General features: G+C 33.2%; 3 protein-coding genes across 3 annotated transcripts; 2 read left to right on the top strand and 1 right to left on the bottom strand.

Annotated features, from left to right (window-relative positions):
* Positions 1–22,348: 22,348 nt before the first annotated feature.
* LOTGIDRAFT_137570 (hypothetical protein) lies at positions 22,349–51,067 on the top strand (the record flags this gene model as incomplete). The annotated part of the gene is made up of 9 exons (XM_009047733.1): positions 22,349–22,855; positions 44,310–44,531; positions 46,631–46,865; positions 47,275–47,390; positions 47,838–47,920; positions 48,135–48,278; positions 49,196–49,351; positions 50,068–50,762; positions 50,802–51,067. Coding segments are annotated over 9 exons (2,424 nt in total), but the record flags the coding sequence as incomplete, so codon positions are not given.
* A 9,023-nt stretch (positions 51,068–60,090) lies between these two features.
* Positions 60,091–60,570, top strand: LOTGIDRAFT_171544 (hypothetical protein; the record flags this gene model as incomplete). The annotated part of the gene is made up of 1 exon (XM_009047734.1): positions 60,091–60,570. One exon carries the CDS (start codon positions 60,091–60,093, stop codon positions 60,568–60,570), a length of 480 nt encoding a protein of 159 aa, XP_009045982.1.
* Positions 60,571–68,901: 8,331 nt separating this feature from the next.
* Positions 68,902–70,864, bottom strand: LOTGIDRAFT_137546 (hypothetical protein; the record flags this gene model as incomplete). The annotated part of the gene is made up of 4 exons (XM_009047735.1): positions 68,902–69,090; positions 69,385–69,505; positions 70,002–70,219; positions 70,718–70,864. 4 exons carry the CDS (start codon positions 70,862–70,864, stop codon positions 68,902–68,904), a joined length of 675 nt encoding a protein of 224 aa, XP_009045983.1.
* Between the last annotated feature and the right edge of the window lie 1,225 nt (positions 70,865–72,089).

The raw sequence follows: 72,089 nt of genomic DNA on the forward strand, positions 1-72,089 counted from the left end.
AAACTGAAAGAGCTATACCAATTTCAACATAGACGTTCGGGCCCAAGGCCTATTTGGGGGTTGGAAAGAGTGGGTGTTTGCATGAAATTTTGCTACGATCGAGACGAGTAGTACAAATAAGTGGCAGAATGACTCAAATATTTTAGAACACATTTATAATATTTTTGTTTATTAGAGTAAAGTTATGTTAGTGAACTAAAGTTGGATAATGGTACATCGAGATCAAAGGGTGACGTCAAATTTGAAGTTATAGTAACACTGCAAAATCAATTAATGTGATTTAATTATTAGTGGTCACTGGCAAATAACCCATCATGCCCATGGAATTGAGACCAATATTAGATTCCTTCCCCATTCCCCCTCCCCTACTCCACAGCTTTGGTAATTGTGTAGCTTGCCATTCAACAAGAGGCTTCTTACTAACGGCTCAGTGTTAGACCGTTAGGTTTTCATATAGCCATAGTCAGTTGGCTTCACTAAATGCTAAGGGAAGTCTCTGTGGTAGTTTAGACACTGGTTGCAACGTTAGCGAAATTGGAACAATGTGGAAAATAATGATTTGAGTATTACTGTATTATCTTTTCAAAGCAAAAGACCGACATTTTAGGCGCAGACTTTAATTGAGGGCTCTGTGCCCCTTTTCCAAATTCTGGGTTACCCCCGTTTTCATAATGTATAGATTTCCCCCTGTCAATCAATTTCCCCCTGTTGGTGGTGATAATAAACTACTTAATACTTAAATCATATCATTTGGTTGTCAATATTAGTAAAATGACCCTACAAAATTGTTTCGAATTATCATTTGTCGTCATTCCCAAATTTGTGCACGGCCTTTGACAGAATTGTGTCTCGTTTTATGTCTTTCTGACCCAATTCGGACAGTTCGGAATTTTACACCCACCAGATCTCGATGAGATGTTAATTAACTATCTCACACTTGTCATTATTCGAAATATCAAATCACCAAATTGCTGTCTCCCTTACTATTTGTACGGAGGCCCATTGAAGACATACACTGATCGACATAAATATGGCCTATATCAGAATATTACTCAGAGTTTACGGACTATTTGTGAGGCTTAGCCGTTATAGGAACCCTTTGAAATTTATACTATACTATCTCACACTATTCCTCATTCCAAATATCAAATTACAAAGTTGCTGTCTCCCATACGTTTTGTACGGAGGCCCATTAAAGACATACACTAATCGATATATATATATGGCCTATGTAGAATAATACTCAGAGTTTACGGGCAATTTGCAAGGCTTAGTCGCCATAGGAACTTATTGCAATTCATACTATACTATCTCACACTAGTCCTCATTCGAATTGTCAAATCACCAAATTACTGTCTTACTTTTTGTACGGAGGCCCATTAAAGACATACACTAATCGATATATATATATGGTCTATGTAGAATAATATTCAGAGTTTACGGGCAATTTGCAAATTTTAGCCGTCATAGAAACTTTTTAAAATTCATACCATACTATCTCACACTAGTCCTCATTCGAAATATCAAATCACTAAGTTGCGCCTGTCTCCCTTACTTTTTGTACGGAGGCCCATTAAAGACATACACCAATCGACATATATATAACCTATACCAGAATAATCGTCCGTACAAAAAGTAAGGGAGACAGCAACTTGGTGATTTGATATTTCGAATGAGGACTAGTGTGAGATAGTATGGTATGGATTTCAAAAAGTTCCTATGACGGCTAAGCCTTTTAATTTGCTGTTTAACTTTGGTAAGTTTCAGCTTCCATAAAAAAAATTATGTCTTAAATGGGCCACAGTACAAAGACTAAGAGAGTTAGACATATAGGTGTTTGCGAATTTGAAAGAATTGTTATGTTATTTTAACATTATTTAAGTTAGCAATAATTCAGATTTCATATCGGGTCGATTTGCCGCGAATGTGTATGCTGAGACGATTCGACCCGAATCTGGATGCTAGTTAATGTGTATGTTAAGTTCAGTCCGATGTTAGACATATAGGTGTTTGCTAAATTGAAAGAATTCTTATGTGTATTTGTCATAAAAAAAATTTAAGTTATTTTAAACATATTCAGATTTCATATCGGGTCGATTTGCCGCTAATGTGTATGCTTAGACGATTCGACCCGAATCTGTATGCTAGTTGAATGTGTATACAAAGTTCAGCCCGGTGGGTCAAGTTCGTTATGCCTTAACAAACTGAATTTTTATTGTAATATATAGGGTGGTTTAGAAATGTTGAAATATTTTATTACTATTTTATTATTATTATTTTATTTTATTATAAGCTTACTGCAAGTTCAATAAGGTTTCTTTATCCCTTAACCAATTAATACAAATAACACTTAAAATTTAATTTCTTTGTGGTTTTTGCATTTTTCTTGTTAGGTGAATCTATCAGGTATGATAAGACGAAGTGAATCAGTACAGCTGATTTACCGGAAGTAGAATTACATTTTTACGTGGTGTTTGATTGGTGAACATATCTCGAAATTTCTAAAATGACCTCTGATTGGTTAAGAGCTTGAAATATGAAAGGCTTTTGTTTACAAATAATTTCAAAGAAAGAAGAAGATGAAGATAATTTAAAATAAAACCTATAAATCGCAACAGGTGAATGAAAGTTTTGTCAGGGAATTGACCTATGCATGCACTTTAAATATTTATTCCTCTGTCTGCTTTTTTTTCTTCAAATCTCCCTTTTGTTTATGAAATGAGAATTTGAATGGCCCCTTTCCTTCAAAATGTTCAATTTCTACTAAACCGAATAAAAATAAAACCAAATTTCAAAGCGATAGAATCTAATGACAATTAATTGTGTGCTCGCATTTAACTTATAATTTTATCAACTGAGTCATTTTGTGACTACCAGTACCAGAACTATCTTGAAGTTGATATTAGTCTGGTTACCCTAAAGAAATGGTGGTTGTGGGTTTCGATCTTGATCAGCATGTGAAAGTCTGATGACCTTGAATTACTCATCTTAACTCATAATTCCAGTCGATCTAGCTGGAAAGAGGGAGGTATGATCCGGGAAACATCAATGCCAAATGTTTGGACAATGACCAGCTGGTAGGAAAGATCCATAAGTTCTAATCCTTGTAAAATATAGTTGTTAGGGTACTTTCTTTCTTAAAGTTATTGCCACCAGACGTCTCTAGAAACCAGTAATAAAAAAGTAGCCATGAGGTTCAAATGAATCTTTCTTTAATGAAATTCTTTGTATGTTTCAGGCAGCTAATTAAGAAACCAAGATGGATGCTTGTAGTATTGCATGTACAGTGATCCTTGAAGAACTGTCTAATACAGGAACTGTCTTAAAGAAAGTACAACATAAAAACATAGAACTCTACCTGGGTAGAGATGAATTTAGGGAAATCGTATTGAAATTACAACTTCAAAAAAAAGAATTGAAATATTGTGTTAAAGAAGTTGTGATCCATAAAAAGTTCATCAGAGATGGGAAAGCCACCATAAAATTACCCGATCAAAAAACTCAGTTTTTAATCAGTAACTGTCCACCTGATAAGTTAATTATGTTTATTAAAACTTTACATACTAAGTTAGAATGTTTGAAACAAAAGGGTTTCGTTAGTTTGCGCAAAAAACTTCTGGCAGATGAAAGGAAAGGTTTCCAAGAAATTAGTCCTCTGACTATTAAAGACTTACAGGAAGCAAACAACATCAAAAATAAGCAAACAGAAGCCATGAAACCCCCAGCATCAAAAAGTTTGAAACGAAAAAGGATAGAAGATGATATTGAAGGTAAAGAAAATGGATTGGTTGCTAAGCGACAAGCTGTCACACCAAGTATAACAGTTGCTGCCCCTGTTGTATTAAGTAAAGAACAAACAATGGTATTGAATATGGTCTTACAGAGGAAAAATATCTTCTTTACTGGTAGTGCTGGTACTGGAAAATCATTTCTGTTAAAAAGAATTATTGGTGAGTGTAAGCTCCTAAATTCAATAATTTTGTAGCAGTGTAAAAAAAATTATATATAGATGGGGCGCTGTCACACTAAAGAAATATTTAACCAAGAAGCTGACAGCAGATTATGAAAGTAGTACGATTATGTGGTGCCGAAATAAGTTTATGTCTTTCCATTACCAGTTTTTACGTAAGATTTAACAATGTTTAACTGAGTTGATATTGATTACCAGTCCATTAAATTCTATTCTAGGTGCCCTTCCTCCTCATCATACATTTGCTACAGCCAGTACTGGTGTTGCTGCTTGTCATATTGGTGGAACAACATTACATTCTTTTGCTGGTATGTGTGACCTTTTAAATTTCTGATGATATAAGGAGCCCACCAGATAAAAGACAAAGATAATTCTAAAGGCTTTAGTTTTAATGATGTTTTCATTTTTCAGACCAAAGCTTTGCAAAATACGCACTGGCTATTTGCACAATGTGTGTTCTCTATGGCTGGTAACAACAGTACAGATAAGATAAGACACAATAGGTGTGAAGCCATTTTGATTGTCAAGAATGATATTAAGTGACTTTGTTAGGGTTAGGTAGGGATGGCCATATGTTTTTTTATGCCAATTTTTGTACTATCGCTGTGCGAATAGCCACGGCTAATATATTATGCGGAAGTTTTTGATAGTTTCCAAATTTTTACAGGATTAGCTCTCCTTTGTTTGTGCTGCTCTCATAGATCACTTATGTTCTTTCTCTAGGTATTGGCTCTGGTAAAGCACCATTAGAACAATGTATTGAATTAGCTTCTAGAAAGGTTGTGGCCCAGCAATGGAAAAAATGTCGTCATCTTATTATTGATGAAATATCAATGGTTGATGGTGATTTCTTTGATAAATTAGAAACTGTAGCTAGGTTAGTACTCCTTAATTTACTATGTTGTTTGGTCACATGTCTTACTTTGTTTTCATTTTTTACCAGAAATTTTTATTTTTGTGCTTCTTGTGCACTTTAAATAAAGTTTTGGGAACGTTATATATGAATGATATAGTGTCAAAATGCCAATTGTCCAACACAAAACTCCAATTTTTGAACTTGTATATTCTAGGGTAGTAAAACAAAATGAAGATCCATTTGGTGGAATACAATTAATAGTTTGTGGAGATTTCTTACAGTTACCTCCTGTTACAAAAGATTCAGAAAAGCGGAAATTTGCCTTCCAGGTAATTTTGATGTAGTCTTCTGGCCACATATTCTCGAAATGATCTTAGCACTAGGATGTCCTAGAATCAATGTTTAGTTAGAAGAAAAGAGCCTAGGACATTCTAGAGCGTTTCTCCTATGCAAATTTTGAATCTTTATTATTACATTATTGAAGATGATTCGTGGTAAAATTTTATTAATGCAAACTATTGGATTGGAAGAGCATTGGCATAGAATCTAGAATTGTTATAGTCATGAAGGTTCCAACCATATGGTGTATTTTATTCCAGTCTAAATCCTGGCATTCTGTGATGCATGTTAATCTGGAATTAAAAGAAGTCAGGAGACAATCTGATCAGCAGTTTATTAATATTTTACAAAATATTAGAAATGGAAGGTAAGTAAACTTATCCTGGATATAGTTCTAGTGATAGAAATTAGATGTGGATTTGAATCATTGTCAAGGTGTTCAAATACTGATGCAATACCTTGTTCGATACCTCTCGTGATTATCATATTTAAAGGGTCAATATATGAATTTCTATTTGGCCCTGTGTAAAAATAGCAAATATTATGAAAGCCCACACTAACCGATTTCCTGACTTTCGATCAAACATGCCAGTTATCTCTCGATTTTGTTGTTGGCCTACACACACTGGCGCTGTTTCCAAAATAAACCTTTATTTATAATATTTTCCTACAGTCTTCACTTCACTGAGATTCGAATTTGCAAGAAAGTCACCATTTCCACCGGGGGTATCGAACGAAGCATAACTGCCAGTGCTATGAAAGTCAGTCAGTTTTGATCCCCGTCGCCTTTTTCAAGGTGGATGTTTTAGAATTAATGAGTAATATTTCAATTTATTTATTATAGGTGTCCAGATACTGTTTACAATACACTGAAACTTACTAGTCAAAATAATATACAGAAAGATGGTATACTAGCTACTAAATTATGTACTCATAAAGAAGATGTAGAACAGATTAATTTATTTCATATGGACAAATTACCAGGTAAAATATTTATAAATTAATTTAATATGGGCAAATTACCAAGTAAAATATTAACAAATTAATCTATATCATATGGAGAAATTACCAGGTAAAATATTAACAAATTCATTTATTTCATATGGACAAATTACCAGGTAAAATATTAACAAATTGATGTATTTCATATGGACAAATTACCAGGTAAAATATTAATAAGTTAAGTTATTTCATATGGACAAATTACCAGGTAAAATATTAACAAATTGATTTATTTCATATGGACAAATTACCAGGTAAAATATTAACAAATTGATGTATTTCATATGGACAAATTACCAGGTAAAATATTAACAAATTGATGTATTTCATATGGACAAATTACCAGGTAAAATATTAACAAATTGATGTATTTCATATGGACAAATTACCGAATAAAATATTAACAAATTGATGTATTTCATATGGACAAATTACCAGGTAAAATATTAACAAATTAATTTATTTCATATGGACAAATTACCAGGTAAAATATTAATAAGTTAAGTTATTTCATATGGACAAATTACCAGGTAAAATATTAACAAATTGATTTATTTCATATGGACAAATTACCAGGTAAAATATTAACAAATTGATGTATTTCATATGGACAAATTACCAGGTAAAATATTAACAAATTGATGTATTTCATATGGACAAATTACCAGGTAAAATATTAACAAATTGATGTATTTCATATGGACAAATTACCGGATAAAATATTAATAAATTGATGTATTTCATATGGACAAATTACCAGGTAAAATATTAACAAATTGATGTATTTCATATGGACAAATTACCAGGTAATTGTTAACAAATCAATTTATTTTATATGGACAAATTACCAGGTAAATTGTTAATAATCTGATATCGTATTATATTTGTTGTTGTTTATTTGTATAGGAGAGAAGAAAGAGTTTATAGCTACTGATACAGATAATAGTTATAGTAAACAATTAAATTCATTATGTCCTGTATCCAATATATTACATTTAAAACAAGGCGCCCAGGTAAGTTGATTTAATATTTATTTTGTAACTTATCTAGTTCAAAGATATAGAAAACAGAAACAGTTGGAAATGATTGGTCTTTTCCCATACCTGCAGTGGTTGCGGTACCACAAATCAGGGGTGTATACCAATTTTCAAAATAGATGTTGGCATGTGACTTGTTTAATACCTAACTTTTCTTTCTAAATTATGTTTTTTCTAGGTTATGTTAGCTAAAAATTTAGATGTACAAAGAGGAATGGTAAATGGAGCTAGAGGTGTTATCAAGGGTTTTAGTAAAGGTCCAGAAAGTAAGTCAAATTTCTCACACTTTGTTATTCTTTTCAATTTGTGGATGACTACTTATACTTGGTTGTTGTCAGAAGTTCTTAGTTATTTATGACGTTCTAACTACATGCAATATTTTTAACTAGGTTTCCCGATAGTAAAGTTTGCTTGTGGTTTAGAAGAAATTATTAAACCTATTAGATGGGTAGTAAAAGTTAGTGGAGGTGTTATATTAACTAGAAAACAAGTACCATTAAAACTAGCCTGGGCTATTTCAATACATAAAAGTCAGGTAAGAATTGAGTCTCCACTTGGGGACATTTGCTCTTGCAATCATTTTCAACAGAGAAAAAAGAATGAAAAAGTGGTCTTAATTCTGTTTGAGCAAATTATTAGAACCTTGCATTGATTTATCTATTATTCTTATTCCAATTTTCAGTCAGATGTCTGGACTGTCACTCTGTGGTTCCTGCAATTCCACTTAAACTAGGAGTATGATGAGGTCACTAATCACAAAATATGCTTTATCACATTAGGCCCTTCTTGATTAGTCATCAGAACACTTAGGATTTAATGGAATTGCAGAAACCACATTTTATTTAAAATTGAACAATTTAGAAAACCTATTTAAAGTCCATCAAGTCACTCAGTCATATACAAGAATGTATAATGCAATATTGTTGGTATTTTCAGGGTATGACACTAGATTGTGTTGAAATTTCCTTATCTAGAGTATTTGAAGCAGGGCAAGCTTACGTAGCTTTATCTAGAGCTAAGAGTTTGGAAGGATTACGCTGTGTAGATTTTGAGAAATCTTGTGTCCGAGCTAATCCAGAGGTGCTCAGATTCTATCATAAACTTGAATTACATCAGAAGATGATGCGGGCTGATGTTGGTAGTTACTATAATAAATCTGGTGGTACCAAATTAATCAATAGTTACTAATTGGGAGGATGTTGATGAGAGAGACAGCCAAAGATCTTTTGAAGAAAGATCATTTTATTGACCCGTCTTATGGATAGATCCTGAGGTCATTCTCTAACCTATCAGCTTAAGCTCTTGAGTCCATGTCCAAAGAATTTCTTGATTTTGATCTCCACTGAAAGGACTATTGTCGTAGGTTTTCTATATCCAGGGCATGCTTACTTTTCCTTTCTGCTACAAGGTTACCTGTATAGTAGTAGCGGGTGTCACGTGTGAAGCAAACCATGCTTACTCTTTTCGAAACACCTGATGATACTTCTCTTTGGAGGAGTCTACTACTATACTACTGTTACTCTCAAATTTTGCCACTCTTTGGACGAGAGTTTGATTACAGGAATTGCCTTGCTTGTACAGATTTTTATTTGTTAAATGAACATCTCTTTCAGAGGATTCACATATTGCTCATATGAGTATTTATTTTAAGTTTGGTCAGTAACAGTATTATTCAAGAAAATTACCTCAAACTTATTGTGATAATATTTTGATCTCATTGTTATTTTTTCATAATGACTTGCTGAATGACATTATAAATATTATAATTTTTAGATAGACTATGGTAAAGCCTTTTCAGAAATTCAAAAAATTTGCAGTGTTGTTTTCTGAAATAATGGTTTGCTTTAGACTTTGCAATTCTAAACTGCTTTTAAATGATATGATTTTGAGTTTAATTATGGTATTTACTCATTCATACACATTTTCGATCATGACATAAATTATTGAATTATATTTATTGTTGTCTAAGTGAACATAATGTGTATGTGTTTAAGTTATGTGTTTTATAAATGAATGAGCATAATTCTTGAATGTATCATAAGTGAAGACATGATGTGTTTTATGATTGTATAAGCCCAATTGAACATTATAATTTATATGTGTTTTATGTACATGTATGTGGTTTTATTAGTGGATGTGCATGGCTAATTGTAGGTTGTAGTATTTATTGTTGTATAAGTGAACATTGTGTGTATGTGTTTAAGTTATGTGCTTTATAAGTAAATGAGCATAATTATTGTTTTATGATGGTTATAAAATGGAACATTATAACATAATTTATATGTGTTTTTCTTATGGAATGAGCATGATTAGTTTTTGGATGTAGTATTTATTGTGTAATAAGTGAACATTAGAATTTTGTGTATGTATGTGTTATGGAATGTGTTTTTATAAATATCGTATAAACTATAAACGGTTATCTTGTAAGGAAAAATTAAAGAGCAGAACTCACGTATCACACGCACGTGTGAATTAACAAAATTAATTAACATTTTGAACTAACGAAATATCAGTTATCAATTTCTACCGGTGGTTTTTTTCATTTTTTCTTTAAATAAACACCTCTCTTGCATCCACATTTCGGTCTCATTTACTGCGACGTCATGAAATGAATTTTACACAACAATCATTCCAAGCAGACACGTTTGAGTACTTTAAATAATTTCAATCTCGTTCAAAAACCACGTCATCTTCCATCATGGACGACTCAGCTGTTGGTAAATCTAAATTTAAATCAGATAAATTGAGCTCGTCCAATCTGGGTTTCTTCTTATATTTACCACGTACGCGGAATATCCTCGGTGCTGATAAATGGCCATCTAGATCTCTCTTTCTCCTGCACCAACAAATATTACAGTGTAAGTTTATCCATCTGATTATTTTAGCTTTGACGAGTTTGGTTGTTAAACAGAATAGAATACAGTTGACGAAACCTTGAGAATTATCCGTTAAACCCTGAAGTAATAATATTAATAATTAAAATAAGATATTAGAACACAATAGCCCGGATAATACCTTGACATTAAGGGATCCGACACAGGTCTTCTGGCCTTTGTAGTCATCAGGGGTTTCGCCATTGATCATCCGACTGTAATCATGCCAAAGTTGAACCCTACAGTTGCTGTCGTAGTTTGATTAACAATAGTTTGATGAAAAACTGCTCTTTTATTTTGCCAAGGACAATCCCACTTACGTCTTGGAAACGATAGATTCGCTGACATTTTTGGAACATCAAACCATCATTTTGACGAACTCTACCGAATCTCATTGGGTAGTATTATCAAAAGCATTCAGATTTTTTCATTTTATGCCACTGTGCCTGTTTTCGTTAGATCTTTCCTTTCACGTGTTTGCTGTGGTTAACCCCATTTATCATCCATGATCTGAAGAAATCATTGTACACGCAGAGTTCAGGGCCTCTGAAATCTTTAACCAATCAAATGTTCCGTGTAATAAAAGCCTTGAACACAGTAAGAGAGAAATTCCGAGTTCAGCAAGCTGCACTGTAAGCCAACAGTAGTTTTGATAGGTTTTGATGTAATTCATCTGAAATCAATTTACAGAATAATTTCTTCAGATCATGGATTGATTTGGAGACTCCTAGTGTTAAACATACCTTCATTATCAGCAACCAACTCGTTCCGGAATCATGAAGATTTATTTTGGTAACGAGTTGTTCTAAGACGAAATAAAGAGCTCCCCAGAACTGTAAACAAACAAATATAGCTGGTATATATCGGAGTTGTTTATTTACTGTTTGTATTGCCATATCTTCTATAACTTCACTACTATTCATAGCTTTATTATGACTTTTCTGAAAATAAAAATTGAAACAGAACATAATTTGGTGACTTTTACCTTAAAGGGCAGTTGCACCATTCTTTTTGACCAATCATACTTTAGTCTCAGAAACGGGATTTTTTTTTTAGCTAAGCCACTTAGTAAGAGTGGGCCTTCAAATCAATGTGTGTCCAGAACTATCCACGTTTCAATTTAAAAATGACGACTCGTCATTTTAAGATACTCTGTGATATATAGAAAGGACATATTTGGAAATAGTGAGTAAAATTCCTAGTTTGAAATATTTTTAATGGAATTATGCGATTTTCGCACATTTCTAGTACTTCTGAAGACTATTTACATATTTTCAGGACTCAAATTAACCCCCCAAAATGGCGCATCTGTCCCTTGAAGGAAAGTCTTCAGAAACTTGGAAGATTCGGCCAAGGCTTGCTATTTGTCAAAATGAGTCTATCCAAAATGCATCATTTCAATAAATGTACTTTCAAAACCCCGATTGAGCAAACATCTGCAAAGTAATACCAAATTGCTGTACGTCGTATTTCCTGTGTTATGATTCTAGCTCTGCTGTTCCTGACGGATCCTGCTAGTGGTGCAGGAATAGATTACCCTTACTCTCAAAACACTCGTATAAAACACTGCGATTATAACGTGGAATGAAGAATGGTTACCTGTCTGTGTACACTTATAGCCAATACCAGAAATAATATAAAACAGAATAATAACGAGGAAAAGGCCCAGCCTTCTATAGTCATCATATACCATTGCTTCTTATTTTCTACTCTATCACTAATCCAACACCATGTAGGTTGGTTATATTTTAATACATAGGTTAAATCATAACCTAACACATCTGATAATCCAGCCGATATAGCTACGATAGCTGAAATAAAGAAATAGGTCATATTGAAGAATGCACGTCCATATTGACATTGATTCGGAGAGAAAGGTCATATAAGCGAATATTTTGAAGTGGAAAGAATTAGCTAGAAAAAGTGGCAGCTGCAGAACTTTGGATAAGAGGGGGTCATGTCATTTTTTAATTCATCTTAAGGAGGTGCCCGCGAAAGAAATATAAATGCTGGATTACAAGCTACAATTTTACAAGGAAATAATGTATGTCATGGCCACTCTGTCCCCCCCCCCCCCCCCTTTTGGAACCACCACTGGCTAGAAATAAAAGAAAAGAAATAGCACGTGCATTTCGTTATTGAATTATATAGAAAGGTTATACAGCTAATACAAGCGGATGTCAGTATTTGAAGTGAAAATAAAATAGGTCACATTGAAAAATGCACGTCCATATTTCGATATTGATGTAGATGGGAAGGTCATACACGCAAATATGAATTTTTGAGGTAAAAGTTTAATTGTAAACGGCTAGATAGAAGGGGATGGAAATAGATTATATTGAAGATTGCAATTCCATTTCCACGTCCGTTTTTAAAGTCCAAAAAAATCATGACTTTACCTGGCATTAACCAACAAAACACATGAAAAGATACTAATAATTTAGTGCCAATAGTTAACGAACGTAACACCACACTTAAGAATAGATGAAACGATATGGCATCTGTCCACAGAAAACAACATATTCTAGAATAGATGACCAATACACTGGAGGCTTGGCATAATATGTCTCGTTGATCAAATAATGTTAGACTTTTAAAATACGTGGCTGCTTGTAAGATGCCGCCTAACGATTGTATGAAGTTTGCTATACACAGATAGAGAAGCAACTTTCTACTGGTAGTCCGTACGCCTGGATATATCCAAAAACATGCTATAATAAATAAACAAGAGAGTATAGATGAAAACGATGTTATATGTACTAATATAACATAGGTTGCATCTAATGTTGATATTGGTGTCACGGTGTTATGGAATTGTATGGAATCGTTGTAGTAAATCTTCATTATGGTTATTCTCTCGTTGAGGTATCTGAAATGGAAATAAAGTAAGCTTATCTCATGCTGTTGAATCAATGAAATCATATATTCAAAGTAGTATAAATATATATATGAAGAGAGTAATAGTTATTTAAAGTGGCCCTTACATCATAGCGATCACAAATTGCGTATGGTTGCGAAAGAAATAGCGGTCATAAGTTTCGAACGGAACTCTCTTGCATCTGAGTTTTGAGTTGCATTCGAAACTTACAGATACTTTCGTTATTCGCAACCATACGCAAATGGTAATTGCTATGGTGTTAGGTCAACTTAAACCAGGTAGTTAATCACAAACAGAAACAAAATGGATGGAGTTTTACGTCCTACATTTCTGAACGGGATGATAAAGACACACACAGAAAGAATGCTTTCAGAATATCATATACTTTGGTGAAAGAAAACAACTGCGGTTTTCAAAAGATGACCGAATCACTGGTGAAAAATCGACTTAAAGAGTTATTTCAGACTATGAAAGGATAATAGTTGATGGTGTTGCTTTGCCAGATGACAGAACTAAAATTATGTTACCCGGGTTCGTTTTCAAAACATTTGGTTCGTTAACAATCAAACAAAGGTGCATCGACAAAGGTAACTATGACGGTCGGACGTTTTTTTTTTTTTTGAGACGTTCACAAAGCAGGACAATTCCTTTTGAAAAGTGATACAGGCCACTGAAATTGAATTCGATCACTCGGTGAAGCTTCATTTCTATAAGTTTGGAAACGAATTTGGGTTCCATTTCGGTTTCTATCATCTTTCAGAATCTAAACGATACTTACCAAATCGATAGTTCACAGTGCAAAATGTGACACGTCTCAACAATATAAAACCTCATCATATTATCTATATGACTAATAAGAATCCAAGTTTAATTATTGTGTGTACATGTATATTATAAATAGGTCCTCTAGTATGATATCTTATCAATGACCCAGGTAGAACAAGGTTCATTCTGATAACAGCATCCCTTAATATCATGTCCTGCTGAAAATACATTTATTTTGAAGCGTTCTTCAATTATTCTACAGTCTTCTAAAAAAATGATGACCATGAACTTATATTGCATTGGCTTAACTGTGACAGAAGGTTATCAATATTGACGTTTTTAAGAGATATGAAAATATTTCATTTTCCCCCATAGTTATTTGTAGTCTTATTTATTTGGACACAAATACTATTTCTCTCCCTTGCTCAGATGCTTAATTGAGATCTCACTTCAAATGAAATAGCTTTTAACTTTGCCAACGTGCATGACATCCGTATTGCCCGATTATTACGACACATAATATCATCTTAGTCACTTAATTGTGAATTTAAGTTGCCTCAGTTGCGAAATATATTTTACCAGAAGATTCAGATATAGGACACTTTCTAGTCGAGTTTCTATCGGGGACATCCCCCCACCCCCAGCAGAAATAATTTGACTTTGCACCCCGCCCCTCCAGTTCTAAATATCAAACCATTGAGTTCTAAAATGCCTGGTGTTGTAGGCACCTTCGATAATTATGTGTTTTTTACGGTTATACACAACTTAGCAAAGCAAACCCGACTCGGGCTCAGTGCCACGATCCCCATCCCTTTTTAAGCATTTAAAGGTATACATTCATCTAATTAGTTACCAACTGTTAGAACTGAATCGCAGTTACCTAAAGCATAGCTTTCAACTTGTAAAACATGTACCGTACATGTAGTTCGATCACTGTATCTATGTATACGAAAGCGCTGCCACAACTACAGATTTTACATTACAAGAATTACATAGTAAATGTTGTATAAAGCTACATAGTAAATGAGCACTATTTTAACAGTGAAAATATTATATTACTGTCGTAAATGTTGTATATTTTAAAGGCTGTAATTTAAAACATGTAGACCTCCTGTTCGAACCCTAAAAACAAGTGTTATCATACTAAATTCTATGAGATTTTCTTTAAAACATGTCTGAGAGGGGTCTACTTTACACAATAATAACTGTAATACAAGGTAGACAAGCAATTAACCTGTTATAATTTATAACATATACTATGATACTACGGTCAAGTAGTCTCTTGTCTAAGTAGGGTTGTTGTAAACACCATAAATGTCACATGCAAATGTGACACTTCACCATGTGACAATTTATGATTGCTGAGATATTTGCGATTTACTTTGAAAGATCAATTAAAAGAATCAAACTCCCCTACACATGTTTTTTTTTAAGGTCGGGGGGCAGGGCAAAGGCTTTTCCTATGAATTCCTCATCTCTTGTTTTCAAGATTTGACCATCTGACCTGTGCAGGGCCATGGATTATATGTAAAGAAAGCATCGTTGACAGTCACATATTCGAACCTGCAGTGAGCTTCGAGGAAACCGGTGCATCACCTTAAAAGTTTCGCTACTGGTTTTATGCAACGTTTCAACGTGTTACCCCAGTCGTCATCATGTGCCTGAGGACGACGGAGAAAACACGTCGAAACGTTGCATAAAACTTTAACCAGTGATTGTTGTTCCATAAAACTGTGCCTATTTTAAGGAATTTTTCCGCTTTTCCAGACACCGAAATGAAAAGTAAATCGCTTCGCCATTGTTCTACTAAAGATAAAAAAATAAGTGTATCTAAATCTGTATTAATACTGTTTACTTGTTTTAAGATGGTAATATTGAAACAATGATTGTTTGATCTAGTGAGACAAAACACGGTCACAGCCTAATGACGAGGTATGTCGTCTACTGTAGATATTATTAATGTTAAAGGCATACTACCTCTTAGGATGACCAAGAAAATTGAAATTTTTAAACTTGGTCAAAATGCGTCCTTGTTCATCGGTGGACTTTACCTTGTGTCATAAATATACAAAAAAATACCTCTATAATCAACTAATTTATTTTGAAAAAGGCTTAGAAGCGTGTTTCAATAATTACTCAGTTTAATGGATATATATCGTCTTATATAGAGATTCTATTCTTTAGTCGTGGCACCTGGTAAGTCCAACTGATGAATATAATATACTCTTCTTGAATAAGTTTAAAACTTTAAATGTTATGTCCATTCTAAGAGGTAGTATCCTTTTAACGACGAGGTATGTCTAAAACTGTAGATATAATTAATGTTAACTTAACAATATCGAAGGAGGTGAGTGAATCCTAGTACCATCTTCTTTTTTTCACTCTTCATCGAAATCTCACACTTTCTTTATCATTAACAAAAATAAAGTTTATTATGTGTCAAATTCCTTTGCTTATGTAAACATTCTTATAGTATTACACTTAAATAATATCATTATGCATTCCAGGCTATTTGCGCTTGTTCAATTAAAATTTTAAATTTGAATTTAGTTTACATACATTGCTTCATATTGTCAAAATTTGAATAGGCTTAATAACTAGATCAAGGCTCTTTATGAATAAATTCGGTTTCTCTCTGTGTTAGAGAACATAGTAAATAGTAATATCATAGCCACCTCCCACGCACATCACCATGTGGAAATCCTAAAAAGAAGCTCATCGGATCAATTGTAATTGATGTGACCTTCGAGACCAAATGTCGGCCATCCGACAAATCTATTTATTTTTCAAAACTTTTCTGGAGGAGAACCTCATTATACCCTCCTTGGGAAGCTTGAACCTATGGCACTTCCACAGAACTTGTTCATTTTAATCTCAAGCCCGACAGTTGTTTCCCCATTAAGTCAGTGTGTCGCTATTTGTACCCCCATCTGAAGAGGCTGTCGCCGCCACTTGATGGTCGCCCAATTACCGATCCAATTTTCGGCCAATTAAAAGTCAGAAATTGGCTGTTAAAACGAAACGTCTAGTGTTATTTCAAATACCGGTAACTATTATTTCGTGATAAAACCACTTTTAACAATGTTTAGTTATTGTTATGAAGAATATGACAAGCAGTGTTTAATCACGAGGAACGCCACAGATCTGTATTTAGTGACATCTCTTGTAGTTGACTTGCAAGCACAATAACAAACATGATATCTTCTGTCCAACAAGGGCATGGCTCATACGACTATTGACTGTTAAATATTTCAATTTTGAACTTCAATGTCATGTCATTATCACTCAAACCAAAATCTCATTTAAAACAGTTGATATAGTACAATTATGTACATACAACTTCGAAGGGACGAAATTTTTGTCCAAGGTAACTTTGGCTTGTAATCTACCATTTACCAAAATTTAAACATCGAAACCAAAGAAAGGACCAATAATCCTTTGGGAGTTACACTATAGCAAGTTAACTTCATCATTTTAGTAACATCGATCATTATAGCACGTAACCATCATCCTTATAGCAATAACATTGCTCATTATAGCACGAAATCATCAACATTATTGCAAGTAACCATCATCATTATAGCACGGAACCTTCATCATATTGGTACGTAACTATCATCATCATAGCACGTAACTATCATCATTATAGCAAATAACTTCGATCATTATAGCACGTAGCTATAATTATTATTATGTAACCTTCACCAACCTTCATCATTTAAACAAGTAACATCGATCATTATAGCACGTAACCATCATCATGATACCAAATAACTTTGATTATTATAGCACGTAACCAAATCATTATTGCAAGTAACCTTCACCAACCTTCATCATTTAAGCAAGTAACTTCGATCATTATAGCACGTAACCATCATCATTATTGCAAGTAACCTCCATAATCATAGCAAGTAACTTTGATCATTATAGCACGTAGCCATCATCATTATGCAAGTAACTGTGATCATTATTGCACGTATTCTTCACCATAATATCGTGTAACCTCGATTATATTTAACTTATTGCCACCATGGGCGTCTGAACCACTGTTGAACCTGATCAAAAAATTAATTTTAACTAATGAGTGAAAAGGGCAAAAAATGTTATATCATTAACTAACGTCTTTCTCAAAGGCAATTAAATTTGGTCACAGGGCAACTTACGTTGTAAGCATGTAAAACCAAAAGTTTGTGACACTGTTGACCTTTGCCCCTTACAGGTTTACTACTTGAGGATGTAACTACATAAAGTATACATTAGATTAATCTCACTTCCTTCTTAATATAATGCAATTTGACTATGTCACTTAAAGAGACAGATGCGCCATTTGGGCGGGTTGATTTGAGTCATGAATAATATTCAGAAGTATTAGAAATGTACGAAAATCGCATAATTCCTTCAAGAATATCTCAAACTAGGAATTTCTTTTCCAATTTCTATAGCTGTATTTTCTATATAAATATGGCAGAGTCTCAAGAAAAGACAACTCCTCTTTTTAATTTTCAAACGCGGATAATTCTGGACACACGTGTATTTGAAGGCTCGAAAATTTCGACGGTGAGCTGTAAACACTATTACTGCTTGGCTAAGCTAAAATCCGTTTCTGGGACTAAGGTAAGATTGGTGAAAAAACAATGACGCATATGTCACTTTAATATATTGGAATTTGAAGATGTAACAGTAGACTAAATTCGTGTCAAATATAATAAGAAACGCATTGAGAGAGACCGTTTCTTTATTGTTTATAGCAAACAGTTTTAAGATATCACTTGCCTCATCCTAACTTCCCTGTTATAAAATACAGGCACGATTTTATAGGTTTAAAGGAATAGTTCCTCTTTCTCTTAATAAGAAGATTTTATCTCGCTCATGAGCGAATAGGGAACCATTAGTTGATGATTACAAAATCACATAATGGAACATCTTAGATTTGAGCTCTTTTTTTTAAAAAAAATTGACTTCCTCTACCGATATCAATAAAATCTCGCCTTACAATAGACGAACTCGATGTAAATTTCCCATTTGAAAAGAGATGGAAAATCTGAGATGGAGGTCTGAAAAATGATTATGTTAAAACCTTGCATTCCCGAAAATATCTAGAGGTTGTGCGGCTGATGTCCAGCCATCTACAAATTAAGATGATTGTGCGATAGATAGTCTAGGAATGTCATCATTATATGCGTCGTTATAAATGCACCATTACTAAACAATGCGTATTAAGTTTCTCAAAAGCAAAACATTGACCAATTCTTAGAAAAGAACACGATCAAGGATCCCGAAAAGGGTAATAGTAAGAAAAAAATTGAAAACCCCTGTTTTACAAGTAGCAAATTCGGGTACTTCTCGTTTGAGGAGTCCAGTACTAAACAAATATTGCTCCTTGTCTTGCTTTGTACAAGGTTTTTGGTTACTGGAATTATTTTGCTTGTATGGATTTTTATTCTTTATACATATATCTAAGTGTTTTAATGTAACCTTCCAACTATCTTACTAATATTATAAGATTACCATCTTCAATACCATGTAACAGCTATAGTATATGAATAAATTATGTAACCTTAAACCGTTATAATCATTTAAATCCCTGACCATTGTAATGTATCAATGAATAAACTGACCGCTTTCCCATTCATTTATATGATAAAAGTACATGACTAGCCGACTTAATCTCAAAATTTAAAATAGCCACCGCTACATATAGACGAGTCGATTTCAATTTAGGGAAAGATATGTCAAATGGGTTGAAGAACAATATTTTAAGACCTGTACGACAAACTTGAAGGACTTGTTACGGATGGTGCACACTCGCTTACAAGTCCTGATCTGCTAGTTCCTCGGTTGAAAGACAATACATTAAAAGTTGCTCCCTTAACTCACGCCTCACTATCCAAGGCGGTGTTTCACCACCATGTCATTATCATGAATTATCAACATCCAAGCCAATAGCTCAGAATCGCCCAAGCCAACTGCTGTGACTACCAACAACTATACCTAGTTTGCGATATCAGCATCTGCTGGAAGCGAACGTGAATTTGCAATCTACCAACCAACTGAGTTGCTTCCTTAATTTTTCAGATCTTTTCTAACAGTAGATATTTAGATTTGTCGTTCATTCTGAATAATTCATATGTGTAAGTGCAACTTTGAAGGAGAACTCGTGTTGGCCAGAATCCGAGAGCATCCTGGTTTTCAACGATTTCTAGCAACTGGGGATGAATCTGTAATAGAATCGACATTAGTTGCTCATGTGTTCTAAAATTACAGTTTTACGTCAATCGGTGGTCGGAATCTGTGACTATTCACTTTATTTGAATTATTGGTTCACTTCGACGGATCCCATGAGATGCTTAGAACCGCAAGACGCTCTGTGTCACCCTGTGGCACAAGTGAACTTTTCAAATTTAGGAAATATCAGAGATTGAAAATGCAACCTTTTTGACCATCATCGGAATGGTGGGTCGGTTGTTTGGTTGGTAGATGACAGGTTGACCAGCAGATGCTGATATCGACATCTATCTGCTTTCTATTTCTAGAAAATGTGTATAAATGAGAATAATTATCATGTCGTCTTTTCCGTTTTTTTTTTTAAATCGACAAGACTGTTAGCAGGCTTCAAATTTAGAAAGTGGTCCTTATACGGTGATAAGCTTTCGCCAGCTGTATTTAAATGATTAACAAAAGCTTTCGCGTTTATCAAATATTTCGAACATTATCACCACTCGAGAAACTTTTTTCATTAACATACCGTACGCTATTGTAATATTTGCATTGTTTAAATCGAATCGATACTAAACCAGAACAATATTACCATCAGTTTGTTACATCACTAACAACCTTTACCTTAAAACATTTTTAGAATGTTGATATTAGAAAATGTTTAAGGAATTTGGGGCAAAGTTATGCGTTATAAAATCGGCAATATTGCATCTGAGAGAATAGGTACATTTGTTCCCTAATCCATTTCTTATGAATAAAATATTGTTTCCAAAAAAATAGCATTGTGTTCATTAAAGACAACTTGGTAACTATGGCAGCATTAGCCTTCTATTTTGATTTCCAACTGTCGAGGGATCTTTAATGTACACAGCCTGTGGCACACGGAGCCTTGGTTAATATCTAGCCCGTATTCAAGTTCTGTATTTCCCTAAATATTTCTGTTAACGTTTCCAGAGGTGTATGGGCTCAGGTCCAGTGGCGATTCAATGAAGCAGTGAAGCAGAGGAATCAAGGGTGTTGAAGATGGTCTGAAGTCGACCTTACAACTGGTAAAATATTCTGAATGGCACTTGATTTTCAACGACTGCTATCAACTGGTGGCATCGCTGGAAGAATCTGATCAATCGCGGATCGCACGGCCAACTGAACATCGCAGTTGTACTCAATATCAAGTTCCTCGATCTGATGAGAGGTCGGAATCTGCGACCATCTAGTTGATAACAGACTTGCTTTTGGTCGATCTATTTCCTTGCGTTTCTCTAATGTCGACTTTGACGGATCATAAGAGAGATTCTACTGCAGTTTCTGACGCTGATAAAGGGTTTGACCAGCATGATTGATCTGATATACAGAATGTGGTTTCTTTATCTGTCATCAGAGGTTGAACATAAGAGGGACCTGATAGATTGCGTGTCCCCTACACGGAGATTCGTGAGCTTTCTTGATTAATCTACTGGGTCTTCCTTCTTTTAGTACCTGATAGATTGTTCCCCAGTTGTCCGTGTTTCTATCCACGGCATGTCAATCTAGGGTTTCCTAGAAAAAAAACGCTCAATGGAAAGGCAGGGTAATGAAATGTAAGTAATTAAATATCGGATTATTAACTTGTAATTAAAAACCGTTAATGAGGCATTGTTCTTTATAGTAGCATGAACATTTAATTTGTTTATCCTTGTTTACAGAAAGTATCAATTGTCCAATATACTATACCGGCGTCGTGGATAAAAGTCGTATTAGGAACGTATTGTTCATTTAATCATTAAATAATTAACACGTTGGAACAATAAATGGTAATTAGCTTCTATTGTCATACAACAATAACATGAGACTATTACCACCAATTAAACATAGCCTTGGTCTGATTGATCGTCTGCTACCTGAATGTGACAACCTGTCAACCCCTATACAGGTAAATTAATGGACTGGCTCAGCTCAGTGTTGTTGAAGCAGGTAGATTTTGTAGTGAACTAATATCGAAAAGGTTGTGAGGACTGAAGACAACTGAAGTGGACTTATTACAATGAATGTCTTTTCACTATATAAGTTAATTAAGATGGACGTTTTTTAAACAATTACCACAACATTCAGGTGTGACAAAGTTTGTAAGTGAAATTATTTTTTGATTTTTGGGAGTCCAGTATTTACTTCAGAAGAAAAGAAAAAATGTGACAGAAAAATTTCTCTTGTCTTGTGAATTTGGCTGCTTGACTGTTTTTAGTTCTGGTGTGTCTCCACTACATTTGTTTAGTTTAAAACTTGTGTATGTTTTGTTTTTCAGTATAAGGAAATATTGTATTGAGTATTAAGTGATCAACAGAAAAAAAAATGGCCACATTACAACAACAGCAAGATACTGCTGCTTCTATTGACAGAGGACAGAAAAGATTAAATTCTTTATTTTTCCCTCATGGAATGAACTTACAGAAATGTAAAAGATGCGGAGAAACCGTATATCATAATGAACGGATGGGACCAGTACATGATGCCGTTTTTCATCGAAACTGTTTCAAATGCTGCCTATGTGGCACCACGTTGAATTTAAAGAATTATTTCTCCAATCAAATCGATGCCAATGACAGTGAAGTGTATTGTGTCAAACATGTTCCAAGAATTGGTGGTGCCAAGATCGATTCTCAGTCTATGTCCATACAACATAATATGTTGAAAGCAAACCAAGGTGGATTAAATCGCCATACATCGGAAGTACGAGTTCATGGGGTGGCACCGAGTTTGGATGCTGATGCTTTTGGAATTAGTCATGCTATGGCAGCAACTCGATTGATTCCCAAAACTGATAAGTCTGTACATCAGTCCAATGTTGGCGCCGATGCTCTGTATATCAGACAACAAATGGATGCTCAAGCCTTACAGAGGCGTTATCAGAGAAAATTAGATAAACATCATTTTCCACCTCATATTGTAAGTAATTATTTTCTATTTTTCATTGAAAATTCAATTCACCCTAAAAGAAAATGCCAGGGAATAGTTTTGTACACCGCTTCCCACCTTTACAAGTTCCTCCCCAATGGTTTCCCTCTTTTTTGTAAGCCTTTTCTCAACCTCAGTGAGATCTCCTCTCAGAAATAGTTCCATTTTCAGATTTTCAAGATGATTGAGTGATTTCTTATACATTTTGTATTCCCTGGAAATTAGGAATCATAAGAACTTCAGTTTTCTCATTGACATTGACAAAATATGCTTATTATATAAGGCCCTTTGCAATAGTTTTAGTGGACTTGTAGGTACCACAGACATCTGACTAAAAATTAGAATGGTGCAAATGGATGCCAACAGTGTCCTGGATACTCATGAAAAATTTAGAAAACATCTTTACAATCCATTAAAGTTCATTTAGTCTGAGGACCTCCATTCAACTATTTGTTCATTCTTTACATTGTTTCTATGCATTGTCTTTCTGAACAATAGAATTTTGCTAATTATTAAGTCTATAAATATCTTTCAAATGTTGATTGTATGCATGAACAATCTTAAAGCATAGACTGTATGGGTCATGGTTAAGATAGACTTAGTGTATTTCCTTATACACCTACTATTCTATCATATACTTGAACTGTGGCTACACTTAAAGGAAGAGGTGCACCATTTTGGGGGGGTTGATTTGAGTCTTCAGAAGTACTACAAATGTACGAAAATCATATACTGGTATCATCTTCTAATATGCTTCAAACTAGGAGTTTCACTGTCTATTTCTGGATACACATGGATTTGAAGGCTAAATTTCACTGATGAGCTGTGAACACTATTACTGAATAGATCAGCTAAAAAATTCTTGTTTCTAAGGCTAAAGTCACATTGGTGAACCTGTCCCTTTAATTCATTTTAGTACATAGTACATGATTATAAGTACTTAGTATACCTTTTATTCTTTGATATACTTGAACTTTACTCATACCATATAAACTACATGTGTCGCAATTTTGATCTCCACAGGTGTGACTCTCTACTTGATTGATTTTTTGACCATGACAAACTCTGTGTCATACCTCTTGTTCATTCATTAATGTCTTATTTTGAAAAATATCCTTATGAAATCACTATATGTTTCACCTTTTGAAACTTAAAACTGTAAAAAAATCTTTTAGCTAAGACATGATTTCTGTATAAAACATAACGACTACTAATGAATGTTATGAAATTTGATCAAGTATAATGATATTGATTACTTCAATACAAGTGAATATAATTTTATATTACAACATTTTTACCACTAAAATGGTTTTCAGTTTTTAAGAATTTCCGTTCAAAAAGGTTTCTCTAAGGAATTAATACAATCTAATTAAAATTAGACCTAACTTCCGTTCGTATTTTATTAGTTTCTTTTTGAATGTTTTATTAGTTATTAGCTTTGTACATAACCACTACAGTAAGGTCTTACACTGTCCTTCTTGACTTTTCATTCTGTCAACTCTGTTTTAACCAATCATGTGGCTGCCCTTTCCAGCAACGGGATAATGTGCCACAAACAATAGGTGCATTCCTAGACATATTAGACTTACGGTCTTGATAAGCTAGTCTAATATATTAATTATTAATTATTAATTAATTAATATATAAATGATTATTTCAAAAATTATTTCACAATTAAAAAGTGAAGTCTTCATTAAAACTGCTTTCTCAGGATTATGTTCATATTGTCTCTGATAGGGTTTTAATGACAGCTTTTGTCAGTTTTGACATGGTGATCTAGTGTTTATTTGTAAAGTATCATCATAACAGATCTCTATTTTTAACCAGCCAAATCCTGTCAGACTGTCATACATTTCTGTAAACAATTTATTTGTATTGTTTGTTGGGTAAGAATTATTGATTTCTTTCCAAATTTAACAGTCATCGAAAATACAAAATCAAACATTGAAAACTTGATTGAAAACTTGATTGTATTGAAAGAAACAGGTTCACCATTCATTTGACCAATTGTACTTTAGTCTCAGAATTGGGATTTTTTCAGCTAAGCTAATCAGTTATTGTGTTCACAGCTCACTGTCTAAATTAAGCCTTCAAATCCATGTATGACCAGAATTATCCATGTTTAAATGTTAAAATGATGACTCGTCTTTTTTTGAGATTCTGCAAAATACAGAAAAGACATATATAGAAATATACAATGAATTCTTAGTTTCATGTATTTTTGAGGAAATTATGCAATTTTTGTACATTTCTAGTACTTCTGAAGACTATTTACATATATTCAAGACTCCAATTAACCCCAGCAAATGGTTCAACTGTCCCTTTAGAAATAACTTATTTATCAGTAAAAGGAATCTAGGTAATTGTGAATCATTTGTGCATATCATTAAATCACAAGTTAATATGCACCCAATAACTCATTTGAAATATTCAAACCTTAGGGTGTTAGTTATTTCACCAATATAACGGATAATCAAATATGTCTGAACGTAAAAGATTTCTTCACAATGTTGAAGCAAGGTACTTTACAGGAATAACCTTACAGTAGAAATAAGAAGATACAAATACACAAGGTTTGAAAAATCGCATAATCCCTTCAAATAGACCTCAAACTAGAAATTTCACTGTCTATTCCTATACTTGTGTTTTCTATATATGGCATAGTCTCACTAAAATTCGAGTCTAATTTTTAACTTTTAAACATGAATAATTATGGATAGACATAGATTTGAAGGCTCAAATTTCAATGATGACCTGTGAACACTATTACTAAGCTAAAAAACATTCCTGTTTCTGAGACTACGGTAAGATTGGTCGAAGGGATAGTGAAGTCAGTTTGCCTCTATTTGTACCCCTAGTTCCAGGCTGGCGCCATCATTGCTGATTATGTTTTGTGATTCACTAGATAAAATGTTCCAGAAGGTCATAAGTGTTGCATTCATTTTAAGTTATGTACATAATGACATAACATAACGTAACATAACATAAGTGATGATTTTTCTAACCCTTATGTTAAATGGGGCATAAATTTACAAATTATAATGGCATACGACAGTGTGGTGTGAAATTTGCATGAGTCATTTAGTAATTTAATGTATAGTAATAATCGTGCAATGCATGAAATTAAAAGAAAAAAATTCTTAAAATATTAAGCCAATACATATGGATATATTTCACCTTAATAAAAAAGAAAAACAATCAGTAAATTTCTCTGGCTAAAATTAACTGAACAACTGAAATTTTCAACAAAGTTTGAAAAAAAATCAACTTTATATTTTAGTTCTGGAGTTGAATCATGGTCATCTCAGTTTTCTTTATTTTGAAGAGGTAGTATTAGGTCGTCAGAATTTAGGATGATAGCAATATTCTTTTTCCTGAAGAGTACTAATTAGTATTAGTATATACTGAAAAGCAAAAAGAAAGATCATATTTATGCTTCATATATTGGCCTACATTTCTATTTTCAAATGATTATTATATGTAAGCAAAGACATGAGAGAAAGTCAATGTTAAATCGACATTCAGGCAATAAAAAGAAACAGTATAGCATTAAATGAGTACATTGACCACACAAGGTGTAACTGCCAGTGTCTGAAAAGGTTTATAAGTGTTTTCAGAATTGACATTTCTCTTTTGCAATTCAGTAGAGTATTAAAGATGGGTTTCCTTATTAAGTGTCAAATTCAGCAAACTATTTGTTTAATTAGTGTTTCTAATGAATTGTCATGTATTCTTAATCATATCTTTATGTTCTTATTGCATATAATTAAGAGTTTTAACCAATCATAAATGTCCATGTATGTATATACTTTTTGACCTTTCTTGATGGGTCAATCATTGGAATTCTGATGATAATTTTCTTCTAAATTAGCTAATTATGAATTAATTATTGACATGTGAGACAAACTGGTATTTTTTCGAGTCATTAGAACATCTCTACTTTCTAGTCATATAAGTATTAGCATTTTCATTTTCATAAATGAAAATAAGGGAATCCATCTTTAAGAGTTAAACTTATTAAAACTGGTATGCAATGATATAATAAGGATAGTATAATTCACTCAGTACTGAGTTATATCATTATGTAGTCAATGGTTATTGAAATCAAGTAGTAATTGAAGATGGTTAAGTTGACAGTATGATAATGACAGTGTATCAAGTATCTGGTATATGATATAAGTATATCAAGTATGAATAATGAACTGTTAAAATGTCGTACTGTCATATTAAAGACATGTTACATATTAGAATGAAAATAAAATTTAACTTTTCACTTATTGAATTATTAAAGGATTATGCTGTGTCAGTGGATGAATATAGACTCTTTTTGATCAAGTTTGAATCTAAATTTTATGTTCAATTTAAGAGGTAGTATTCCTTTGATATACCTATATATACAGCTGTAATATTAGATACTGTATTGCACGGAAGTTGTTGTATGATATGGGAAGTTCCTTGTTGGTCAACTTCTTGTTTTCCTTATATCCTTAGATAGGTGCAGCTGATATAATTACCTCAAAATTGTATATATATCATTAATATGCCACTCACCTACTCTTGAAGCAGCTGCAACCTAGTGACATGATATCACTTTTGGCACTCTTTATCTGCAACAAGCTTATTGAACATGATATTTGTGATGTAGTATATTTTTAGCAATTGAAAATGCTCGCTAACCTGAAGGTCCAGGGTCAAATCCCAGCTTAGGTCGAGGTAATATCTTCAGATATTTCAACCTGGTTTCCCCCTGTCAGTGATGCAGGTGAGAGGGGCTGACATGGAAAAAGCATTTAGACAGGCAATAAACCGAGGCCCTGTGGGCTACAGGCTGTTTAAGATCCCTCGACAGAGCAGGCTAATGCCGCTGTCCTGGCAAAATTTCCCTCATTGCCCGTCTTCAATAGTCCAAATGGTGCAGAAAAGTAGGACGTAAAACTCCATTCATTTCATTTTTTTCTTTTTTAAATCCTCTAATTGATAAAAAAAATATATCTTTTGATTATCAAAGATCTTCGAATCCCTTTGATTTGTGACCTTAACTGTCATTTGATTCGCTGGATCTTATCTGTTTGATCAAAAGAGCCTGAGGCATGGTGTAGGTTGTCAAACTCAGATAATATCTTGAATATTATAAGTATATTGTGTTTCCTTTTTCCCTTCACATCATTCAATGTACAAAATCAAGGCAAAATATATGAAAAAATTGAGTTCTGAAGAGATCAAAAATATGTTGATATGCAAATCTATTCAAATTGTGTCATTATCTCAAAGGCCATGGTTCACTATTTCTGGGGATGATTTGGGTATTTAATATATGTAACTAAATAGTCTTCAGAAGTACTAGAACTGTAGGAAAAATCGCATAATCTTTTCAAATATGCCTGTAACCTTGGATTTCCTTTTCTATATCTATATATATCTTTTCTATGTATGGCAGAGTCTCAAGAAAAGATGATTCGTCATGTTTAACTTTCAAACGTAGATAATTCTGAACACACATGGATTTAAAAGCTCAAATTTTGCTGGTGAGCTGTGAACACTTACTGATTAGCTCAGCTTAAAAATTCCTGTTTCTGAGACTAAAGTATGATTGGTCAAATGAATAATGATACTATCCCTTTAAGCAAATAAGTACTATTCAGTATTGAATAAACCATTTTGTATAATTGCCTCTTAAAGTAAAAAATCATGAGAAAGGGCCTAATTTGCTTCAAAAGTACCAAAATACAGCAAATTAAATTCTGCAGTACCAAAATGACAGAGATGCAAAACAAATAAAGTATCTGCATTGTCTTGTCTTACTTATATTCAAAAATACAATGACTTTTTGCATTTTTCTGGTTTACTCAGTAAACCCAGTTAGTGATTGAAAGTAATCAGCATTGATTTTTTATGTCATGGACAAGGGCCAAGTTTTTGTCCTGATAAAAAAAAACCTTTATTTCATTGAAAAGATCATAAAAATCTCATGACCTAAAGTTGATCTCTATAGGTTTATTGTTATATTACATATATAAGTCTGTTTATATTGTAACTATACTGGTATATTTAATACCTATTTATAATTATTGATATTTTTGGACCAGATATGAATGAGCCGACAGTTCATTATGGTCTAGTTGGCCTATGTAATATCTAATATTATAAGCCCACTCTGCAGATTTTAATCTTGTAAATTATTTTTGAAATGATTGTGGGGCAAGCAACTTTAATATGATTGTAGGGCAAGTAGTGTTAATTATTGTGGGTCAAGCAATTTTAATATGATTGTAGGGCAAGTAGTGTTAATGATTGTGGGTCAAGTAATGTTGATATGATTATGGGGCATGTAATGTTAATGTGATTGTAGGGTAAGTAATGTTTATGATTGTTGGACAAGTAATGTTAATGATTGTGGAACTGGAACGTGTAATGTTAATGTTTGGGATAAGTAATGTTAATATAAGTGTTGGTCAAGTAATGTTAATATGATTGTAGGGCAAGTAATGTTAATGATTGTGGAGCCAATAATGATAATATGACTTTGCGGCAAGTAATGTTGATATGATTGTAGGGCAAGTAATGTTGAAATTTGTTGGGCCAATGATTGTTAGGCAAGTAATGTTAATATAATTGCGGCCAATAATGTTATTATGATTATGATACAAGTAATGTTAATATGATTGTTGGGCAAGTAATGTTAATATGATTGTGAGACAAGTAATGTTAATATTATTGTGGAGCAAGTAATGTTAATAATGTTAATATGATTGTGGGACAGCTAATGTGATTATGATTGTGGAGCAAGTAAGGTTAATATGATTGTGGGACAGGTAATGTTAATATGATTGTGAAACAAGTAATGTTAATATAATTGTGATACAAGTAGATGAAATGGACTGTAAATGACTATATTGGTTTATTGTAACACATGGTATAGAAGATTATAACGACCTATTGATTACTAATAAAACAGTATAAGAGAGTTAATTTTCTACATACCATATGTCTATATGTAACAGATGTACACTCAATATGGAAGTGACTTTATTACATTGGACTCGTCTGTAGGATTTTATTAAATTGATCAATCTAGAGGAGCTGTGATGACTCAATAATTTTATTGAATTGATCAATCCAGGACAGGCCATGATGACTCGTCTGAAGGATTTTATTAAATTGATCAATCTAGAGGAGCTGTGATGACTCAATAATTTTATTGAATTGATCATTCCAGGACAGGCCATGATGACTCGTCTGAAGGATTTTATTAAATTGATCAATCTAGAGGAGCTGTGATGACTCAATAATTTTATTGAATTGATTAATCCAATTGAATTCAAATTATTGATATAAAAGAAAATTTATTTTAGAATATTCTAATAGTGTAATTATTGCAATTATTATGTTTAAGTCATCAAACCCTATTTCAAACTATATGCATCAGTACTTACAGAATACAACACATTTTATGTCATGCATTAACTTGTTTTCAAAATTGAAGAGTTGATTTAAAGGGACAGATGCACCATTTTTTGAATATATTTACGAAAGTCGCATAATTCCTTCAAATATAACTACGAATTCCTATTTCTATATATGGCAATATCTTCAGAAAAGACGATTTTTCTTTTTAACTTTCAAACACAGATAATTCTGGAAACACATGGATTTGAAGGCTCAAATTTCAATGGTGAGCTGTGAACACTATCACTGATTGGCCTAGCTAAAAAAAGATCCTGTTTCAGGTACTAAGGTACGATTAGTCAAAAAAATGGTGAATCTAGCCCTTTAAAGGGGAATAAAGGGGAATATAATAACTTTTATTCTAGATACAGAAGAGAAATATTGACACTTGACTATTATATTAGGTTAATTATATTGATTAGATCTCTTACTAAATGATTAGATCTTTTACTCTCAATAAATAATAATAAATCAATAGTAATGATCAAATAGTAGGTAAAGAGTAATTAAGCCAAAAATAAAGCAATGCACAAATATATTTTGACTGAAAATTTCATAACCTATATAACATGCTTAAAATGATAAAATATTTTCACTGTTAAAATTGTGCTCAACACATCAATTGGAGAGTGATAGCCTTTAGAAATATTAAAACACCTGAAACATGATGTTAATCAGAGTTTCTCGCTGTTCTGAACTAAAAAAAAAAATTTTCCGGAAAAAAAAAGCCGGAAAGAGCCTGGAAAATACAGTTCACAGGAAATGCTCCTGTGTTCAATTGTTCTCCAGATTAGCTATTGTCTTTAACGATCTGTTTTATTACCAAGTTTTACTTATCTCAAGTGTATCATATTCTGTTAATAATATACATAATATATAACCAATGTACAAACACTATGTATGCATGTACATATTCAAATCAATATTATATTGAATGATTTTATATTTCTATATAAATAATGATATTGAATTATGCTCTACCAGGTACACAGATCAATAGTTATAAACTTATTAATAAAAGTAATATAAACATTATATAAGGATAATGACTTAGGTCATGAAAATCCTGTCTATCAGATGATCCGTGGATAACCATTTGGCTTGGTTTACTAGCGGCTCCACGTCATGAAGATCCTGTCTATCAGATGATCCGTGGATAACAATTTGGCTTGGTTTACTAGTGGCTCCATGTCATGAAGATCCTGTCTTTCAGATGATCCGTGGATAACCAGTTGGCTTGGTTTACTAGTGGCTCCACACCCTGAGGATCCTGTCTATCAGATGATCTGTGGATAACCGTTGGCTTGGTTTACTACTGGCTCCACACCATGAGGATCCTGTGTATCAGATGATCTGTGGATAACCATTTGTCTTGATTTACTATTGACTCCACAATAGAGGATCCTGTCTATCAGATGATCCGTGGATAACCAGTTGGCTTGGTTTACTAGTGGCTCCTCACCACACCCTGAGGATCCTGTCTATCAGATGATCTATGGATAACCATTGGCTTGGTTTACAACTGGCTCCACGTCATGAGGATCCTGTCTATCAGATGATGGCTTAGTTTACAGCTTGGTTGACTGGAATAACCAGAAAACTTCTTCTTATAGGTCACTGACCTTTGTATGCTGGCACAACAAAATCAAAATACTGTAAGGATAGCCTGAATAGGCTTGTAAAATCTTAACTATACACATTGTTCCAAATTGTATAAATTTCGTAATACAAGTTGATGTCTTGCATTTGCTGAAAATTAACAATTTGGTTTGGAATATCTATGTTGCATTTTGGTCAATTTACAGCACAGATTTTGAATGATTATGCGATTTGAAAATTTCTGTGGTGTAGAACAAGGGTTTTCACCCTAGGGTTAATTTGGAAATTTTTCAGGGACTAATGCGGAGCTTGTACTATAGCATGAAATCTGATGACAATTATAATAGAAGTATTTTTTCAGTCAGGTTATATTCTATGGCACAAAAAAAGGTTGCAGGGTAAACCTAAGAGAAAATCAGGAAGTAGAGAGCATTTATAGGGGTAATTCAGCTGATCCTGAGAGGAGGAGGGAGGGAGGGGGGGTAATAGAAAGTAAAAGGTTGAAAACCCCTCGTGTCCCATATATTTTGATATTTACCTATTGCTATTTTAAGTGTATTTATATTTTTAATATATACTTTAAGTATATGAAACTCTTTAAAGATGTATTACAAAGAACATGTCTACAAATATAGGCTATTGAAACTCAGTGAAATGGAAAGATTTCTTGTGTTGAGGCCCTACCTTACTTTCTGAATGGCTTTTTCAATACAAAGAAAAAATCACTTATTAGATTGAATTACTTGTATTCTAGTGTTCAGCCATATTTAAATATACAATATATTTCTCAATAGTTAATATACAGTTAATTTTTTTAAAGGGATTGTAAAAAGGTTTTCTTAATATTTTATATGTGGGAAGTTGATAACATTTATTTCCACCATTCAAATTGTCAATCAGACGTCTTTGGTTCTGGATAATCCATTATAACTAGGCATTTTATGAAGGGACTATCAAAGGTCATAAAAATTGCTTTTGCAATAGTGACATCATTAAACGCTTAGTTTTAGTGGAATTGCAAGAACCACAGACATCTGATTGAAAATTGGAATAGAGCAAATCGATGTTACCATTGTCTCCAATACACTTAAAATGTTAAACCTCTTTAAAATCCCTTTAAATCTCTATTGTGTCTATTGTGTTTAATAATTATCTTACGATTGACTTAATATTGGACAGTCTATATATGTCATATCTTTTGTATTGAAGAGTGTTTATAATGATCCAATATGTCATGTATGATAAGACATCAATCTTCATTTACAGATTTACACCCATAAGATTATATTTAGCATTTGTTAGCCCTTTGAAAACAGTGCGCGCGTCAGACCTCAGAGACTGGGGGTACAAATAGTGGGCAGACTGACTCAATGGGGAGGAACAACTGTCAACAATGAATTCAAAATGTGCCAACTCTGTGGACTTGCAAAATTCCAAGACTCTCATAGAACGTCTGAGAGGGTTCTTCTGATAAAATTTTTCAAAAAAGAGATGACACAAATTTTCAGATTTGCTAAAAATGAAGTGGGGGTACCATTGGGGGTGCAAACCAGTTTTTTGACCAGTTAATTGAAATTGATGAAATTGGAGTAATGTCTAGACCTGCATTTGTTCAGCATCTTTCTTGGTGAAAGAATTTAGTAATGATCGTTCTTAGTGTGGGAATTAAATGCTTGCAAAACACAGGGGTGCCAAGACCTACAATACTTTATAATACCTGTTAAAGTGAATGTAAAGAGGTTTTCTAAATTTTAAATGTGTATCAGGAACACTGATAGCATCAATATGCACCATTCCTGTTTTCAATCAGATGACTGCAGTTTCTGCAATTCCACTAAAACTAAGTCTTTGATGACATCACTAAATGAGTGCTGATTGATACTATCACTGTCCCCCATACACATAAAATTTTTAAAACACCGCTTTACGCCAAAATTGGCAGTCCAAGATCCCAGCAAAGGTCACCTGAATATGGAACATTGAACAGGTTACTAAAGCTTCCTTCAATATAAGTTGAATTGAAAGTGGTTTTATATCTATATTACGAACAAGTTTTAGTCAATAAATTAGTAATAATGTTATTTAAAGAAGTTAAACATAGCCTCTCAAGACTCTTTTGTCCTCAAATTTTCCAAATAATGTCTGCTTTGTCAAATTACTCTCCATTCAGAGTTTTATATCTGTTTATGATCAGGGTTTCGTCAACCAGTTATTAATAAATTTAGGGTCATAATTTCATGAAAACATTTAGTTGTATTAGTAGGAGTATAAAAGGCGTGGGCTGAGTCAGGAGGGTGTGTCAAATATATCAGGTTTCATGATCTAGATAATCCGGAACTGCTTGACCTGAACACAAAACATCTTATTTCTATATGATAAGTAAAGATCAATGAACAAATTTTAATAAAATCATGCATTGAATATGATAAAAAATATAACTTGTCAATCTTCAGTAGGGACATAGGCTGAAATAGGTCAGGACATAGGCTGAAATAGGCCTGACTAGGACATAGGCTGAAATAGGTCAGGACATAGGCTGAAATAGGTCTAGGACATAGGCTAGGACATAGGCTGAAATAGGTCTAGGACATAGGCTGAAATAGGTCTGACAAGGACATAGGCTGAAATAGATCTGGGACATAGGCTGAAATAGGTCAGGACATAGGCTGAAATAGGTCTATGACATAGGCTGAAATAGATCTGGGACATAGGCTGAAATAGGTCAGTACATAGGCTGAAATAGGTCTATGACATAGGCTGAAATGGAGTTTCACGTCCTACTTTTCTGCAACACGTGGTCTTATGAAGACAATAATAGCTCATGAGATACATTCTTCAGATTAATGCACCATAGTGTACATGTACCTTTAGATTATTTAAAACAAATGATTTAGAAATTTAAATTCAGCCTTTTTAACAGTATGAAATTAGGATTTATAATTCCAAGAGTTTTGTCAATATTCACTCCGCCTAGTTTTATCAATTTATCAACATTATGGTCTGATTTTTCCTAGATTTTATCATGAAATAAATGTTTTATTACACCCTAATATTTTTGTATCAAAAGTTTTATTGTCATAAGGTACAGTTTGTAAATTAGTATTTCATCATTCTTGGAAAACATTTCATTTTAAAACAGATCTAGGTTAATGGTTTAGCAATATTAGGAAATTGACATTCACTCATACATCAAATAGAAAAGTTCAGCTTTGTGGACTCTCCAAATCGAATGTAGAATTGGTAGGTCAAGTACCTGGATAGTATCAGGTTCTCTGTAAGAGTAAGCATATTCTACCAAATTCTGCCTTAATACATTTTTTAATGATAGCACCATAACACCATTTGAACTGTTGAAGAGCAGTAATGCTATACAGTGTTTGGAAAGGAAATTTTGATAGGGGAACACCAATAGCAATTAGGCAGTCTACAACTCATGGAGATTCATTACTGTTCCATCCAAAAGACTTGATGAGTTCTCTGATCAGTCTCTCTGAACTATATCACTAAGACTCCTAATAAAGGGCATTGTAAATTAAAGGTCAAATAAGCTACTAGTACATGCTTAATGAGTTATCAAGAGCACCTGCAAATACAAATGGGTAACTGAGAAATGCATCAAAGTGTCAGTCAACTATATTTTTCAAACATCTCCTGATGTCCATTTGCTAACGATTTCAAATACAGTTGAATATAACATTGTTAGTCTGATAGTCTAGTAGGTTATATATAGAATAAATATAATATATTGCTAACAATGATGACTTCTTGGACAGTGTGGAGGTAATATAGTGTTATGTTCTGTTGATTTAGTTATATTTGATTTCTTGTTTACTGTCAACTTCACACGTTTTCACCTTTTTCTTCATCTCCTTTGTTGTCTTGTTTGTCTCAGTTTTTTGACAGACTGAAATATTTCAAGAGAGTGTCTTGAGAGGTGAATATGTGGCCGACCTGATTATTATATTGAAGAGATATTATGAGGGCTGACTGAAAAGTTCTAACCCTAACTATGAAAGACCTGCACCAAGCGGATGACCAGGTTAATGGTGCCAGGCCTGTTCCTTTTTCGTTTTGAGAAACATTTCGATGTCTATGGTTCATTGAATGATTGTGCTTGTTGGTGGCAAAGGTTCTTTTCAATCCCACTAGGGTTTATACAGGACTGTAGATAAGGGGGTACCAGGGGTGGGCAGGGGGCAGGTCCTCCATTAAAAAATTTACCCCATCCCCCCTTTAAAATTGAGATGACTATATCTTTGAAATAATTTGACCCAGCTCTAACTACAGGTGTGGGCTTATAACTTTTCAACCAAGTCTCATATTTATGTAGGCCTATAAAGTTTTGACTGTTATTACAAAATGACATTATGAATGGTCGTTACAACTGGTTTCTATTGAAATGACTATGTTCAGAGTTGATTGTCATGTCTGAAGGCATATTTACTTGTTCAATACAACTGATTATTTGGTTATTCACCATTTAAACATCCACATTTTTCACACTTTGCCATCAAATTTTTGGAATAAGTTGTCAAATTACTGATTTTAACTCAGCCAGGGATATTCTTATGTTTCTAACAATGATGGGAGAAAAATAGCCCTTATGGTAGAAGCATTTTTGTTAAAGAGCCCTCAACACTTGAGGAGGCCAATACTGCTGTCAGTTACTTCATTGCATACTGCACAGCATTGTCTGTCTTCTTGAGTCAGTTAAAAAAGTGGGCTATGAATCTTTCATTTCACCTTTTATGATTTTTACAGGGTCTTTTTAAACCATTGAGTAACATACCGTGGGTGACCGCTTGAAACCTCGTATAACGATATATGACGCGAAATTACTTTTCGAGAAAACGCAAAAAAAACTATTTGCATGCGTATTTTGTTAATCTTTTTTATTATTTTTTTTCCGCTATATGTGGTTTTCATTCTTTGAAAATTTAAACCTTGTATAACAATTTGAGTACTCCGGCCTATTAAACCAATAACTTAAGAGGTTTTTGTTTTCATCAGCAGAAAAAGGAACATTGAACCTTGTATAAAATATAATATTTTATGAGGTTTTAAATCTGACTGTTTATATACGTGTTATTTAATTAGTGGTTTTTGGGTTATTTACAATCAAGCTAATAATACGAGGGTTTGATTACAAGATCCACGCTTTTACGAGCTTTTGAACAGTACCAAAAAGTCAAAATGCCCAAATATGGCATATACAAGGTTTCAGGCGGTCACCCACGATATAACTAGTTAGGACATGGCTTGAAATTATTTCAGGTTCTACATTGGATACTTTTGCTCTACTTTAGATTCTTCATACCTTAAAACATCAAAATATATCACTTGGCCATTAGCTTCTGAATCACAACAAAAGCTGGAATTTTTTTTCCAAACATGGAAATGTATTTTGTAAACAAACAATGTTTACATTACATACATATTTGGTAAACAAAAATGACAATGAAAAAACCATTAAAAAACCTGTCTGCAGTTTAAACTAGTTAGTCTTTTAAAGATGGATTGCCCCAACTTGAATAACATTTTAAAGATGTAACAAATTCATTTATCATTAATGACATTTGATTTCATTAAAAATCTGGCTGAACTTGATTTACAACATTATTTATCTTTACGAAATTGGTTTCTTTTGTTTTGTTGGCACTCCCTTGTATGCCCTAAATTGGTTATTTCTCCTTATAAGGAATACCATACGCTTGTCCCTAAATGGTATTTTGCATGAATGAACCCATATATATATATATAATGATATAGAAAATGAAACTAAGATTGGATACCAGGCATGGTTTCAGGTACTAAGGAGTACAAAATGCTGCAAATAATTCTCAATACTCAGAAACTGTTAGCTGAGGCTAGGTATAGAAAACCTCATGCCCTACAAGATATCCAGAAATGTTACTGGACCTGTACCTTCTGTAAATCTTGCACTAGGCACTGTATCTTGTGTATTCGTAGCCTACCTTAATTGTTATAATACTGAAACAATTGAAGACTCCACTAATAACAGGAATTATATTCTACTATATTGGAACATAATTGGTCACTTACAATGATAAATGGTCATTTTCCCCTCAGGGTGTCTTAATATAGTAAATTATTGGTACAGAACAATTTTCTTGACAGTTAGCTATTTTAAGACTGATTTGAAAGAAATATAAGATAAGGGCTAACAAAAAGAAAAATATCGCTATACTTTTATAGCATTGTAATTCCTATCTTATATTTGAGGCAGAGGAGCAAATTTTTTTTTGTAAGATCATTTCACTTAAAATTGCCAGGTATTTTTTACGTCCGATCCTGAAAGGACAAACAAGAGCGTATGTCACTCGATGGAATTTTTCTGTCTATTATGTGATCAGTGCAAAATGGCACAGTCAGCCATTTTGGACATCATATGATATCAACATCATGTCTGATTGATTTTAAAATATTAATCACCCGTTAAAATACATTCTGTGTTGGCATGAGCGAGCACACAAGCAAATGTTTTGAGCACTTTTAAAATTCTCCGCGAACAGGTGATACAAACCGCTTGTTCTCAGCTACCCTCAGCATTACTATCTGTATGTCTTGCTCTCTTTTATAGAAGGAGGACCAACTTTGTTATTTGTTGAAATAAGTCCTGTATACACTCTTGTATACATTTAGATGTAAAGTGCAAGGTGTTTTATATTGTGTTCAATGAGTTAACTTGAAGAACAACGAAACTTATTGATTTAGAAAATAGACTTGATTAAATGGCCTGGAAAAACCATATTAAATTCAATATCTCAACTACAAATCATTCAAGCTTACAAAAAATGCTTGTGCTAATATGTTAGATGTCAACTCTTAGAATATTTGCAGGTCTAATATTAGATTTTGGTAATTTGCCATCTTGCTTTATTCCTCTTACTTTTTTTCTGTAATTACACACGAATCAGATGTCAAAATTCATATTGAAAAGTGACAAGGACAGTTGAAATTCACATCCAAAAGATGGAAAAGTTTTGAGTTTTAAAAGTAAACAAAAGAAATTCTTATGCCAGCTGTTTCACAAAAAATGACATTAACTGAAATTCTTAAGAAAATTAATGACATGAAGTGAAATATATTTGAAAAGTAATGACATTAAGTGAAATTCTTAAAATTAAATTAATGACATAACAGATAATAAAACTGCAAAGCTCTTGATTTAATTTAAAGTGACAAGAAGTGAAATAAGACAAAGAGAATTAATAAGTGAAATTTCTTTTAAGAATTATAACATGAAGTGAAATTTCTTTTAAGAATTATAACATGAAGTGAAATTTCTTTTAAGAATTATAACATGAAGTGAAATTTCTTTTAAGAATTATAACATGAGGTGAAATTTCTTTTAAGAATTATAACATGAAGTGAAATTTCTTTTAAGAATTATAACTTGAAGTGAAATTTCTTTTAAGAATTATAACATGAAGTAAAATTTCATTAAGAATTATAACATGAAGTAAAATTTCATTAAGAATTATAACATGAAGTAAAATTTCATTAAGAATTATAACATGAAGTAAAATTTCTTTTAAGAATTATAACATGGAGTAAAATTTCTTTGAGGATTCAATGACATTGAAGTGAAATTACCTTAAGAACGAAGTGAAATTCCTTTGGAAATTAAATGACATTGAAGTGAAATTCCTTTGAGAAATAAATGACATTGAAATGAAATTCCTTTGAGAATTAAATGACATTGAAGTGAAATTCCATGGAGAATTAAAAATCTTAGTTTGGATTTCATGAAGTGGAAATACCCTTGAGAATTGATAGCCTGGAAATGAAAATCCTATGAGAATTAAACTGTCAGTTATTGCTTAATATTGATTTTCACTTCCAACATTATTGAGTATCAATAATAAACAGTTTAAAATGATTGATTATTGATAGTTTAATTATCTTATACATGTATAAGTCTTTATATCAACAAAACACAGCATAATGAACATGGTGATAAGTTGTTATCCTGATTCTTAATATTGATTGATTGTATAACTTGATCATGATGACATTTCAAATACAGAGGATCTTAATATGTGCATACGTAATATGAAATGTGTTGCCAGAGTTAACATTACTCGAGCCTTGGTAAAATTATGTTATTTGAAACAATTTCATGCAATTTACCTTCAATTTACGTGGTGTGTAAATACATGACCTCATTTGCATAGTTATTAACCTGTGCTACAAGTTCATATCGTTTTTATGAACCCGTGGTATGTACCCGAGAACAGAATTGTTGTGTGATAAATTTAATTATGGCTTCATGGCCAGATCCTCTCCACAATGTCAACCTATTATGTAGTGCATCTAATACCTTGACTGCATTAGCCACCATTCTTGTATCATAGGAGTTTGTTGGATTGTACACTAGCAAATTAGGACCCTCAATAAAAAGAGTGTAAACAGTTTAACTGGGTGTGTAAGGGCTGTGATTTGCAGTATTCGCTATCACACTAATGCTAATGATATTAAAGGCTGTTAAAACTGTGTTCTCAATACACTGTTTTTTTTAAAAAACCTCTCTACAATCCCTTTGAAAAAGTTCATAATTTTTATCAAGTATTCTTAGGCCACAATAGAAGAGATATTTCTCCATAAAATGAAGACTATATTTCAATCAGATTAATGAATTATTAGTAATCTATTCTACTAGAAGTTGATAACAATATATCATCTGTATAGATTTTAATTAATTCTTATAGCTATCACTAATAAATAAATTATGATTTATACACAATGTTACCAATATGTGAACTGATAAATCATTAATTATATTGTCAGTTTCCTTTGTCAAATTTTGTTATTAGTTTACAATTACAGATGAGAACTGACGTAGCTCAGCGAATTAGGAGTCTTGTTTTACCTCAATTTACCCTCATTGCCCATGCTGATCATAATGTATGATAGTATTTTTGGCAATTTTACCTAATTGCACACTGCACATTACAGTTAAAATAATGATAAGTTTATGATGGTGTGTTTGATGATAATTTTCCCCTTCATTGCACACTGCTCATTTTAACCATAATATATGATATGGTTATTATGATGTATTTAGCAATTTTCCCTCTTTGCTCATTCTGATCATAATAAAATATGTTTATACTAGTGTATAAAGAGAGAGATTTCAGGCTAGGTACAAATCTGATATCTTACCATTATGCTTGTGCATATTTACACAACTTTAATCTTATTCAATTCATACAAAACATATATTTATTCAGGATATACTAACCCAGAGTAAAGGGACAAATATACTGAAATCCTTGTGACCCCTTCATGTCTTATCCAACAATCTCGTACCCTAGTGTGTTAAGTTTGTTTTGATTTGATTTTAGTCTAAAATACCATTTTTTGCATGTTAGGAGTCTGGAGATTCCAGCAGGGGAGGTAGCTCTGTGAGTCTGAACTACCAGACAAATGAATCCGCTTTTCAACTTTTCTTATATCGTTGGCCTTATATATCCGAAAGTTACTAAGTAACACAGTCGCTTAGAGTGCTGGAAATTTACTGGCATCATTTTCAAAATTTTGTCATGGTGGTCATTGGTTCTTATCTTGGTCAGCATGTAAAGTCTGATGACCTTTAATAAGTCATCTTTCCTCATCATTCCAGTCTATCTATGTAAATAGGAACAGATAATCCTTTCAAGATCAAAGGCAAGGACCAGCTAGAAAGGATCTTAAGTGAAAAATGGATGTAATTCTTTTCTTTCCCTCAGTGTAAATTTTGATGTCATTGCCAATGTTATAAAAAAAAACAGAATGAGTTTAGAGTTTGACTGATGTTGACGTTAATCCATTGATCAACTGATAGCAATACTGTAACATTACTTATACTCCCGCCAAACTTTCAGCCATTACAGATATTCATGTCAAATTTCGACCTCGACAGACGGGAGTGAATGTAAGAATTGATCTGATATTGGATAAAAAAAAAACTTATTTAGCTTCTGTATTGACATTGAGTGTTTATAGTCTCAACATTTCTTTAAGGTGGAATGTAATAAAATACTCTTATTTGCTTTAGGCTATATTTTTTTAATATTTTATGTCTTTTAGAAGGTATTATTATGTTTTTCCTTTTCAAAGCATTAAAATTCTTTTGACACCATACAATAGTGGAAGTAGACCAAGAAGAAGTCCTCGAGTTGCTGTTTTAATCTATTCATAGATAGTGCCAAAATCAACAAAAGTTTTGGTATATGCTTTAAAGGGAAATCTGGACTGCAGAATAAAAACAATTGGCTGCAGAATAAAAACAATGGGCTGTAGAATAAAAACAATGAGCTGTAGAATAAAAACAATCGGCTGCAGAATAAAAACAATGGGCTGCATAATAAAAACAATGAGCTGTAGAATAAAAACAATGAGCTGTGGAATAAAAACAATGGACTGCATAATAAAAACAATGGACTGCACAATAAAAACAATGAGCTGTAGAATAAAAACAATAAACTGCCACTGCAGAACTATAGCAGTGAAATATATCGAAAAAAGGCTCATAAGAAGGAGTGAAAATGGAGATTCATTTGAGGTTATTTGGCAAACCCCAAGACATTTTTCAGCATCATACTAAATTTTGTATATGTCTCATTTTGTATTCTATAATGTCAAAAGTTTTTAACAGAAAATATCTATTTAAATTAGGCTACTTGAGCCATTTTTACTCAAGATTCTTATATTTTATATTAAACATGCAAGGATAGACGTGTAAAAGTTAATAAAGTTCAAAAGATTTAACAAGTAGATCTAATATAAATGATATAACATTAAGTGTTTGTTTTGTAGCATTGGTTCTATATGAGAAAATGTAATTCAAGTTTTCTATTTTGTGCAGTTTAATTTGGTGGGAACGATGTTACTACTTGACTTTTGATTAATAGGTGTAGTTAAAAGTTTAATTTATGTGTTGTAGTACTTGATGAACAAGATAGCTTACCAATTTCAATGAACACAAACCTGTTTGGTTGACGAAAGTTAATATCATGGACTCATTAATATATGTCCATTGTTAACAGTTGATGTAGAATAACATTTAGATTTCAACTTACAAGAAAAGCATTTTAACTCTTAATTCATGTGGTTTCAAATGCTTGATAACTATTAAAGGGATAGGTTCACCACTGGTTTGACCAATCATACCTTAGTCTCAGAAATGGGAAATTTGTTAGCTAAGCTAATCAGTAATAGTGTTCACAGCTCACCGTCGAAATTTGAGCCCTCAATTTCATACGTGACGAGAATTATCCTCGTTTGAAAGTTGAAATTATGACTCATTTTTTCATGAGACTCTGCCATAATAGAAATAAATAGAAAGTAAAATTTCTAGTTTGAGATATATTTGAAGGGATTTTGCCATTTTTTGTGCAGTCCTAGTATTTCTGAAGAATATTTATATACACAAATATTTTCACATGAAAATGGTGAACCATGGCCTTTAAATTTTATTAAGCACAATTCTCACAATAACAAGATAAAACCTTAGGCAAAAAAGGTGGATGAAAGGTTTCAAATTCAAAGAGTTGCACACTTATTTGCCTTTATTTAATATAAAACCCTAGAAAGGTTTCCACCCTTAATGAATGCTTCAAGATGTTATATAGGACTGTGTATTAAAAAAAAGTGCTGGACTTGTTCAACGGGCGTTTAAAAATGGCCCTAGATGTCAGCCAAAATACAAAAATTGACGACCACTCACTAATTGGATAAAAAGTCATCAATCAGGAGGATATAAAATAAACCAATCACCAGCTTCGTTATGTGACAATCCGACATACTGTAAAATATCTGTATTGGGAATATACTCTCTTACAGAGGCACTGGCCAAGATCACAAGAAGAGAATATATTTCTTTTACATCAACAACATTTCTGAAAAGACTGAAATAATACATGCTTATAAATAATGCCCAAAAATTGTTTAAAACACATAATGCTATTGTTTCAGAGAATTAATAGAATGAGGTCCAATTTGCCATGGACAAGTAAACTACTTAGAATTTTGTTTCTTTTGAAAGCAGTAACCAAACATTTAGTGAAAATATTCTGAAATTGATCTTGAAGTTGGAATTAAGAAAAAAACACATGTTTATGACTACAAGACTTTGCTAATGAACATGGTTCTGTAAACCAATTCTGCCATATTTTCTATCAATCAGTTGAATAAGATATATATTAATTTAAAAAAATTCCAAATTATGGCAAAATCGAGAGTAAATGTTGTATAGTAATGTACTCCGCCAAAGAGAAGTACCATCAGGTGTTCCAATAAGCTTAAGCATGGACTGCTTCACATTCTATTTCTGGACATGATCAACTCAAATCAGTTCCCTCAATGACTGTTTTTTTTTTAATCTTTCCAGGCCAAGAAGAAAGATCAACTTCTGAGAGCTCAGAAAGATTTAGAGGAGCAGCTGAAGAAAGAGGAAGATGAACTCTTTGCTAAATTGGACAGTGAGAAGAAAGCTAACTCTCAGAATATTAATGAAGAAATTAGTAAAGAATGGGAACAAAGATTAAAAGATTTAACTGAGAGGTTTGAGAGAGATACAGATAAGAAGAGAAAGAAGCTGAAAGATAGCGAAAAGAAGGTAAGTTATATGGGTACTTTGTGGCCAGAAATTGATTCTGCTGGTGGTCAAGACTCTCAATTCCCTCCATTGTCTCAATGTTATGCTATTACAAAATTTGTGTTATACCTTGACTACAATAGCCACCTTTCTTGTGTCATGGAATGCAGCGATTTGATTGGATTGTACACCAGCGAATACAGCCAGTCAGAGTTCTCGACAGAAGGACTGTAATCATTATCGCTTACATATGTTAAGCTCTTTAAGCTGTTTTCGCTAACCTACAGGTCAAGCTTCAACCTTATAATATTTAAACTCTCTAGCCTAAGAAAAGTAAAATGTAAAACTTGATTCAATTCATTAATATCAATGAGTGCAATATTAATTTGAGTAAACTTTAAGATCAAGGTGGGTCATTGTATAAATTTAGGTTTTGACTTACATTTTGTCCTTTCAAATTCAAATTGGTCAGCAATTAAATATAGTTACACAATAGTAGCTAATACTGATATACTTAATATCTTTCCTTAGTAATAGATAGATAATAGATCTGAATGATATACAAAAAAATTGTCCTATACAGATAGGGTGTGTGACTATTTATGTTTTATTTTATTGCATAGAATGCTATATAGAAGTTTATTGAAATACTTTGGTGTGGCTATTTAATTTACAATGAAAGTGCATTGACCTACTTAATTTACTTTTTAAGACTAAACAGTGCTTTCCTGAGTGCTTTCCTGAGTACTTATTTTAACTTTTTGGTTTACTTACTTACTACTATTTCTGATTTCTGAATTTTTGACTGAAAACATGCTGACAAAAATGTGTTTAGGTAAAATTTGTAATTAATTAATTCTTGTAGGTTCTATTTGATAATCAAATATGATGATTTATGCTTAATAACAATTTTATGGAATAGATTTATCTCAACAACAATATATTATCTAGCAATACAAGTAGTATTTCTATAGTTCTCATAGAATTCTATATTTCTATATCACTCTACAATTGATGTATTGAGCAATATTTTAACAGTGATAATGTTTTGTTCTTGTAATATCTTTACTATCCTCATTATCTTGAAATTGTGAAATGCAGATATCTGGTTATTCATTTGAGTATGAAATTTCTCATTGGTAATTTAGTATGTAATATTTGTTTATCAAATACTATAACACATTTATATGTAAATTGTTTTTGACCAATTATACTTAATCTCAGAAACCATCAGCAATAGTGTTCACAGCTCACTGTCAAAATTTGAGCCTTAAAATCCACATGTGTGTCCAGAATTATCTATGTTTGACTGTTAACATGACAACAAGTCAATTTAAGATACTCTGTGATATATAGAAAATTTATATAGAAATAGTGAGTGAAATTCCTAGTTTGAGATATTTTGAAGGAGTTATGCGATTTTTCGTACTTTTACATATATTTCAGACTCAAATCAACCCCCAAAAACTTGTCCCTTTAACATAACAAGTGAGATTAAAAAAGTGAAAAAAAAAAGAACCCAAACATACAATTCTATGAAATGATATGCAGATATTTCAACAGCACTTCAAGATTGAGAAATGCAAACCGTATAACAATGACAAATTCTAAAACTGTTATCCATGAAAACCAAAAATAAAATTTGAATCACCACTTTTGTACTTCCCTAATCCTATTTGCTGTTGTGATAAGGGTCAGGGAGAGACTTAAAGAAATGTAGAGTTTTGCACAGGTGGCAAATTATTTTGTTTACATTCAGAAGAACCTAACCATATTATGATGTCACTATTTGAATCAACAATAAGCATTGTGGCGGGGGTGAAATTGTTACATCATATAGCAACTTTTTTTATGGAATAAAAGGTAGCGCCAAGTATCGATACACAACATTACGATATGCGTTTCGTGACATATTGTATCACGATACATTGATTCACCCATATATCGTGCCAGCCCTAATACACACATGAAGAAGACGAGTGAGTTCCTTTAAAACAAAATAGGAAGTTAATGATGTACTTATTACAAGCGCAGTAACATAGCACCATTTTGTTTTAGGTTTTGTTAGTCCATTTTCAAGGCATGCCACCTATAATTCAATATGTTAATTTTCATTACAGATGATGACAATTCAGTTTGAAAATGAGAAGAAATCCTTAGAAAATACCATGACATTGAAGAAAGATAAGAAACAGAAGACAATGACCTTGAGATTGAGAGAGAAAGGTCAAAGAGCTACGTCTGAAATGGTGAAGAAACAGAGCACACAGATGTTACAGATGTTGGCTGCTAAACAAGAAGAATTAAAACAAGAAATAGTGAAAGAATTGGAGAAAGAGACAGAAATAGCTGTAAGTTACCATTGTGAAATGTTGATTTTGATCAAGGTTAACTACCTTGACAACTATGTAGCAGAGTGGAAATCAAGTGACTCAAGTTTTGGTTGCTTGTGAATGGTTCCTGTTTTATCACCCCCTCCCCCACCCTTTGAAAGAATAGAAATCACTTCATGAAAGGGCTGTTTTCAAGACTAACCAAAATGGGACAGATGGATCAGAAGAAAAATTCTGAGCTTTCATGAGCTAGTCTGGTGTTAACCTCCTCTTCCCCAAACATTAAACATTTAGCTAATGGAAAATCTTCGATTTTTTTTAGCAAAAAGATCCAGCTCTGTATGCTACATTGGGTAAGAAGAGTGGATTGAATATTGTTGGTGGTTTAATGGATGAAGATCCTATTGAAGCTCTACAAGAAGCTATTGAAGTCCTGCAGAAACCAGCAGTAATAGAACCACCATCCCCTCATCCACCATCATGTCGTAAAAAAGAACTGTTTGATGGTATTAGCATCTTTAATGATATTGATGAACAAGTCATCAAGGTGGGTTTTATGATCTATTTGTTCTATATATGTTATACCTTTTATGGCTTTTGAAAAGTGATTAGGTTTCGAGGAAGGGAGGTATGCTTTTGAATCATGATTTGAATTTGAAATCTACCATCAGATGTAGTTTGGAAATAGAGCTTAAAGAGCCTATTGACACCTCTGTTGGGTCTGAAATCCTCATTATAGAAGTAGTTTTGGAAAAAAAGGGTTAATATGTGTCATATGGCATATTGGTGGGTGGATATTGTGAAATTTTGTATGTTCCACATCTCTTAAATTGCTTTGATATCCTTATTCAATGAGGTTAGTTTTGTTGTAAAGTCCCTAATATGATGCTTTAGTGTAGGCCTTACTGTTTATATATGCATCATTTTTGATTCCAACATGCATCATTTTTGATTCCAACATACTATAAGCAATGATCAATACTAAAAATTTCAGGTGGCTGAAACTGATCAAGAAACACATACAGAACTTATTCAACAATTAACAGAGAATTTAATAACAGATCTAGAGAAAGCAAGGTAAATAACAGATTTTGTTATATTCAAAGTCCATAATTCGCCATTTTCGGGCTAGATTTGGGTCTAGAATATAATTAATTAAATTGTCTTCAGAAGTACTAGACTGCACAAAACCAGCATAATCCCTTCAAATATACCTCAAACTAGTAATTGCACTTTCTATTTCTGTCTTTAGTATATAATATGTCTTTTCAATATCTTATTTAAATAACAGAGCTATATATAGATGGATAACAGTAAAAGATCTAAATGTAATGGATTTTAATGAAGTAGCAGAATCTGATACACCTATGGGATTGTTACGTGGTATTAAGTTTGGTACTGAAACATATCATGTCCTGTTCATGAGGCTTTGCAGGTATGTATCTGAGCTTGACATCAAAATCTGATGCCTCAAATATGGTAGATTGTGTACATTTTTATATCTCTAGTAGACTTCTTAAAGTGAATGAACATAAAATTTCTCAAGAATGGTCAATATGAGTATATATTCATCAGTGAACTTACCTCATAAAGTTACAACAGAATCCTTGTAAGATTGGAAAATTCATAAAACTAAGTAATTATTACTAAGTAATAGTTAATTGCATATTTATGGATAATTACAAAGTTTTTTGGATTTATCGGATTATAAAAGGATCCTGTTATGTTATTTATGACACCAGGTATATCTACCAAGTTTAAAATTCTTAAATTTTATGTTCATTCTAAGACGAAGTATCACTTTAACAAAACATTTTGAATTTGAGTTTTTTGTTTTATATATTAATATGACAAATCACATGCGTCATAGGACTGGGTCACAGTTAGATAAAATCTTTTTGAGAAAACTGTTTCATTAAAGAAGTTTTCCCAATTCTGAGCTGGAGACACCATTCAGAAAACATTGCTTAAGGCTAATGGGAAGTAACTCTTTTCATGTAAGGCTAGCATATGACTGAAAATCTTCCTTATAAAATTACTAAGATTAACCCTTGAGTGCTGAGTGTCAGAAATTAAAACATGACACACCCTTTACTTCAAGTTATATAACTTTCAGCACATGATGTTGATATTAGCTGACATCCCTGGCTAGAGTTGTTTACTATTATATAACGGGTATATAATGTGTGCCGATAGTGCTGCAGCGAGTGTTGAATGGTATAAATTGAAGAGTTTAGAATCATATCATCTATGCCAACTATTGACAGCAGCTTTTCTTTAGCACCTATCACCATGGAAACAACAAAATGTCCCAATGACGATATTTTTATATTTTTAAAAATTATTTTCTAGTTATGCTGGGTTACATTGTGTAGAAATTAAAGGGCATTCTAAAAGTGTTGGTTATGAACCAGGTATGAAGATAACACCAGAAACTTTCCAGAATACTTGGAATGCTGTATTAATAGAAGGTGATTGGAGACTGATTCAGTGTAACTGGGGAGCCAGGTAAGCACTTCAGTATTGTGAAGACTTAAAGAGTTTTGGTAGCTGAAATTATCCAGATGAAATAGTTCACTTGATGTGTGCCACAATTACCTAGATTATGCCATTTCCATTTCAGACATCATTGTATATTTCAGTTTCTATTCAGAAATACATCTTTATACATATCAGTTCTATGTATTCACAAAGAAATCGTTGTATTTTACAAACAAAGATATTGTATATTACAAAGATATCATGGTATATTACAAAGATATCATTGTTTATTACAAAGATATCATTGTATTTTACAAAGTTATCAGTGTATATTACAAAGATATTGTTGTATTTTACAAAGATATCATTGTATATTACAAAGATATCATTGCATATTACAAAGATATCATTGTATATTACAAAGATATTTTTGTATTTTTCAAAGATATTGTTGTATTTTTCAAAGATATCATTGTATATTACAAACAAAGATATCATTGTATATTACAAACAAAGATATCATTGTATATTAGAAAGATATCATTGTATATTAGAAAGATACCATTGTATATATTTAAAGATATCATTGCATATTACAAAGATATTGTATATTACAAAGATATCATTGTGCATTTCACATGTATACTGTATTCAGAAAGAAATTATTTCCCTTATCACAAAAACATTGTATATTTGATATTTCACCTGCTGTATATTCACAAAGACATCATTGTATATTTCAGACATTTGGTAATGAATAAAGACAAAGAGAGAGAAAAAGTTGTGAAACGTAGAGATCAAATCAGATATCAATACGATGAACATTATTTCTTAACAGATCCGGATGAATTTATACAAGAATTCTGGCCACACGATCCAAAATGGCAACTACTAGAATGTCCGTTGGAGCTAGCAGATTTTGAATCTTTACCATTTGTGCGTTCTGTGTTCTTTCATTATGGTATGCAATTTGATCAACATAAAGCTGCTGTTATAGAAACTGGTGAAAAAGGTGGAATCAAAATAGCTTTAAGAATTCCTGAAGAACATGAAAGTGATCTTGTGTTTTTCTATCAACTACGTTTCGCTGATAAAGAACGTAGAAATGACTTAACGTATCGTGGTGCTAATTTAGAGAGGTTTGTCTTTCAAGCTATGGTTGACAACAGCGTGACATTTAGTATTCATGTACCAACAGTGGCCGAGTATTTCTTCGAAGTTTTTGCTAATAAAATTGATGAGACAAATCGCTGTTTAGAAGATAGCAATTCTAATCTGGCACCCTTCCGTTTAAAATGTGCCTGTAAATTTAAAATTACATGTGGAAGCCTGATAGGCAAGATGCATGCTCTTCCAAATTGTGCTGCTGGTGAATGGGGTCCAAAGAAAGCCTACCGCCATTTTGGATTAAAACCAATCTTACCAGCTGACCAGTATGGTGAAGACAAACCAGAACAACTGGAAATCTTAAAAGCAGGAATGTTAACAGTGGAAGATAAATTTCAGATAAGATTCCAGATACCTAGACCTCTACAATTTGTGGCCAAGTTGAGAATGAATCAAGTTGAAGATCAAGTTTTAGAGCCATTCATTCATTTAACAGCAGAGGGTCAGATACTTTCTGTGTCTGCTACTCTGCCTCAACCTGGTCAATATGGCCTTGACCTTTATGCCAGACCTAAGGGATCATCAGAAGGAAATACTCTATCTCATTCTTGTAAATATTTGATTAACTGTATTAAGGTAACATCTCCAGTGGATATTCCAAAGGTCAGTCCAAATTCTGTACCGCGTAATAATTGGGGTCCAACTCAACATTTCTCTGATCTTGGTATTAAGTTAGTGAGCCATAAAGATGCTAAAATTCGTTTAACGGATAGTACACGTTGTAATATAGAAATGTCTGTTCCGGAGAAAGTTTATTTGTCATATCAATTCAATAGAGAACCTGACGATGATTATAGGGAACATGTCACTATGAAACGTGAAGACAACCATGCTAAATTTACGATCAACTTTGTGAAATCTGGCAACTATATGTTGTCCTTATATGGTCGTAAATCTGGCAGCGAAGATAAATCTTTACCCAATATTTATAATTATCTCATACAGTATACTCATCCTGAAACTAATGGCTCTCTTCAAACTAAATCTTCCTCCATCTTTAAGAAATCTATTTTCTCCAAGAAACTTAGTTCTGGAAGTATTGAGAAATTCTCTGATAGATCTTCGGACAAAGGATCTGACAAATCTTAATTAGTCTGACAATCTTTAAATATCTGACAATCTTCAAATATCTGAAATATCTTAATAGATCTGACAAATATTAAAAGATTGTCAAATATATCTGACAGATTAAAGTTATCTGACAAGTCTTAATAGATCTGGCATATTTAAGTTATCTGACATATTTAAGTTATCTGTAAGATTTAAGTTATCTGACAGATTTAAGTTATCTGATAGATTTAAGTTATCTGACAGATTTTGATTCAATTTATCTGACAGATTTAAGTTATCTGACAGATTTAAGTTATCTGTAAGCCTTAAGTCGTCTGACAGATTTAACTTATATGACAGATTTAAGTTATCTGACAGCTTTAACTTATCTGACGTATTTAACTTATCTGACAGATTTAAGTTGTCTGACATATGTCAATTATCTGACATATTTCAGTTATCTGACAAAATGTAAATGATCTGACAGATCTTTAATTGAGAAACCTGAAGCTGTAGGTAGGGTTGAATAATATTTTACAGACAAAAGAAAAATGCATGTGAGGATTAGTTTATTTTGATGTCAGGGGGTGTTAAGTGGCCAGAATTAATAATCATATAGCTTATGTATCAAGATGCCAAATAACAAATATATTTATTTATAAGTACATTTAAGGGAAGAATCAACTTTGATTCTGGAGGGAATATACTTGCAGTTTTAAATTGCCATTGAACTAAGCATTTCAGTGAAAACAGGGTTTTATAGGTTGACTGGTAGAATCTGTAGTGTAAAGCTCAAATAAACTATGATAGATCTGTAGAAATGCCAGTTGATCTGACCTCAAAATTCTTTTATGTACTTGTGTTGGAATCCTGTTCCCTGTTGATCAAAAATGTATTGTCTTTTCTGAAAATTTTTGGAAAACAGGGAACAGAATTTAACCTATAGAGTTTCATAATCATTAATGTTAAATCATTAGTTTTCATTCAATATTCAGGCATAAAATTATCATTAAGGAAATGGGCAATCCATCTTTATAATAAGTATTTTAATATAAGTTATTTTTCATATCAGTAATGTATATTTTTTGTAAAAGATATAATTTTTGATTAATTTTCAAGGGTGTTTGAACAACTATTTCCCGTTCTTTGTAAGACAATCCTAGTTTTTCCCTGCTTTCATTATATATCCTTATTTCTCTGTGTTGAAAAATCTGTCTGAATTCCTTCCTGATTACCTCTGTAAATTAAGTACTGTTAAAGGAATACTACCTCTTAAAATGAACATAAAATTTAAATCTCAAACTTGGCTAATAAGAGTATATATTCATCAGTTGGACTTACTTGGTGTCATAACTAAACAACAGAATCCGTGTATATGACAATAAATCTATAAAACTGAGGCTTAAAAACGTTTTTCAATAATAACCTATAGTTTTTGGAATAATTACTTATTTGTAAGGATAATTACTTATTTTATTTGGATCAGATCATACAGTGATTCTCATGTATAATTGATCTACTCATATTAGCTCTGATTTGAATTTTTTTTTTTGGGGTCATCCTAAGAGGTAGTATTCCTTTCTGATTTTCTTTGTGTTCACAAAAATGTAAAGACCATAAGCTGATATTTCCTTTACTGCTTTTTATTAAGTTTGGTTGTTCATATTCCCTGTAATAACTAGTCAAAGGAGAATGCAATAAGATTATAGTTTGATCTGCTAGATGTTTAATAGTTTGAGGAAAGATTTAAATTCAGATAATAGTATATATGGTATAACTAGAACTATATTTATTATCCATTTAAAAAAAATATAGCTTTTTAAGGACTGAAAGTGCCAAATTATTTGGTGAAATTTTGGTTAATGTAATTAGTTGAATTTGTTTGAACTTGATTGAAAATACTTTGTGATTTTCTGTTTATCAATTTTTTTTTTACTTCAATATACAAAATTCTGCTGAAATGTACTAGAAAAATCTTTGATATACTTTTTTTTTACTATAGTCTGGTTTTGGATAAACAATTTTTTTATTTAAAACCTTGGCAATGCTTCTATTTTCTCAAAAGTAAAAAAAAAGAAAGTTTTATGTTCCTCGTGAATTAGCTTGTATCCTTATGTTAAGATCTGTGTTATTATGTTTCGAATTGTAAATAAATTATTTAGATGTATTATGTTTTTCTTCTGTATTATTTGGATTAACTTATATTATTATATTCTAACATTCCTTAAGTTATATTATTTCATTATTATACTTCTTATACACAGTTTTTTTTTTCTATCTAAAAATAAAAATATTAACAGTTTTGATTTTTATTATTTTCAATCCAAATTATTAGACTTTGAGAGACGTCTATGGTTCCTGCAATTCTACATGCTTTATCAAATGGTCCTTCCCAATTTTTGATGTGATGAATTGGTATTCAACATCACTCATTAACACTTCAACAATTATTATCTATTAACAAGGTGAGCTATAGTGATCGGTAGATTTGAATAATAGTTCACCAATTATCCGAGAAAGTATCTTTCCAACGGTTATCATTCCCAGGAAACTTTCTGCTGTGTGGGCGTATATAGCCTAATGGGCAATCACTCGTTGTATCGCATAATCTCTATGAATAACATTATCTTGAAAATGAAAATATCGATTTGAATTATCTCTTGGCGAGTAACTATCGTGGCTACAATACTGATGTAGCATATTCTGATGCCACGTCCAATGCATGCGATTTCATTGTATTTCAGTGTATTTATCTACGAGGATCGTTGAGAAAATAGCGGTTTATTGTGCTGGATCATCCGATACATAATATTGATTCGAACCTACTTTAGGTACAATTATGATCAATAATTGACTGATATAAGTAATTGTATTAATAGACGATTATTAGTGGTTAGGTGGTGATGAAAACACAGTCTCATTAGAAGCACTGGTCTATGTAAGGAGTTATAATTAGATATGTTTATAATGAATGGCTAATAAATAGGTTATTTTTTTATTTTGGTGAAAAAATAAGAATCAACCTTCTTCTGTAATGCATGGAAATGCTGAATGATAAATCCTGAAAAATGAAATCATTTAATGGGAATCGTTTGCCATTCGTTCGATCAATTGTACCTTAGTCTCAGAAGCAGGAATTTTAAGCTAAGTTAATTAGTACGAGTGTTCACAACTCATTGTCTAAATTTTAGCCTTCAAATCCATGTATGTACAGAATTATCCGCGAATGACAATAATAATGACGACTGGTCTTTTCTTGATACTCCGCCAAATAGAAAAGTCAGGCGAAATTTCTTGTTCTAGTTTGAAGCATACTTGAAGGGGTTATGCAGTTTTCGTTTACAGTTTCGTATATTCAAGAACTAAATCAACCCTCGAAAATGCCTAACCATGGCCTTCAAGAACAAATTCATTACGTTAGTGAAAGAGGTTGTTAATACATTATATAATTGAAACTATGAAAGCATAGGCCGAGGAGTGTAACACTTTGATAATGAATATACTACAAATTTCAGCTTATTTCTCCTTTTCCAATTCTATATAACACTGACGAAAGTATGTCCTCTAGCAGGCAAGTTCTGAAATCTTTTGTTAAATTTTCAATTTATTTTACCCATAATTGGGTTTCTGATTTAAGATTGGAGAGTGCGAGAAGTAGGTGAAATCATGTAGAATAGCTAAGAAAAACAATCTTATTAATCTGGCAGCGAGTTAGAGACGATCAATACGAACTTTCCAATCGGTAGTAGATCAATGGTGTTACATCACAGGCAGTCACATGGAAGTTTTGTTTGTCTGTGTTGTGACACACAAAACTATATAAGTTATAACAATAATAAATCTTCTAATAATTGTTATATAAGTAATCAAAATAGCAAAGCAGGTGACGGATTTTTTTTATAAATTATTGCCTTTATCGACAAATATTGATATTTTCTAGTTAAGTGTTTGAACAAGAGAGTATATCATCATACTGATTACGGATATCTATAAGGTTTGTGCATTGTTTTCTTTACTATAGTTTTTGATATCTCAGTCATTTTTGGGTTCCATAGATGCATATTGATCAAAATTGTGATCCAGATTATTCGAACCTAAAATTCTTTTAAGAACACGTTCTACTAGCTGACAGAGCTTTTTTGACAGCCATCCAGAACACTTTTCAGATTTAAAAACATACTTCCTGATCTCATACAATTAAATCAAAGTGTACCATGCAATTATAGATTGTCGTCACTTTCAGTCATAAAAAGTTATAATGGCATGATATCAGAAATATCTGTACGTGTTATTGTCGAATAGAACATATTATTGTCGCGATAGTTACGAGTGCATAGAAACTGTAAAATTTGCCAGCAATATCAAATCCCATTTCCGCGTAGTTAGCAAGTAGGCTAATTCCAGTCAGTCACGGATTTTTCTCAGGGTAAGCTTAAATTTCCTACCAAATTGTTTAAATTGCAATTATTCTTATTATAAAACATAGCCAGTATGGACTAAGGCAAAGTAATTCTCAGTTTTCATCACTCGATGACCTTCAAAGTAATAACTGATGCATTAAATACAATGACTTTGTTTTTGGAAATTTATCGAGTGTAACGTTTCACCCTCTGGTCGAGCGAGACTAAAACCTTAATAGGGGCTAATCTCTGCCAACCCCAACCCTAACATATGTGAGCCCCGACCCCCATCCTTCATCATACCATTTTTATTTGAATATTTCTGGAAAATCGTTCATTGAGGGACGACAATCTAGAACTTCCATTATGAAAACTTTGGGAATACATTTTCTAACATTTACAATGGGCATTTCAATTTTTTCGGACCCCAAACATTGCAAAACCAACATGTTTTCATTTAATTTCTGCAATAATCAATGTCTGGAGACTTATCAGATAGTGAAGCATGAAATAACCGAAAGTTCATCGATTGTCGAAACTCAAACACATTAGGGAAAATTTTTACTTGCATTGTCATTGCAAAAAGTTGGTTTTGTGTTGGTGATTTTTCAGATGGCTTGGATTCATCAACTAAAAAAAGCAAAAAAAGACCGACATATTGGATCTATGGTTAAAGACAGTTCTACTTTAAGCCATATAGACTCTAAGTAATCTGATATAAACTGTTAGTGTCAAGAGACTTATTACAGTTCTAGAATATCAATGACCAATTTCCATTAGATTCAAGTCCAGATCATGTTCAATTTCTTCACGTTGACAGGTCGTGATAATGTCACAGTTTAATCTCGATACAGAATATAAATTACAGAGAAGTCATGCCAGAGAACATGGAATTACTGTAACCTCATCGTCACAATGTCAAACTATTACGAATTGTGTCTAATACCTTGACTGCAATAGCCACCTTTCTTACATTGCTGAAGTATGTAAATGCAGCGATTTGGTTACATTATGTTACCGTATGCAGCCAAATATAGCCCGCGCAGCTGCATTGTTTACAATCATTCCATCGAGGGCACTGATTGGCTGTATTCGCTAGAGTACAATCCAATGAAATCGCTGCATTTACAAATTTCCGTGATACAAGAAAGGTGGCTGTTGCAGTCAACGTATTAGACGCCGTTGGTAATAGATTAACATTGTGAAGATGGTGTAACTGATTCTCACCAGAACTCTCGACTGTAGCTCTTTAGATCTGTGTATGAGTCCAGATACCACACTAACGTTTACCATGGATAGGCGACGGCAAATCTTCCACTGTGTAAAATTATAACAAAAAGTGAAAGTGGGGTAGGGTGGGGCAAAGCCGGATCAGTCTCTTTTAGGTGCCCCTCCCCTCCTCCCTTGCCTCGTGGAAACGCCACTGACTTATTTACATAAGTGCAGATTTGTACACATTCCTTATTTTCCATGACAAATTTAGCGATGAACATCAAGGAAGTATATACCTTTCATTAAAAGTGTGTATTCGATAACAACAAAAATGTTAAGTTTACATAGGTCTCTCTCCCTACCTTTTACGTAAATGATTTCCGGTTTCTCACTCCTAAATTATTGAACATTCACACCGTACAGTAGGTGACAAATCATTACTTTCGATTTCGCATTTTTAACATAGAAAATTCCGAGGTATTTTGAAGTATATTTTGTATAGTAAAGTATTGCTGTGAACAAACTGAACCCAAGTTAGTAATGTCTAGTTTTGAAATCAAGTAAGTAATGTTATATATTTTGGAAGTGAACAAACTGAATTCAAGTAAGTAATGTTGTATTTTGGCAGTGATCAAACTAAGTTCAAGTAAGTAATTTATAATTTAGCAGTGAAAAACTGAATTTAAGTAAGTGATGTCTAGTTTTGAAATCAAGTAAGTAATTTTATATTTTGGAAGTGAACGAACTGAATGAAAGTAAGTAATATTATATTATGGAAATGAACAACGGAATTCAAGTAAGTAATGTTATATTTTGGCAGTGATCAAACTAAATTCAAGTAATTTGTAATTTAGCAGTGAAAAAAAAAGAATTTAAGTAAGTAATGTCTAGTTTTGAAATCAAGCAAGTAATGTTATATTTTGGAAGTGAACAAACTGAATTACAGTAAGTACTTTTATATTTTGGAAGTGAACATCGGAATTCAAATAAGTAATGTCATATTTTGGCATGGAACAAACTTTACTCAAGTAAGTAATATATATTTCTGCAGCGAACAAAATGAACTCAAGTAAGATATATATTCCTTATCTTGAAGCGGATGAAAATGAAATTAAAATTCTTAAAGAAGGAAGTAAATTAGACTAATATGGCGCAGAAACTTCAAGATAATATCATTTTAAATTGAAACAAATCTATCTGAATATTGTGGGGAAATAAGATTGAAAAAATCAATACGAAAAGATAGCATTTCTTAGATTATAAACAGTTCAGATTTCTCAATGAAGATATCCGAGACAGCGGCGACAACATCCTCCCGAGACTGGGCCTACAAGGGGCACACTGACTGTATAGGGGACAACAATGTCGAAGCTGGTATCAAAATGCTGCGACTCTGTGGAGGCGTCGTAGATGTAAGCCTCTCATACTCCCCTGAGAAGGCTATTCCCATAATTTTTTTGTAAAAATTTATTTGATTTGGTGTATTTGTAACACATATTTTGGCGCACAAATATATTTTGTTAACAGTCAAGTTGGGGTACAATTGAATGTGTAAATCAATTTTTCTTGGGCGCAAAAGCCCACTGACCCCACCTTGGACCCCAACTAACCCCACCTGTACCACTACTGACCCCACCCTGTACCCCAACTGACCCCACCCTGTACCCCCACTGACACCGCCAACATTAAAAAGCTGCAATCATTAACTTTTCATTTTATGGAAACGAGGCATCAAGGAATACTCCCACGACAGACGACTAAAATCATTGCTGCTTATTTAAATCGGAGTCTGAAATAGAGCAATAAAGAAACATATCTCATTCTCTGATTATATGGCGACGAGATAAAAACCAGTTGGCAATTACCTAACTGTGTAGGTTGTAACTAATACATCTTGATTTTAAAATGTTTAGATTCAAAACGGTCGAATTCAAAATAATTCTACCAAATTATTCCAAGTTTAGTCCACCCGAAATGTCGTAAAATCATATTCACCATTCGTGTGTCAGATAGTACTAAGTCTCAGAAACGGGAATTTCTTAGCTTAACCAATCAGCGTTCACAACTCACCGTCGAAATTTGAGCCTTCAAATCCATGTGTGTCCAGAGTTATCCTCGTTTGAAAGTTAAAATGACGACTCCCTTTTTTTGAGACTCCGCCGTGTATAGAAAAAAAAAAAACAGATATAGAAATAGAAAGTGAAATTTCTAGTTTGAGGTATTTTTGAAGTTGTTATGCGATTTTTGTACAACTTCCTTAGTACAGTATCACGTACTTCATAAATAAATCATTTTCAACTGATATCAAGCTATATATGGAATCTGTGCGACAACAATACGTCATCAATATTTCAAAACCTAGCGAGGAATGAACTTCAAATTGCGTAAGAAACGTTATCACTAGTTGCTCTTTGTCACAACCGTATTGTGCGAAAAAGTGATCGAAGATGAATACTTATCATGATTATAAAGCGTGGGTACATATCATTATTTCAACCAAACTTAGCATAATGTTAATTAAATGATGTCAAAGCAAGCTCATAGATTATTCTAATGTCACGACAGCTTCTCGAAGTGATATAATTGTCTATATATTTTCTTAGCCCGCTTATAGAAATGACGATAGTGTCTACTTCCACAAACGGTTACTTTTGAATTGCTGGAGAACTAAGCGGTGGATTTTTGATGTAAAAAGTAATACGGGTTTAGAAATTCAGCCCAATCAGCAGGTAAAGCGAATGTGTGTATCTAAACGAGTGTATACCTTTAAGTAGTTATTATACATTAAGCACGTAGAATAATATCACAATTATCAAATTACTTTCAGGTTTTATGTAACGCATTAGTCACACGAGAAGAAAATGATATATATCCATTGAGGATGCATTCACACGGAAATTATCGTGAGCTGTAGATCATAAACACTCCAATTCCAAGATGAGAGCTTTAATTCACAGAAGTCACGAAACGAAGAGAAGATCTAGTTTGTTGGTTCCAGCAGAACTTTCGTTGCCTGATACTGGAACCATCAGACGACGATCAATCGGACTAGCTACAGGTGAAACATCACTACTAGCGCCACCTTTGGTTACCATCAGGCGTGGTTCCCATGGTGATATTCCCTTGATAATTCCGTCTGATTTATCTCCGAAAAAGGAACTGGAAGTGAAAGCAGCTTGTGAGGCCAGACGGCGATCTTCGTTATGGGAGAGCAGTAATCAGAACTTAACGCCACCTGGTGTTGGAGAATATTCTAATGTTCGCAGACGATCTTCTGGATATGGCGGTGAATTACAAAGACAAATCATTGCAGAAACTGAATCTAGTAATAACAAACTCAGACAGTTTGTAGGAATTGTTATTTTTGTTATAGTTATTGTTATTTCTTTTTCCTTTTATCGTTTGGTTCACCATTGAGAGAACAATCGAGAAAATGGCGTGGTTTACTTTATCCAAATAGCTTCAAATCCACATAAGGCGATGGATATCAACTTCCAAGATGCTTATCATTTTTGACTATCATAGGGTGCTAGGTAAAATACAGGGTTGGTATTTATTCCCCACCACCCAGCCGTCCGACCTGATTTAGCTACGCGTAAACAATTGTGCTATCTTGGTATCTCGAATAGTTGCCTATAGAAATTTTGGGAATTTGTGCTTGGATCTGTGCTTTGGATGAATTTTCCAAACTTTATGAAATGTGCTATGTGTTAATTTTCAATAAATCTGTTCAAACATAATTCAAAGTCAATCCCGGTATAATGTCGGTTTAATTTCTCAGGATGTGTTTCAGACTAATAAATGTCTGTCTGACACATGTTTCTTCTATTACGTTATAATAGGAGAAAATCAGGAAAATCAGGAAATTGGCTACCATTATTATCTTCCGATGAAATGTCTATGGTAGTTCATGGTACCGTAATCTATTTCTGAAGCGAGTGATGCCACAAATCAAGTCAAATGAGAATGCTCACTGACAGATGCTTGAAGCTGACCCTTAAAATACATATTGTATTCTTTAAAACATGTGCTTTATTGAATGGGTTTATGAATAAAAAATGTTAAGTCAAATTTGTAGTAAGCGGTCATGGAAATGCTTAAAATTTGCCACTTACTGAAAGTGGTTCTTTACAGTGACAGAATGATGCTTCGTTGTTTATGACCAATCATACTTTACTCTCAGAAACGGGACTTTTTTTTTTAGCTAAGCCAATCAGTACTAGTGTCCACAGCTCACATCGACATTTGAACCTTCACATCGATGTTTGTTTAGAAATATCCTAGTTTGAATGTTAAAATGACGACTCGTCAATTTAAGATACTCTTAAAAATTTGTGCCTAAATACGCTACTGGTTTCAATAAAACTGATAAATATTGTGGACTTCAGCTTTGAAATGGAACGTCACCCATTAATAATGCAAATTCAATAATTTCAGTCAGTTGTATCTATGGTCTATGGTCCATTTAGCAACACCTTCACTTTGTTGGACTTCTAGTAAGGTCAAGGTGGGATTGACTGGAAGGCTTTTATTAATATTAACCCATGCAATCTTCTCGAAACCTACGTTAATCCAACGGGATCAAGGGAAAAATTATTAGCACACAAAAGATCTGCAATGTCAAGCTATTAGAACTCCGTCTAGTACATTGGTTGCATTTCCACCTTTCTTCTAAAACGGTAGTTTGTAAATGCTGCGATTTGATTGGATTGTACGCTACCGAATACAGCCTTCGATTCCCTCGATTACACGGGCAGCCATATTGTTTATAGTCTATCTGTCGAGGGCACCAATTGGCTGTATTCGGTAGTCTACAATCCAATCAAATGACTGTCCTCTGTTTAACAAGAAAGGTATTAGAGACAGTTGGTAATATCTTACTGAAAATTCTTAATAGCTTGAGATTGTGAAGATTCGTAAAAGCTTGACATTGTGAAGAATCGTAAAAGCTTGACATTGAGAAGATTCGTAAAAACTTGACATTGTGAGCGATTCGTAATACCTTGACATTGAGAAGATTCGTAAAAACTTGGCATTGTGAATATAAGATCTGAATAATGTCACATTGATCTGTATATCTGTATCTGTATATAGAAATAATCATTATTAAATGAAACTGTCAGTTCTGAGATAAAATGTCTATTTGATCTTACATTATAAGAAAAAATCTCTACCGCGTGAAGTAATGTTGTCTGGGAAAATTTATTGATAATAAATTAACCTTTGACTTTGAAAATTCACATATATCTTCCACTGACTAATAGACTTTCAGGAACAGTGAGTTTTATTCTAATCGATTCCTTTCATAAATCATCATCTTCATTTTAATTTATGGTTTCATATCACGTTATAGCAATAGTTTCACTACCATTTTTATCATCTTTTCATCTTTTTAGCGTCAAGTTCTCATCCGTTTTTCTTTCACCTTCGGTTTTCTTCAAGCTAAGTATTTCCTCGCTTTTCATCGAGTTCTCAACTTCCAATCTAAATTATTCTTTATTCAGAATGATGTCAAGATATCTTAATAACTTCATAATGAAGTTTCATTATGTCATGTTCTGAGTTCTGTTTCCAGCGTTTCCAAGTCATGCTTCGTATCACCTTCCCATCATCACTAAGTTAAGATATGAATCGTCTTTTGATCTTCATCATATCATATTCTGTGTCAATCGTTTTATTCCTTTATTACGTTAGCATCTGAATCGTCTTTTCATCAATTAAAGGGACAGATGCTCATATTTGACAAAACGTACCCTAGTCTCAGAAACGGGAATACAGTGGAGCCGCGTTTATCCGGTTGCAGATATAATCCGGAAACCCCGATATCCGCACGCTTTTTACTGGGAACGGAATATTTACTATGTATTTTAGTTAAGCCAATCAGTGTTCACAGATCACCGTCGAAACTTGAGCCTTCAAATTCTTGTGTGCCAAGAATTATCCGCGTTTGAATGTTAAAAATGACGACTCGTCATTTTAAGATACTCTATGATATATAGAAAAGACATATTCAGAAAAGGTGAGCAAAATAGTACTTTTGAATACTATTTACATATATTCAAGACTAAAATCAACCCCCAAAAATGGCGCATCAGTCCCTTTAAATATCTAAATTGTATTGGTAAGTTCATCACGTCAATACCCGAATAGCCCTTTTTCACGTCTTCATTTCTATCTCTATCATATCAACTTTTTCCAAATACTTTATAATAATTTTAAAATATTATTTACCAATGTCTACAAATTTTGGAAACGATTCAAACTAGTTCTAAAACATGCTAGACAGCTATTATGCTTTTCCGTATCCCAATCTTGAATTGGTTTCAAATTATATCTATCAATCTTCAGTTTATTCTAGGTTGTCTTTCAATTTCCATCGTGTTACGTGATATATTGACTTGTCATATTAAGTTCCCAATTGTATATCCATCATTTCAATACGAGAATTTGTACTTGAACATTGGATAAAATATTAATATCCACATAAAAAGAACACTAGATGTTGTAGTGTTATCATGCGGACAAAAAAGTCAATTGTTCAAGTGTAAGAGCACCTTCACTATCCGTTCGACCAATCATACCTTAGTTTCTGAAACAGGATTTTTTCAGCTTACATAATCAGTAATAGTGTTCACAACTCATCGTCGAAATTTGAGCCTTCAAATCTATGTCTACCCATAATTATTCACGTTTGAAAGTTAAAAATTCGACTCCAATTTTAGTGGACTATGCCATATATAGAAAACACAAATATAGGAAATACAGTATAAAGACAGTGAAATTTCTAGTTTGAGGTATATTTGAAGGGATTATGCGATTTCCGTGCGTTTTAGTACTTTTTATTATTATTAAAGCACAAATCAATCCCCGAAAATGCCGACTGTTTCCCTTTAACCTAATGAAAATCTGTGAGATTATCTTTTAAATTGGAGGATTATCCATAATTAATACACATCTGATAATAATTTTTCTCCGCGAGTCAGACTCCTAAATTTATTAAAACTGTCTATGTCTTGCACAAAACTTCTCACTCGCGAGTTAAGTTCATGATTAGATTCCAAATGATCCCGAAGACGCAGCTTAAGGATTTCACTCTTCGTAGATCGCGATTGTGGTATTTCCAAAAAGCTTTCCGGTAGTGATTGATATTCTACATCCGAGTCCTCCGATTGTTGAGCTGACGAATGCACTTCCGACGGTAGCACTAGCTCGTTTTTCTTGCGTTTCTTTGGTAGCTTCACTGAAAAATTCATCCACTTGGGAAGAGGTGCTTGACGACGTAAAGCTGTTCTGTTTATGGAGGAATATGTTGGTAATAAATAGCCTTTACTATGGTGTATAGGCTTAGCTGTACAGGTATGAGTTCTTCGTATTAACGACACAGCTGTTTGTGGTCTCTGTAACGCTGGTGATGGATTGGAGTGTTCAGCAGATTTTGTCTGGAACATTGCTGAAAAGATACAAGTGGTTACAAAGGGTTACAAACTTCATCCGATACCTTGACATCATTAGGCACTTTACTACAGTTATTTGAGTTGATCGTGTGATATTGAACATCCAATCAAATTATTGAATTTATCATCTTGCGTGGAGAAATGTGCCTAATGGTGTCAAGGGATAAGATGGTACAAATTAATCATATTCTCTTCCATAATGTACACTGTGCTGAATTCAGATGGATGGATTTTTATGCCACAATTTCTTATTATGTAGTGACGTATCACCTTTAATATTGAAACCGTAAACAAAAATACAAATAATATTAATGTTTTCTATAAAATTTGAATTGAATTTCTTAAAGCAAACTTGGAAAATTGTCTTACCTTCGGAATATCTCCAGATAGAATTGAACCCGAACGTTTCGTCTTCCAGTCTTTATGGACATAAACCGTATAACATCACAAAATTAATTTTACGCAATGTCAACTTATCAAAGCTCTTATTAAAAGGTGGTCAATCAAAATTCGTGTCGATGTGTTTGAAATAACAATAATTCAAACATACAGTGAAAATATTTATTCATTAGTTAATGTCTTGTGTACCTAAGTACATAAAAATATGATTTCAAAAATGACAGCAGATTTTTTTTATATTGATTTAGGGTTGGATTTCAGCGTTTTTCTTTCGTCTAATTTATGATATCAAAGATAGGGACATGTTTTTATGACTGCATTAGGGGATAGGTTGACTTTTCCTAGTGAGTTGACTTATTGCACGACATGAAGTTAAGATTGCAATTTATCTTTGAATAGATTTGACGAGTCCGTAGCCGCAGGGTGGGAGGGGGGGGGGGGGGTGGAATTCAGCGAAAATTCTGACAACCGACCAATTCAATTACTACAACTATACACCATACACCTTTGTCCATCCAGATATATCACTTGCCCCTCCGAACAATCAAATCTGGCTGATACAGTGAACCATGGGTTCTCAATTCATGATACTAAAACTTTCTATAGTATCATCGAACACAGAGGGGGTGCATGTCGAGTCGGAACAGTCTTAAGGGTTAGTGTATTGGTTTCTTAGTTTGTTTTTTTAAATATATAACGGGGTTGCTTCCCTTGAAGTTGATCAATGTTATCTTATATGGATAACTTCCCTTGACCCGAAAACAATTACATGTTGAAATTTTACAAAATGAACATTTTGGTCAAAATATTTATGCACTCCATGGATCATTTTAGTAAAAAAAAATCCATGTGACAATATTTTTGACCATCGTAAAGATATATAATATACTCATTAAGAATCTAAATCAAAGTTGGATTGACTTTCACCTATTCGGTCTTCGTTTTCCCAGCAAAGGAAAAATCCTAAAAACAATGGCCATTTCTAACGTGAACGTTAAACGAAATGCTTTGAATACGGTCAATACATACGATTACATATTCACTCTTATGACGAGTATAGACTAAGGCAGTAAAAGGTTTTGTTTACACTATATGTTTATTGTTGTACATATATAGGTTAGGTCTACCTTTATGGTAAGTAAATAAAAAGATACACGATATCCATTAGGACAACTTGTTTGATATACTTTTTTATACTTGTCAATCTTATCATATACATGTATACCACTTAGTCTTTGTAATGTTTCTTTTTAGCCCTTTTCGGAGCCGCGGTGGCTCAGTGAGATAGCTGGCATCAGGCTCCGAGCCAGACTTGATTGTTCGGAGAGGCAAGTTATATATCTGGATGGGCAATGGTGTATGATATGTAGTCGGTTGTCAAAATTTTTTCAGGGGGACAATCCCCCCCCCCCCCCTCCCTCTAGCTAATGCCTGGTTAGCATTGGTCTAGAATATATATTCGGATGTTTCAACCCGGTGTCGTTCGGATGGGACACCGAGGCCCCATTAAAAATCCCACAACAGAGGGAAATTAACAAAAAGGTGTTGTCCTGGTAAAATTTCCCTCGTTGCACACTGCTTGGCGTGGTCCGTCTTCATTAGCACATTAGGTGCAGAAAGGTAGGACGTTGAACACCAGTCATTTTATTTCATTTCACAGAAGATAAGACGTAACTATGGCGTGAAAATTGAATTGGTTTGATTATACATCAAAGAGTTATTCTGACATCTCTGATATTTTGTGAACGTGATTAAGAACATGATTTGCATGGTCTCAATGTTAGGAACTCGTTTGTAGTCATATTACACTCAAGTGGCCTCAAGGACATTCTCTAAGATCGATTTTCTATAAATAAGTTTCTCACTTTTTGTCTTGTGATGTGCCCAATTCCGTCGTATGCACATAATTTGATATTTTAATATTACGTTTTCAGGTTCCAGTTCGGTCTTGCATTTACATACATATATATTATGTATATTTGGTAGCGCCAGCTTCATGAGACTGAGGGTATACAAGGAAGTGATAGACTCGCCAAATTGGGGGACAATTGTCTATGTTGAGATTCAAAATGCGGAAACGTCAGTCGCAAGTCTTCCATGGAACAATTGATTTCATGCAATCTGGCACATATTTTGGGGAAAAAGCGTAAAAGATTATATATACGTAGAACAAATATTCTGGGACGTCTCGTATGTCGTAGAGACCCTCCTGTGCAAACTGTTACAGAGTTGGATGCAGCATTGCATCGGGAGTGGCATTAAATTCCTCAACATTCAAAGACTGATGAAAAACAGATACTTTGCATTTGGGGCTATAAAGACAATATAATGTACGATCATCCACTTCCTGTTGTTGATTTTTTCACGAATACATATTGTTTTCAACATTAGTTCCTAATATATACATCTCTGTTATCAAGTATGATTGTGAATTGCATTCATTTGCGAAACAATAGTTCAAAATCTGATGGCGCTTCAATTTCTGTTCTAGATATATATATATATATTATATGAAATCATGTTAAAATTTGAGAGCATTTAAGGATACAAACTATTTATTTACGAGGCAAATGCCCATAGCCCCATGACGTCGCCACTGCGGGCATATAAATAGGCAACATAGTATTATCATATTTTCTTACTTGCTAGTGAAATTCTACATCTTCAAAAAATTTAACAACAGTGGCGGAGCCAAAGGGAGGGCAGAGCGGACATTCAGTTCAAATCTTTAAAAGCGGTTTCCATTGAATATGCAATATCATTTGGAGTGGAGGATAAAACGATTTTCTGAAACTGCTAATTGGTGGATATAACGTTCGTCAGTTTAACGAGAGTTTAATGAGGTCAATATAAGATATAAAGATGTCGATATGAACATTACTACAAGATAGACGATTTATATCTGCCATTTATTTTCAAATAAATTAACACCTACGAAGGCAATGATATAATACTATAGACATCGATTTATAGACATTTATACAAACAATAAACTGTTATATATATCGCAATATCTAAAATCTACTCTCACATCAATGAACCGAGGACGTCAACGTTGATCGTCAGTCGGTCGGATGGACGCAAGAAGTCGTAATAGACTGCTAAGAGATATCTTTCAAATGCACCATGTTTATCACGTCACACTTGAAACAACTTTTGATATTGTTTTCGATTGCAGACCTAAAATAGGCCCTACCCCAATGATTTACCGCCTGAATAACAGTCTAAATGATCAGACGACAGATTTGGCGCGAAAAACTGGATCCTTTAGAATGATTAGTTTGTTTTCTTTTCTCAACAACGGTGATGGTGTGCTCGATTCTAGTTCCGAATTGACAACATAAGAAGAAGAGTTCTCTCCCATTTCTGTTCTTTTCTTTGGTTTAAGATGAGGTAAAGCTACCATGTAAAACTGTAAGTGGAAAGAAAAGGAAAAATAAAACATGTTTAGCATAAGCAACGATCTCGTCATATGACTCATGGTCAGTGCAGACGAGACCTCGCATACATGAACACTACAGTTTGTAGTTCTAATATTTCCCTATTTCTAGTAAATCACTTTGTGTTCCTTCGGGGACTTGCTATTTGCCCGCGTTAGACTACTACACCCTCGGGTACATGATGGTTAGCTTGACAAATCAACCCCTACCAAAAGCTTGCTTTGTAATGTTGAAAATTCTTAAAAACTAGCGATCCAAAATTGGATTGGATCAACTCCCATAAAAAGTGACATTTTATGTCATGCCCTAATCTTGCCGATATCCCATCCGCATACCAGGTCCTTTCAGAGGATAACAGTCTATGTGCAGCTTCATCTTTAGAAGCAAGTGTTCTGCCGCACGTTTTGGTCGTAGATATTGGAGTTGTCGTGCTACATGATAAAAGGTATTTGGGGTTAAAGACTTACTATTATACAGGCTAATCCACTGCCTAGAATAGATCCACCTAAAACATCTGATGTAAAATGTTTATTATCTGTGACTCTAGTAACACCACACCATACAGCCAATAATATTACTGACATCTGTAATACTGGTCGCAACAGGTGGGAAAAACTTACTACCATTCTGTATTGCAGATACAGCTACAAATAATAATTCATAACAATCATGGAAAGTTCAACTTCCATCCAGACTAGTGGAACTAAGTCCACGGGTCCTCAAATCCACAAATGAAATACAAAATTGAAAATGAATTGTTAAAAGGTTAACTCATATATTAAAAAATAAACCCACTTAGTTCTGAGAATCTCTTTTCTCCATCTACATGATATGTCGTTATGGTTTGTATTACGGGCAACCGCTTAATGGATAACACCTTCCATTTAAGATACAAAGTATATTATCATATTAAAAAAAACGGCTAAACTTGTACTTACCACAACAAACACAGCTGAAAATGTGGCAAACGATGAATGTCCCGAAGGAAACGATAGTCGACTGGCTCTTAACAACTTTTCACTGACTTCATTATTCGTGCATTCATATTCCATAATATACCTTGAAAACAGAAATAATCAAAAACATAAGAAATACATGTGTGTAAATACAATCCAATGATATTGAAATAGAAAGTTTGGACCCTATGAACCAAGGCGACTTACACAGTGGGCAACCATGTAGGGCAACCGATTAAATTGGAAAGGTATCTGATAGAATAGGCCTAGATAGAACCGTTCGGATTTTCAACCAGCTTGCCAATGATGCAGGTCGGAAGGACTGGCATGGAAAGAGTGTTCGGTTCAGACAATAGGCTAGGCTGTTCTGTGCTGTAACTCCTCTATATCAGGAAATCGAGTCGGTCAACGCCACTGTCCTGGCAAAATCTCCCATATTGCACACTGCATGGCGTGGTGCACAAAAGAAGGATGTAAAATTCCATTCATTTCATTTTTTGATACGGAGAGGGGGGTAACAATGATGCTCGGGATTCAGTCTTCGGAAGCATTACGTAGAAGAATATAGAAGTTTCATTTTAATATAACAGAGATCTTACCCAATACTACAGTTAATCTTAGAGAAGTCCGGTCGACATAAATCTATGAAATGTGGTCGTAATCTTCCAGTTGAAAACTTGATGACTTCAGTAAAGACTTTAGTTACCATAGTACCAAATAAAAACAGACCAATTCCTTTAGCCGCGATCCAAATTTCAGACGGTCTCTTATCATTCCTACTTCGTATTAACATACGACATACCTCCGTCATGATAATCTGAAAACAAAGATCAGGTATGAACATTTACTGGCCAATCCTAATCAATTCCGTATCTGGGGTGCCAAAACCTCTTGTTGGTACCCGTGAAAACCGGATACCAGAGAAATCTGTAACATTAGTAGAAGATCAAAACATCCTTATCGATTATGTGAACTATTCACGAATTTTGGACAATAACATTGTCTATGGTGGGTGTGGGATACTAGAGATGCCTAATTTAAAGAGACAGTTGCGGCTTTTTAGGGGGTGGGGTGTGTTGATTTAAGTTTGAATATATGTTTAGTCTTCAGAAGTACTAGACATGTACGAAAATCGCACAATTCCTTTAAAAGTACTTCAAATTAGGAATTTTACTCACTAATTCTATATATGTCTCTTCTATATATCACGGTATCATAAAATAACGAGTCGTCATTTTAACATTCAAATGTGGATATTTCTAGACAAACATGGATTTAAAGGCTCAAATTTAGACAGTGATCTGTGGACACTTACAGTGATAAATGGTATTCCCAATCCACCAGCTAATAGTACCGGTACTGTCACACTATCATGATGGTAGGGGTACTGTATACTTCTGTCATCGCAGTGAAATCCCAGTTTGAAAGGTGATCCCACTAAAAACAATCCCAATACTGGCATACATACTGAAAACACAACAATTGAATCGATTAATTTCTTAATTATCATCGTTATGATTTAAAATGACAATACTGGAGGGTTTTCAAATGTTCAAAACCCTTTTCAAAGGTGAAAAATATCCCGAATAATTAGAATAACGTTCTATTCGATTTCTATGGACGAGATGACGATATCTATATGGATATGCGCTCTATGGCATAAAGAAAAGAAAGCGTAACTTTTAGGTATAAGTGCAAAATCTACCTTATGGGCAACCTACTGTTTTCACTCTTTCTCATAAAATCAAATTTTACCAACGAATTTGAACATCAGTTTCAAAAACATAACATAGTGGTGATAAATTTCTACCAAAATTGTCAAAAAAATTGCAAAAAATTTCCCTCTGATCGACGTGAAAATATGTGCTCATCTTAATATTCAAATCAACACAAAGTCATTTTAAGCCTATCAGTTCTATTTTGAAGCTGATATTTGAAATAATTGACGAATTAGACAGTAACACTGGACAATGAGAGATAACCTTTAGTGATTCAAGGAATGGTCAAAACAGGTTATCGGTTGAATCTCTGGACTCACTCCACTAAAACATTTTATGCAAATGATTGTATGTAGTCAAGGCTATTTTTAGAAATCTTCTTTCTCTCTTCCTTTTGGGGTTTTTGCATGCCTATTTTTGGGTAAAATTTGGTCTGGATTTGGAATTTGATGTCTGAAATTGCATTATCTTTCAGATTTGGTGAGATGATGAGAGACCTAAAGGCGGAAGGCTAATTCTAAAAATAGTCGTTTTGTGAAGTGCCAAACTCTAGCGGATGAGTATAACCGGTAGTAGTCTACTTTCAATTTTTGTAGCTCAAAATTTTCATGGTCATCATATAATGAATTTTTTTAGGAGACATTGAGAATTGGTCAGGCTTTCATTCGACATATTGGAAAGCTTTCAACGAGATTTCGGGAAAAAGTGTTAGAAGGTTGAATTTCGTGTTTTAACATGGCAAATGAATTAGTGGAGTGAGTCCTGTCTGTGTTAATGTGGTTAAGGCATGGCACTAACTAGGATGGACCGGATGTGGTTCAAAATAGGGTAAGTAGGATTGTTCGACTGACCTCCATAAAACATGATAAAAATACTATCACAGTCCATTGTTATTCAACATTAAAGGAATTTAGAGGGCAATAAAGAATATAAAGAAAGTATTGTACATAAAAGAGCTGATAACAATTG

Source organism: Lottia gigantea (assembly GCF_000327385.1).
Source record: "Lottia gigantea unplaced genomic scaffold LOTGIsca_116, whole genome shotgun sequence".
Taxonomy (NCBI): domain Eukaryota; kingdom Metazoa; phylum Mollusca; class Gastropoda; family Lottiidae; genus Lottia; species Lottia gigantea.